The sequence below is a fragment of the Lactuca sativa genome, chromosome 3 (genome assembly GCF_002870075.4).
Source record: "Lactuca sativa cultivar Salinas chromosome 3, Lsat_Salinas_v11, whole genome shotgun sequence".
Classification (NCBI taxonomy): domain Eukaryota; kingdom Viridiplantae; phylum Streptophyta; class Magnoliopsida; order Asterales; family Asteraceae; genus Lactuca; species Lactuca sativa.
The window spans coordinates 69,047,312-69,119,400 of record NC_056625.2 but is presented as its reverse complement, the minus strand read 5'-3'; the positions used below and the strand labels follow the sequence as shown (position 1 = coordinate 69,119,400).

Here is a 72,089-nt window from a genome sequence, read left to right as displayed (position 1 = left end):
ACAAGTAGAATGGAGGAATTATGCCTTAATTATTCCCGGAATTGGATTCTAGCTTCCTTGGTTGACTTCTAGGGTTCTTCTGGCTTCTTATTCGCAGCTAAGCACTTCTAAATCGTCCCAGAACTTCTGCCTCTCGATCTGTGGAACTATCTTTAAATAAGCGGTCCGACTCGTCGAGTCCCTCTCACATTCTACGTATTGCGATAACTATCTGGGATCCCGAGTCATTATCCTTCTGATTCCTCGACCGGACTCGTCGAGTAGATATATGACTCGACGAGTAGAAGCTTCTTTTTCAGTGTTTTCCTTCTTCATTCCACTCTCAATCTTCTAACCGCTTCTCTTGCTTCCTTTTGCTTCCGAGCTTCATCTTTGGACTGAAAAACATAATTTAACACTTTTAAGTACCTCTTGTCCATAATATGCAATAATTTAGCTAATATATGAATAAAAAACTATACTAAATACACACTAAATATGCACATATCAAAATACCCCACACTTATCATTTGCTTGCCCTCAAGCAAAACTGAATTTTAATACATTAGAACTATGTATAACAACTCCAATCTAACCCAACCATTATGCCAAGACCGCAACGCATGCATTTGTGTCTAAAATTTTTCCTAAAGAACCCCCCATATTCCAAATACTCACAATCCTCATAAACATTCACCCACTCACCCCGAACTATGCTCATTTTATGCAACCCTCCGAATCCATCCGCAGAAAACCTCTTTACCCTCAAGGTATTTTTAATCGAGCAACCCAAGCATACATATTCTAGAAAATTACAATTTTTCGATACCACTATGAAATTCTTTGAATTCTTCACTTTCTTGATAATTTGATCTTTGATCTCTTTGAATTCACCAACTTGTATTGACTTTTGGCATCTTCAACTTTTTTTTGGATTTTCGGAATTTTGATCTTTTGATCTTCACTTTATTTGCTCCAAAATTCTTATAACTTTTCTTGTAATTTTTTTTCATGTATTTCTCAATATTTTTTTCTTTTCACTCAAATCCCTACATGCTTAAGCAGGGGCGCTCAATCTCAACCTTTATTGGCTAATGATAAAAATTTTCCTGGATACATTTCAGGTTTAGGCTGCTAAACATATTGCATCCCTCAGGCTGAGCAAGGTCGTGTTTTTGTCTCATGATTTCACTGGAATAAGGAAGCCACAAATGCACTAGAACGTATATAGGCTTAACTAAACATTTGGGTTCTCATGCAATTATTAACACAATTCTAACCTGGAATCCTAATTTTTACCAAAATTTTCTAATTAAATCCTAAATAATACTTTTGGTATGCAAATTTTTTTTTTTTTAAAACTGACTATTATGTAACCAACCCCCTACCCCACACTTATGTAATGCAATGCCCTCATTGCATATGATGCATAAAATCATAAAAAAAAACCAAAGAGGGAATTGGAACAAACTCCCCTCGGATAGCAGTCGATAGGCTGATCATATCCATTTTAAGCTCCAAATTCAATCAACTTTAGACATGGTAACATCTCATCCATGCCTTGGGTGTCAAAACTCGTGTGGGTCGCTCCAAATACGCGGAAATCAGTGTAAGATCTTCAAGAATGGAAATGGAAGAATAAGTGAGCAAGTGGGACCAGTAGCAGCATCAAATCAGCAGTCCATCGAGATAAAATGATCGACTCGTCGAGTCTTATAGTGGACTCGTCGAGTACCAGCGCGCCTTTTCAGAATATGTAGAAATACAAGACGACTCGGCGAGTCGTCTTAGTGCACTCGTCGAGTAGGCCACTGAACGAAAAAAACTTGGTATTTCGCAACTGTTTTAGCCTCTAAAAACTTCTTTAACCCTTCCTCACATTTGGACTCAATTGCTCATACCCCCTAGGACCGGACTCGACACTTTGACGTTAAAAACTCGCTTCCTTGACTCGCTCTTACTCTAGAAAACATCCATGCTTTACATCTCTAAACCATCCTAAATAAGCAAGCATAATTCAATCCTGAAAAATACTAAAGCAAACAACCATTAAACATAACAAAATCTCAAAGCATATATAAAAAAAATAAATAAAACAAAACAAAACAAATTAAAATTGTTTGATTAAAAACACAAAAACATCAATCTTCATCTTCCTCATCATCATTAGCGGCTCCACTTCCCCCGGCTCCGCTTCGTCTAGCAGCAATCCTCTCATCCCAAGACGGAATGAATGGGTAATTCCCACCATCAATATGTGGGATATTGAAGTGGTCAAAAAGTCGAATGTGGGATTGGTTGCTAAAGTTCAGCCCCCTCGCCAATTGATCATGCATCCGCCTCATCTCTACATTGTACCAATCCATTGGTACATCTTCATTTTCGACCGGAATCACTGGCGGCTCGTCCTCCACATCCTGTTCTCTTCTAGATCTCACCCTCCTTCCTGGTGCATCGGGACCAACAACGGGGTCATCATTTGGGATGACATAATGGCCACCACCATAGTCTTCGATTATCCGTGCTCGTCGGAAAAGAATGGGATTAAACGGGGGCGTCGGGATTATTGTCATGAAGTTCCAGGCACCGCGGTTCATCAACCCGAATGAATTAGCCAATCGAGTGACAAACATTCCTCCATTGATACGGGAGGTTTTGCGATCTTTGACCGCACCCTCCGAAAGGTATGAAGCAACACACCATGGGATGTTGCAAAAGACGCCGGGTGTTATTATGCTCCATAAGTAGAAAACATCAAGGTTGGAGACCTTGTCATCGTCTTTCCTTTGGTTGATGGTGGAGGAAATAAGGCGGTGAATGAGGCGGTGAGTCGGGGATCGGATGCTCCCTTCTTGTGCAGACTTTGGGATGTAAACTTTGTTTCCTATGGTATTCCACCAACCCGTGCTCGTGACTCCATCGGGGAACGCCATATGAGTGTTTGCCAAAAAGGCCCGAAAGATGTTTGTTGTCACCAAGGGTTGATCATAGATCCCTAGTCGGCAGGCAAGGTCTACCACCGAGCATTGACGATACTCGCCCCCAAGACAAAAAGTAAAGCTCGCCGGGTGATACACATCCACTCCCCCGGTGAAAGACACCGTGGAGAAAAACTCTAAGCAAAGCTCTAAATACACCGGTTCTTGTATGCGGAAGACCCGGCTCCACCCGTCACACACCATACTGTCGCCTTCATGTTGGAACTCCTTCAAAAGGTAAGGAGCTAGTTCATCTTCATAGCTAACACTTTGCAGCCATTCCCAATCAATTCTGTTCGGTACATACACCTCCTTCTTCTTAATGTCGGAGAGCTTCTTCTTCCACCTCCTAATTGTTGAAGCGGATTCAATTTGCGGGAAGTTTAACCATGGAAACTCCCCTTGGCTACCAGTTGAAGATTGTCCTCTTCTGAACATGATTTCTGCAAAATAAACACACAAAACCCAGAAACACAGAGAATATTTAAAAACTGAAATGTATCTGTAAATCGACTGGACTCGTCGAGTCCATGCCCGACTCAACGAGTCGCGCAACCTGCACGAGTCAGTCGACGGGTCGCATAAAATTGGACCATAAAACTTGTAATTTCTGTCAAGGGTTTTTGTTCAAGGACTTCCTACTAAGTAATAAGGTCAAACTAAGCATTCAAAACAACAATATTCATGAAAAATCGAAACCCTAGAATTTCATTCCTTTTCAAAAACGGGTTTTTTTTTTCCATTCAATTGCAGGTATAGATGGCCTTATAATCTCATTCTTTCTAGAAATCAAGAAGAAAGTTGTTACCTTTTGAGTTTAAACCTTGAGAAATTGGAAGAAGATTTGAAGATTTCTTTGAATGCTTGAGAGCGTTTGCGAAAGGGATACCCGGCGAGTGTGGTGTGGAAACTGAATTTTTAGGGTTAAAACCCTATTTACTAGATGTAAAAGTAATTTCGAAATTATTATTATTTTTTTTTTGTAAATAAAACCGACTCGTCGAGTCAGGGTCAGACTCGGCGAGTCTAGTCGCGCAGTCAAAGATTTTCAGTAATCAATATATACTCGTCGAGTCAGGGTCAAACTCGGCGAGTTATTTAACAATTTGCATATTTTTCAAAATTCTTCTGTTTATTATGAATCATTTCACCCCACACTTAGGCTAGGCACACTCTCAAGCAGACATGTCCGATGATTTGGAAGATTAAAATCGTGAAACGAAACAAAAACTAAAAAAAGTAAAAGAAAGCAAACTCTAACGACGGGTTGCCTCCCGCCAAGCGCTTCTTGTTGAGGAGTCATGAGCTAGACTCCTTCCCATTTACGTTTTATCATCTTCAAGCATCGGGAATGTACGCCTCATTTTTTGTGGTTTATACTTGGTCTTGTAGGCGTGAATCTTTTTCTTGTAAGCCCTCTTCAATTCGTCTCTTCTCCTTTTCATTGCCTCATCTTCAGCTGCTTGGTCTTTCCTTTTTCTCTTTTTCTGCTTTACCCTTTTCTTTTTCACCAACTCTTGAACATCCTTCTCTTTAAATTTAATGACTTCATATTTCATGATGGTCCGTGCTCTAGGTTTAGTGGTGAATTGGTGATCAGCTTCCTCCTTCATTTCCTTTATTCCGGAATCCTTTCCGGTGCTTATCCCTTCTCTAAATGGCATCGTATCAAGGCATGCCACCTCGGCGTGTTGGACCTCCATTCCCTTTACTTCTTCTGCCAATTGTTCTTCCAAAACAGTAACTGAACCCAGGGTATGTGAAGAACTATCAATAAACAGATCAGTTTGGTCAAGTTTTTATCCAAATCGACTGGACTCGTCGAGTCCATTATGACGACTCGGCGAGTCGGATCGGGTTCCATCAATCCTAGAGTGTTTTCTGAGTTGGCTCCTTCCAGTAGTTTTTCTAGCTCCTCCAAGTCTTTGTTAGCATCTTCAACTCCTTCAGAGTGTAGTGTGAACTTACTTGGGTCTTCTTTTAGTAAAATTTCAAGCTCTTTGTGTAATACCTCATCATCCAATTGGATAAATGAGATTTTTTCTCTCTTTTCTTCTTCTTGCTTGACTTCTGAAATAGCTTTAAACATCACCGACTCATCCCCCACTCTTAATGTCAATGTAGACTCACATATGTCAATTAGGGCACACGCGGTGTTTAAGAATGATCTTCCCAAAATAATTGGTATTTCGGGGTCTTCTTCCATTTCCACCACCATGAAGTCTACTGGAAAAATAAACTTGTCCACTTTGATAAGGAGGTTTTCACAAATGCCTTGTGGATTAATTACCGTTTTGTTTGCCAAATGGATTCTCATATTTACCGGCCTTGGTGCTGGTAAATTTAGCTTCTTAAAGAATGAATAGGGCATTAAATTAATGCTTGCACCTGAATCAGCCAATGCTCGAGTAGAAATTTCATTACCAAATTGGCACGGAATTACTATGTTACCCGGATCACCCTTCTTCTCAGGCAGCTCACTCATCAATATCTCCGCGACTTCAGCCAAATCCTTCCTAGCGGCAAAAAGGCCTTTAAGCAAGTTAAAGTATTTCGGAGTTTGGAGCATTGTTTCCACAAATGGCATATTGACTTGTAAGGCTTTTTAACATGCTCCATGAAGGTTCTATAGGCTTGAACTTTTTCTGCAGGCATGGCTCTGGTTGGGTATGGCAAAGGAGGGTTGTATGGTTTTAGGAAACTAGCAGTATCTTCATTCCCGACTGGACTCGTCGAGTCCATGAGAGTGACTCGGCGAGTCTGGTCGGGTTTTTCTGGTTCTGGTTTTTCTTCCTTTTCTGCCTTCTTCATGGGGACCCTTTGTGCTTTTGTAAATTTTTCTTCACCGCTGGAGGTTATTACGCTCACGTTCTCCTTTCTTGGATTGGGCTCGGTGTTGCTCGGAAGTTGACCCGGTCTTCTTTCATTCACTTGATGTGCAAGCTGTCCCAGCTGTTTCTCAATGTTGAGAATGGAAACTTGCTGATTCCGCAACATGTTCCTGGTTTCTTGCATTGCTACATCGTGATCATTATGTCTTTTCTCGGATGCGGTTATGAACCTTGTGAGTATATCTTCTAAATTTGCTTTCTTTTCCGCCACCGACTCTTCCTTTTGATAGAATCCCCTCTCCCTCTGTTTGTATTTCTCCTCCTTAGCCTTTTTATACTCTTCGTATGGGAGCCATTCCTTCTTTGGCTTCCTCCAGTCTTCATCGTATCTATCACCACTGGAATAAAATACTTGAGCCTTTTTATTTCCATTCTCGTCTCGATCACAATCCTTGGTAAGATGGGGGCCGCCACAATTTTCGCATCCTACCCTAATGGCATGGATCGTTTGATCCATTTTCGTCATTCTTCGGTCTAGGCTATCGTGTTTAGCTATTACTGCCGCCATGCCATCGTTCACCGAGTTTATTGCTCCACGACTCACTTCATTCCTCGGATTGTGGTATTCTCTAGAATGCTTAGAGAATTCTTCAATTAATTCCTTTATTTCCGGAGGTGGCTTTCGGGTGAGCGGGCCTTGTGAATCGAGTAGTTGCCTTGTGGTGACATTAACTCCATCATAAAAGATGGAGACCTCCTGTTGGCTATTAAGATCATGGTGTGGGCAATTTCTAAGTAGGCTCTTGTACCTTTCCCAAGCTTCATAAAGAGATTCTCCGGGTTGTTGCTCGAAGTTGGCAATGGCTTTCTTTAGCTTGGCTATCTTGGAAGGTGGGCAGAAATGGTCAATGAACTCTTCTTTCATCTTGACCCATGTGGTGATCGATCCGGGAGGAAGTGATTTTAACCAATCTTTCGCAGCGCCTTTAAACGTGACAGGGAGCATTCGAAGAAGCTGGGTTTCGCGTGGAACATTAGGCACGTTGAAGTAGTCGGCCACATCATTTACTTCGTCCAAATGCTTGTAAGCGTCTTCATGATCTCTCCCGTAAAAAGGGATCTCCTTGAGTTGAGCGAGAATATGGTCCTTTAGCTCAAACGTAGCGGTTGCGGGAATTGCGGGTTGCACAAGTCCCGGCCCGGTGTCATCACGCATCCTTTTCTTCCACTCCCCCATGGGGACTTCATCGATGTTAGCCATAGTGATAGCTAACTCTTCTTCGGAATCGGTTTCGTGCTCGGAAATATGCTCTTTTTCTTCCTCGGTGTCGTACTCGCTATCTTCGTGAATTGGTTCTTCAATTGTTAATGAGGCACTGGATACTCCTGATTTGCTGCTTTTCTTCTTGCTGAAAACGGATTTCAAGTTCTTGAGTGGTGAGTTCTTTGAAGTTGCGGTTTCTCCTACGGCTTTTCCCTTGCTTCTCTTTAGTGCGGATTCCGGGTCTTCCAAAGGTGGTACTAGAGGTGTGTCCGATCCTCGGGTCATGAAACAGCTGAAAAAAAACGAAACAAAAGAAACGAAACGCGTAAAAGGAATAAAAACGAAATAAAAAAATAAAGACTAAAACAGCGATGGACTCGCCGAGTCTGCTCGAATGCACTCGGCGAGTTCAAGGCAAAAACAGAAAATAAAAATTTCTAGTTATTCTAAAAACGAAATTTTATTAAAACTAAATCTACTTACTGATTTGCTTTGTAAATAACTTTGTGTAAGATAAATCCCACATAAAGGATCGATTAAACTAGATTTTACTATTAATTTTAGAACCGTTCCCCGGCAACGGCGCCAAAAACTTGATGTGTGTAAAACCCACTAGTTTTAAACCTACTTTTAATTATCAAATAACACACAAAAGACAGTGAACCTATCAATTGTGGTATAGTTCAAGCAAGTAGGGTATCGAACACAGGGAACGGCAAATTAAATACTAAAACCTAATTTATCTAATTTAACTAATAAGTAGGGGTTTTCTCTAGTTTTACAAGACTAGAAACATACTAATGATTACTTATTAAGCTAGAAAACAAGGACTTGACTAGATTCAATAACGGAGAAGTACTTCTATTTAGTTCAACTTAATTGATCCTATGGTTGATTTCAAGGTAAAAGTGCAATGGATTAATTCTTTTGCTAGTTACCGATTCAATTGATTAATTCCGTATTCACTTCATTAATCCTTAGCAAATAAATCAATTTAAACAATGGCCAGTTGTCTATTTCAATTAAATTTACTAGATATAATATTCGGGTTAAGTTAGACTTGCAGTAGCTAATTAATTTATCTTTTAATTAACTTCTTGTTTAATAGTCATCTCACAAGCTTGCACATAAATTTACTTGATTTTCTTATTAATCCTAGTTTCATATTCATTACACTAGACATATGACAAAAAGTGTTCACTAAGCATATGAGATTGATAACTAATAGATGTTCATGCTAATTAATTATCTCCCTATTAACAGAAAATCAATTATCATTCATACACAAGGTTCTTTAGCAAGCTAAAATAACTAAATTAACCAACATAGAATTAATCCTACCAAGAATCAAACCATATTACCAATTTCGTATCCCCAAATAGAAGTTTAAAGAATTTAGCTCATAACTAAGGTAAATAACAGCAAACAAATAAGTTCAAGTTGCTTAATCATGTTGACAAAACAAAAGAAACAAGTAGAATGGAGGAATTATGCCTTAATTATTCCCGGAATTGGATTCTAGCTTCCTTGGTCGACTTCTAGGGTTCTTCTGGCTTCTTATTCGCAGCTAAGCACTTCTGAATCGTCCCAGAACTTCTGCCTCTCGATCTGTGGAACTATCTTTAAATAAGCGGTCCGACTCGTCGAGTCAAGTGGTGACTCGTCGAGTCCCTCTCACATTCTACGTATTGTGATAACTATCTGGGATCCCGAGTCATTATCCTTCTGATTCCTCGACCGGACTCGTCGAGTAGATATATGACTCGACGAGTAGAAGCTTCTTTTTCAGTGTTTTCCTTCTTCATTCCACTCTCAATCTTCTAACCGCTTCTCTTGCTTCCTTTTGCTTCCGAGCTTCATCTTTGGACTAAAAAACATAATTTAACACTTTTAAGTACCTCTTGTCCATAATATGCAATAATTTAGCTAATATATGAATAAAAAACTATACTAAATACACACTAAATATGCACATATCAAGAAGCGGTTCCCATCCTTCGTGGTTGATCTAAACGTTCCACATACATCGGTATGTATTAGGTCCAATAGATCCTCACCCCTTTCACACGTACTTGTGAAGGGTGACTTAGTCATCTTTCCAAGTAAACAAGACTCGCACGTTTCATCTTCCCTAAGGTCGAATAACTCCAGCACTCCATCCTTTTGGAGTTGGGCTATGCGTTTCTTGTTGACATGTCCAAGACGACAATGCCACAATGATGCTCTATCCATACTATTGGAAGAATCTATGTTCAAAACATCATTTGCTAAGTTATCAACAATCATAACAGTTTCATATATTCCATTACATGGTATAGCTTCAAAATAAAAAACACCATTTAGATAAGCTAAAATAGAACCATTCTCATTATTAAAAGAAAATCTAAAACCTTGTCTAAACAAACCATGAAATGAAATGATGTTTCTAGCCATTTCTGGCGAATAGCAACAATTGTTCAAATCTAAACATAAACTATTCCTAAGCACTAAAGAATACACTCCAATCTTGTTCACAGGCGACGATCTTCTGTTCCCCTTGATTAGATTGATCCTTCCTTGCTCCACATCCCTACTTCTTCTTAGTCCCTGCACATTAGAGCAAATGTGGTAACCACAACCGGTATCAAGAACCCAAGAAATAGCATGATTAGAATCATTAGATTTAATTGTGTATATACCTGCGAAAGATGGCTTGATCTTTCCTTCCTTGATGGCTTGCAGGTACTATGGGCAGCTTCTCTTCCAATGTCCTATCTTGTGGCAGTGGTGGCACTCTGCCTCCTTCGGGTTATGGCAGGGCTTAGCAGGATCAACTTTGGTCCCACTAAAAGAGGCACCATCTCGGGCTTTAACCTTACGATAGTTCTTAGACAAAGCCTTCCTCTTCTTTCCCTTTCCTTGTCTAACAGCCAAGACAGGAGCAGCGGGCGGATTGGGAGTTGGTGCAATAAACTTGTCCTTGAAGTTGCTCTCAACGACCCTCAAGAGACCTTGGAGTTTGCTTAGGGTGACCTTCTCTTTGTTCATGTGGTAGGTCATCCTAAATTGATTATAGCTCGGAGGCAAAGAGTGAAGCACCATGTCGATCGCCAAGTCTTTCCCAAAGTCAACATTTAACTTGCGAAGGCGGTCGACATACCTTTGCATCTTTTGCAGGTGCACGGTAAGAGACTCTCCATGACCCATCTTTGCGGAAATCATGTTAGTGGAAATCTCATAATGCTCTTGTCTCACGTTTTGGTGGTATCTCTCCAATAAGTCTTGATGCATCTCGTACGGGTACATGTCCTCATAGGACTTTTGCAATTCGGAGTTCATGGTGGCTATCATGATGCAATGTACCTTCGTTGCATCTCACTCATGAGTTTCAAAAGCGTTCATTTCAGCCAGAGTAGCGATTTCAGGGTTGATTTTCTCGAGCTTCTCATCGAGGACATACTCCTTATCCTCACAGCGAGCAATGGTGCGAATGTACCTTATCCATTCGCTAAAGTTCGTTCCATCGAAGGTGACCTTTTGACAAAGGCTCATCAATGTGAAAGAACTAGCAGCAGCGTTGTTTGCGTTCGACATCTACAAATAGAAAGGACAAAGATAGATTAGATTATGAATCCCTAATTATCACCCAATAAGAAAAATTAAAGCTAGGATCCAACAACAATATTTACATATTAGAAAAGGGATGCTGTAATCCAACATGCAAATAATATGAAGGTAAGTGAATGACGATTCACTAATTCTCCACCATAAAAACATAACTTTAAGTCCTAAATGTATTGAGAGTTCCTAGGTTCGGATGAGATTCATTGAAACTATTCAATGGCATGTTTAAATCTCGATATGCCCCTCTTGTTTGTGACTGGGATACCGAGGATCACAAAGCGGGTGTGAATTACCATGCAAATTCACATGGTGCCTTCATTGTAACGATCACCTATTCGATGTGCCGGCAAACCACACACACTCCATCGAACTATGATAAATAATGAATCACCCTTTGCCACCTTCTCTTAGAGCCAATTAGTGTGTCGGTAAACCATACACGCTCCACTAACTTCTTAGCAAGGGTGCAAGTAACTTCATGGGATTGCATCAATTCACTTTTCCTAAAGTAACTAAGATTGGGAAATTTTAAAAAATATGTAGTTACTTTGTATTTCATATTATACTTTTAATGAGAGGATGAGGTTGCCCTATCCTACCCATTCGGCTAACGACCCTCCACCGATCAAGCAAGCGGTGGGTGTGAGTGTACACCCATTAAGCGCCATTTTATAGGCCGCAACCTTATACCCACCTTATGATGGGTTTTAGGTAAAACAAATAAACTAGAAAACAATTCCTAAGTTCACATGCAACCTACTTTGGATCTATGTTTTATCTATTGAACATACAACTTTGAATTGCAAAACAAGAACCCTAGAGGAGAGAGGCTATAATCGAAATTTACAAACTAGGGTTTAGTAATTACATACCTTTCAATTGGTATAGTAAACAATTGATAATTCCCTTGATCTTGATCTTGATCTTCTTGGAAGCTTAGCACCACAAGTGTAATGCCTCTAATGGAATCACACCCAAACTAGCAAGAAGGAAAGTAGAGGAGAGAGGGGAGAGGGAGTATGCAAAATTTTGGACCTTAGGGTTTCTTCAAAAGAAAAGAGTGACCAAAACATGAACCAGGAGGCTCCTTATATAGCTGAGGGATCTAGGGTTTAGGGGAAACCCTAGTTATCCTTTGCTTAGGGCCTAAGCAAACCCAAGGGCCTTATCCAAGCCCCTATGGACGAAATTATTAGGGTTTCCCCTAAAGATTTCGTCCACCCTTATCCAAGGGGGTTCTAGAGCCTTCCACTCAACTATTAGATAATTGCAAACTAGTCCCTGCACCTTATAATCAATTCTTTTAACCCCAATATTAATTCTAATTAATTTCTGGGTAACAATTAATTAAACAAAATGATTTCTTATTAATATATTAATCTTTTAACATATTAATTAATTCATTTATATTAATTTATTAATCTTATAATAAATTAATATATCTCCTTTCAGAATTTCCTTGTCTGGTTGCTAGGTTTGAGGGCAACCCAAAAGGACTGTGCTGCTATCAATTCAAGTACATACCAATTATAGTTATGGGCTTAGACACCTAATCCAATAGTCTCCCACTTGGATAAGTCTGTAACTATAATTGCTAGTATGCCTTCTAAATTTGACCAGCAAATTGTAGCTTCCAAAAAGCTGCTGCCGAACTCTGACCCAGTCAGTTACGTGTCCTAAGATAAGTGATCATATAATCCTTCGTTCTGCTAGATATCCCTAGACAAAAGACATGGAATGCAATCAACCTCTTTTTCCAGAATATATGTTTCCCGATTCCTAATTTGTGATGATGTAGGACTTCTAATTGAACACATCAATTTAGTCCTAGCTGGGCCCAGCACACAAGTCAACACCAAATCATCGAGGGGCCCACAGATATCGCTTTTCCCGTTAGGGCAAAAGGAACGAATAAACATTGACTCATATGCTTGTATCTTTTACTCATCAAACCATACATGATAATACATTTTATAGCACCAAGTTACTGATGCGTTTTCGTATCACCAATGCATAGCCGACTTGCAAATCACAACTCATATATCTCTGTTTCAAGATTATAAGATATTATCGTCTCAGTATTACTCGTGATGAATTCCATGAAGTAATACTTTAAGCGAGGGTTTATCCAATATTCAAATCTCAATTTCTGAGTACTCATGAACGTTGCAGCAAATACATTGCCATGTCTATCCTTAGACAATCTACAATCCAGTTCATGACAGTCTTGATTCACTACTTACTTCCAAAAGTACGAGCGACTGTGGAGTTTGAATAATCTTATTATTCGGGAAGTAAAACATGCAAAAATGAAACACAATATTAAACAATTGACAAAAGGTAGAACCCAAACTTATAAATAATACTTTATTATTTAATCACCAAGAGTCAATTACATTTACTTTGTTACAAGTTTCAGAAAACTGATCTAACTACTAAAAATAATATCATCTTTCAGTCCTATGCTCCGAGCATGCTGAATATGCTTAGCCCTACTCAGACCCTGTGTGAGGGGATCTGCTGGGTTATCTTCAGATGACACCCTCTTCACTATAAGATGGCATTCTTCTACTCTATGTCTGATGAAATGGTACTTTCTGTCGATATGTCTGGTTTTACCATGATCTCTCGGTTCCTTTGTCAAGGCAACCGCTCCTTCATTATCGCAGAGCAGTTCCATAGGCTCCTGGATGGTTGGAACAACTCCGAGATCCCCGATGAAGTTCCTCAACCAAGCTGATTCTTTCGACGCTTCACTTGCTGCTATGTACTCTGATTCACAAGTAGAATCAGCCACCGTATCTTTCTTGGAACTCTTCCAAGTAACTGCTCCTCCATTTAATAAGAATACCCAGCCTGACTGAGAACAGAAGTTATCTCTATCCATCTGAAAGCTGGCATCACTGTAACCATCTACTCTCAAAGTATCATTGCCACCAAGTACAAGGACCCAGTCCTTCGTTCTTCGCAAATACTTGAGTATATTCTTCACGGCTATCCAATGAGCTCAACCCTAGGTTTCCCTGATAGCGACTGACCATGCTCAAAGCAAATGCCACATCAGGGCGAGTACATGTCATAGTGTACATGATCGATCTGACAGCGGAAGCATAAGGTACACGACTCATGTCATCTATTTCCTCATCTGTAATCGGGCGTTGAGTCTTACTCAATTTGGTATTGCTCTGGATAGGTAGCTCTCCCTTCTTGGAATTTTCCATACTAAACCTCTTTAGTACCTTATCCAAGTATGTGCTCTGACTAGTCCAATTAGTCTCTTCTTTCTATCTCTCAATATTCTAATCCCAAGAATATAGGCGGCTTCTCCTAGGTCTTTCATGGAAAAACACTTTCCAAGCCAAGACTTAACTTCATTCAAGGTTGGAACGTCGTTACCAATGAGTAATATGTCATCGAAATATAACACCAGAAAAGTTACTATACTCCCACTAGCCTTGATATACACACAAAACTCATCTTCACTTCTAGAGAAACCAAACTCTTTGACTTTCTCATGGAAGCAAAGATTCCAGCTGCGAGATGCTTGTTTCAATCCATAAATGGATTTCTCAAGCTTGCATACTCTATTGGGAAACTTTGCATCAACAAAACCCTCTGGCTGACTCATGTAAACATCCTCAGCCAACGTCCCGTTAAGGAAGGCAGTCTTGACATCCATCTGCCAAATTTCATAGTCATGAAAGGCAGCTATAGAGAGCAATATCCTAATAGATTTAATCTTAGCCACCGGCGAAAAAGTCTCATCATAGTCAACCCCTGGGGTTTGAGTGAAACCTTTTGCAACCAGTCGAGCCTTGAACGTATGCACATTCCCATCCATGTCTGTCTTCTTCTTGAAGATCCATTTGCATCCAACTGTCTTCCGACCTGGTGCACTATCAACCAAATTCCAAACTTGGTTGTCATACATGGACTTAATGTCGTTGTCCATTGCCTCTTTCCACTTGGAAGCCTCTGGGCCTGCCATTGCTTCCTTATAAGTGACTGGTTCATCTAAGTTTACCAGTGTTCTGTCACTTATGAATGTGTCACCATCTAAAGTAATATGAAAACCATACAGCTCAGGTGGCACACTCACCCTAGTGGATCTTCGAAGAGGTAATGATTTATCAACCGGTTCAACAGGAACTATTTCCTCTGGTTGAGTGCTAGTGTCATATAAGGTTCCTTCATTGGTTGACTCTTGAATCTCTTCAAGGTCAATGGTACTCCCACTGTCCTCTTTGAATATGAGCTCTCTTTCCAGAAAGACTCCTCTTCGAGCTACAAACACCACGTTTTCACTAGGTCTGTAGAACAAATATCCAAAAGACTGCTTTGGGTAACCAATGAAAACACATTTCTCACTTCTATCTGCTAGCTTGTCATGAGTCTCTCGTCTTACAAAAGCTTCACAACCCCAGACTTTAATATGTGCTAACGAGGGAACTTTCCCTGTCCATATTTCGTGCGGTGTTTTGGCAACCTTCTTTGTAGGGACAAGATTGAGGATGTGGGCGGTTGTCTCTAAGGCATACCCCCAGAAGTGAATAGGAAGCGAGGCACGACTCATCATAGAACGAACCATGTCTAACAAGCTTCGATTATGCCTCTCAGCTACACCATTTAACTGTGGTGTCCTAGGAGGAGTCAATTGTGAGACTATCCCACATTCTTTCAGATAGTCATTGAACTCGGTACTAAGATACTCCCCGCCTCTATCGGATCTAAGTATCTTGATCTTTCTGCCCAATTGATTTTCGACTTCATGCTTAAACTCTTTGAACTTTTCAAAGGTTTCTGACTTATGTTTGATCAAGTAGATGTAACCATATCTGCTATAATCGTCAGTGAAAGTCGCATAGAATCGATTAGCATCCCTTGTGGTTGATCTAAAGGGCCCACACACATCTATGTGTATGAGATCCAACAGACCTTCACCTCTTTCACAAGACCCTATGAATGGTGATTTTGTCATCTTTCCCAAAAGACAAGATTCACATATCATCTGATTTTAGGTCAAATGATTCCAACACTCCATCCTTTTGGAGTTGGGCTATGCGTTTCTTGTTAATATGTCCAAGACGACAATGCCACAAGCATGCCTTGTCTACACTATTAGACAAGTCAATATTAAGTACACTATTTCCTACGCTATCAACACAAGTCACTGTTTCATACACACCATCACAAGGTAAAGCTTCAAACACAAAAACACCATTCTTATAAACAGAAATTGAACCATTCAAATCATTAAAAGAATATTTAAAACCTTGTCTGAACAATGCATGAAATGTAATAATGTTTCTCGTCAACTCAGACGAATAGCAACAATTTATTAAATCTAATCTAACATCATTACTGAGCAAAAGTTGATAAACTCCGATCTTGGTAACTGGTGAAGACTTTCTGTTCCCCATGATCAAGTTTATTCTCCCATGCTCCATCTCCTCACTTTCCCTTAGCCCCTGCAAATCAGAACAGATATGAAATCCACATCCTGTATCAAGGACCCATGAACGAGAAGATAATGAGTTATTAGCAGAAATAGTGTAAATACCTGCCGAGGATGGCTTCACTTTGCCATCCTTGATATCTTGCAGATATTGTGGGCAAGATCTCTTCTAATGCCCCTTTTGACTGCAGTAAAAAGGGCCTCTTTTGGATCAGAAACATGGGGAGTGGAACCATTGGGCTTAGCCTTCGGGCCATTACTAGATGACACAGCTTGAGCCTTGCTCTTCCAGTTTTGCTTGGGAGGACCTTTCGTCTTCTTCCCCTTTCCCTGTCCAATGGCCAAGACAGGGGCACTTGCAGGTGTGGAGGGTATACTTTTACCCTTCATCCCTGCCTCAGCTGTCTGCAACAAGTTGTGCAATTGGGCCAAAGTCTGCTCAGTGTTGTTCAAATGGTAAGTTAAGATAAACTGATCATAACAATCAGGCAACGAGTTCAAGACCATGTCAATGGCCAATTCCTCATCGAAGTGAATGTTGAGCTTGACCAAACGCTCTATGTAGCGTTGTATTCTTTGCACATGAGATACAACCGATTCCCCCTCTTTCATCTTGCAAGCCATGAGTGACTTGACTACCTCAAACTTTTCTTGACGAGCTCGCTTATGGTACTTTTCCATAAGGTCCTTGTTCATCTCAAAAGGCCAGTAGTCCTCATAGTACCTCTACAATTCTGGGGACATGGTTTCAACCATGATGCATGCCACTTTGATAGCATCATCATAGTGTTTCTTGTAGGCAGCATACTCTTCGGGAGTGGCTTTTGACTCATCAAGTTATTTAAGCTCCTTTTCAAGGACATACTCTTTGTCCTCGAATCTAAGCGCCATCTTGATGTTACGCATCCAATTGTTATAGTTGGAGCCATCCATAACGACTTTGGAGCAGATGTTTAGTAGAGAGAAGTTGTGGCTGGAGGATGATGAAGCAGAAGTGTTTCCAGGAGTAGACATCTGAAAAGAAAGATAGTTTTAGTTAGATTCCAAGACACCTCAATATAATAAACCAAAGATATCATATCAAGGTTAGGACCCAACTATGACAATTTACAACTTAGAAATGGGATGCCGAGATCCAAGTTCAAATCTCATAAAGGTAGGTGAATGACGATTCACCAATTCCACCATTAGACAAAATTAACGAAGTGAAATTCCTAATTCTTTTGAGATACATTAAAACTATTTAATGACATGTTTTAATCTCGGATTATGCTCTACTATTTGTGACCGGGATACCGAGGATCACAAACTAGATGTGAATAACCATGCAAATATGCTTGGTAACCTTATTGTCTTTATCATTAACCATTGATTTGCCGGTAAACCACACACGCTCCATCAAAATGATAATTATAAGATACCCATTACTACTCTTTATTAGTGCCTTTTAGTGTGCCGGTTAACCACACACGCTCCACTAACGACCAATAAAGCATAATGTGCAATTTCATGGATTAGCATACTTTTCACATTTTTCCTAAAGTAACTAGAGTTTGGATTTTGAAAAATAGTGTTCTAGTACTTTCTTTAATAGCATTATACTTTTAATGGGAAGTAGTTGTCCTATCAAATCCGTTCTGCTAACGACCCTCCACTAATCAAGGAAGCGGTGGGTGAGAGTGGACACCCATTCAATTACCATTTTATAGGCAGTTTCCTTATACCCCCCTTATAGACTAGCTTCGTGAATGAGGCATACTAGCGATTTGACTGACCATATTCTTATACATATATAATATTTAACTTTTAATTATAATATATATAAGGTGTGTTTTAAAAACATTTTAAAACTCGAGGGGTTTCTATAAATTTTTTCGAAATTTAAACTATTAAATTTTAAATTTAAATAAACCAATTAATTAGATTTAATATTTATCTATTAATTAAATTTTAATTAATTTATTAAATCTTGTAAGGATTATCTAATTAAATTAAACAATTAATTTAATCCTAATCCATATCCCTTCTAGATTTCGAAAATATGGGGATAGGATAATTTCCTTATTTTTCTCAATTATCCAATAAGGCAACTATTATCCAAAACAAAGAAACCCTAATCTTTATAGCATATTTCGAAATTTTCAAGGGAGGAGGCTAGGGTTTTCAAAACCCTAACCCTAATTTCAATTAGGGTTCTTTGGAGGCTAGGGTTTTCAAAAACCCTTTGATCCACAACCCTAAAAATCGAAAAAAAAAATGGCCTTTAGGGTTTAATAGCTATAAACCCTAATTTGCAATTCAACAATTATAACAATTCAATTTAAAACAAACAATGGCTCTGATACTACTGATGGGTTTTAGGTAAAACAAATAAACTAGAAAACAATTCCTAAGTTCACATGCAACCTACTTTGGATCTATGTTTTATCTATTGAACATACAACTTTGAATTGCAAAACAAGAACCCTAGAGGAGAGAGGCTATAATCGAAATTTACAAACTAGGGTTTAGTAATTACATACCTTTCAATTGTTATAGTAAACAATTGATAATTCCCTTGATCTTGATCTTGATCTTCTTGGAAGCTTAGCACCACAAGTGTAATGCCTCTAATGGAATCACACCCAAACTAGCAAGAAGGAAAGTAGAGGAGAGAGGGGAGAGGGAGTATGCAAAATTTCGGCCCTTAGGGTTTCTTCAAAAGAAAAGAGTGACCAAAACATGAACCAGGAGGCTCCTTATATAGCTAAGGGATCTAGGGTTTAGGGGAAACCCTAGTTATCCTTTGCTTAGGGCCTAAGCAAACCCAAGGGCCTTATCCAAGCCCCTATGGACGAAATTATTTGGGTTTCCCCTACAGATTTCGTCCACCCTTATCCACGGGGGTTCTAGAGCCTTCCACTCAACTATTAGATAATTGCAAACTAGTCCCTGCACCTTATAATTAATTCTTTTAACCCCAAAATTAATTCTAATTAATTTCTGGCTAACAATTAATTAAACAAAATGATTTCTTATTAATATATTAATCTTTTAACATATTAATAAATTCATTTATATTAATTTATTAATCTTATAATAAATTAATATCTCTCCTTTCATAATTTCCTTGTCTGGTTGCTAGGTTTGAGGGCAACCCAAAAGGACTGTGCTGCTATCAATTCAAATACATACAAATTATAGTTATGGGCTTAGACACCTAATCCAACACCTTATAGATCGGCTTTGTGAATGAGGCCTACTAATGGTAAGACTAGCATTTTAGTTATACATATATATATATATATATATATATATATATATATATATATATATATATATATATATATATATATATATATATATATATATTAATCTTGTAATATTATATTAGTATAGGGTTGTATTTTAAACTTTTAAAAATCTAGGGTTTGAAATTTAAATTTTCTAAATTAAAACTTTTAATCACAAAACATAAATTTCATAACTTGAGGACAAGTTTTAAACATTTAAAACATGGAGGATCAAATAAAAAATAATTTTAATTAACAATTAATTCCATAATTATCCATATTTGATTTATTTAATTATTTCTTGCAAGATAATTACCAATTTAATCAAAATAATTAATTAATAATCACATAAGGAAATTAAATATTTTATTAGTTGATAAATATCTTTAATTAGATCAAGATTATATTCATATATATCAGAAAATCGGATTAACATTGATCTAATATGATAAAGGTAAGTTTCCAGAAGATAAGTATGAAAAAATCCAGAATCTGACCCTTCCTGACGCTCGAACTCGTCGAGTTCCAAACTGGACTCGTCGAGTCAGGCCAACTCGTCGAGTCCACCATGGGACTCGTCGAGTTTACGACTCAGAAACACAAAATTCGAATTTTGCACACAAGTTTCAAAGAAACAAGCAACAATTTAATAGAAACCAATCTAGGCTTTGATACCACTGATGGGTTTTAGCCATAAGAACTTTCCTATGTGCGCATGCAAAACCCTAATGCTTGGATCTAGGTTTTCTAATTAAACATGCTTTGGATCCAAGACTTCTAATGACTAATTAGGTATAAAACAATACAAAATCAGATCTAGAAGTTTACCTTTGAATCTCTTGTTTTGATCTTGTTGTCTTGGAGCTCTAGAGTCACAATTGTCACTCCTCTAATGGCTTACAAACACCAAATAGCAATGAAGATGATTTGAGAGAGAGGAGAGGAGGAGGAAATCGGCGAGGGTTTCTTTCTTCTTAAGAGGTGTCGATTTCCCTATGCCATGGGGTCTATTTATACTTGTAGACTCCTTAAGGGTTTCATCTTAAACCCTAGTTGGATAATCCTTTCCTTAAAGCAATCCAAATCCTTACCATAGATAAGCCTTGGACGATTTTGAGCTATCCAAAGCTCTAGAATCCGTCCAATCCCTATCTCTTAAGGATTTACAGTCTAAAGTGTAACTATCAAACAATTGACAGTTTATACCCTCTTATTTAATTAATCTCTTTAAGTCACCAAATTAATCCTAATTAATTTATGACTTATATATTAATCAAATACCAATATTATTATTCCTTATATTATTCTCATAATATATTAATAATATTTATTCTCTCATAATAAATCATCCTACCAAGTTGCTATGGTGAAGGCAACCCAAAAGGACCATGCACAATCGGATCAAATACTCGCCTAATATAGTTGCAGCCTTAGACACTATTCCAACAGTGTCTAGATCTCCCGTGATCCCTTGGTTCCTTAGCTAAGGCAACTGCACTTTCACTATCACAGAAAACCTCCATAGGCTTCTTTATAGCTGGTACTACTCCAAGGTGTCCAACGAATTTATTCAGCCATCTCACCTCCTTTTCTGCCTCACTTGTCGCAATATTTTCTGATTCGCAAGTTGAATCAACCACTGTCTCCTTCTTGGAACTTTTCCAAGTAATTGCTCCTCCGTTTAAGGTAAAGACCTAACCTGACTGAGAACGGAAATTATCCCTATCAGTCTCGAAGCTAGCATCACTATACCCTACTACTCTCAAGTCATCATTCTCACCGAAGGTAAGGACCTAGTCCTTAGTCCTCTGCAGGTACTTGAGAATGTTCTTTACCGCAGTCCAGTGAGCCTTGCCAAGGTTCCCCTGATATCTGCTGACCATGCTCAAAGCAAAGGCCACATCAGGACGAGTACAAGTCATAGCATACATGATCGAGCCTATAGCAGAAGCACACGGTACTCGACTCATCTCAGCTATCTTAGCCTCTGTACTCGATCTCTGAGTCTTACTTAGTCTGAAGTTACTCTGGATCGGTAACTCTCTTTTCTTGGAATCCTACATGCTGAACCTATTCAGCACCTTATCCAAGTAGGTACTCTGACTAAGTCCAATTAGTCCCTTACTCCTGTCTCTCAAAATCCTTATCCCTAGGATATAAGTAGCTTCTCTAAGGTCCTTCATAGCGAAACACTTCCTAAGCCAGGACTTCACTTCCTGCAGAGTTGGGATGTCATTTCCTATGAGAAGTATGTCATCCACATACAATACCAAAACGATGACTATACTCTCACTAGCCTTGACATATACACAGGACTCATCTTCGTTCCTCGAAAAACCAAACCCTTTGACGTTCTCATTGAAACAAAGATTCCATCTGTAAGGTGCTTGTTTCAATCCATAGATGGATTTCTCAAGCTTAAACACTCTATTAGGGTACTATGTACTGACAAAACCCTCTGGCTGACTCATGTAAACATCCTCAGCCAACTTTCCATTAAGGAAAGCGGTTTTGACATCCATTTGCCGTATTTCGTAATCATGAAATGCAGCAATGGCTAACATAACCCTAATAGACTTAATCTTTGCTGCTGGGGAAAAGATCTCATCATAATCAACTCCCAGAGTTTGAGAAAAGCCCTTTGCAAGCACTCGCGCCTTATAAGTGTGTACATTACCATCAATGTCGGTCTTCTTCTTGAAGATCCATTTGCACCCGACTGTCTTACGACCTGGTACATTGTCAACCAAGATCTAAAATTGATTGTTATACATGGACTGTATCTTGCTGTCCATAGCCTCTTTCCATTTAGCAGACTCAGGGCCTGCCATGGCTTTGGTGTAGCTATTAGGTTCATCCAGACTTACCAGTGTATTATCACTAATAAGTGTATCACATTCCGTAGTAATATGGAAACCATAGTAATGCTCAAGTGCATTCCTAACTCTCGTGGAACGCCTCAGAGGTACAGACTCGTCAGGTGGATCAACAGGAGTTTCCTCCTCAGGTTGATTGCTAGGGTTTGAGGTTCCTTCACCAGTTGACTCTTGAATTTCTTCAAGGTCAATTTGCCTCCCACTGTTTCCTTGGCTTATGAACTCTCTCTCGCGAAAGACTCCTCTCTTTACCACAAAGACCACATTATCATTGGGTCTATAGAAGAGGTAACCAAAGGATTTTTGTGGGTAGCCGATGAAAACACACCGCTCACTCCGAGGTTCAAGCTTATCGTGAGTCTCGCACCTCATGAAGGCCTCACAACCCCAAATCTTGATGTGGTCCAAATTGGGAACTTTCCCAGTCCACATTTCGTGAGGTGTTTTGGCAACCTTTTTGGTAGGGACTAGATTAAGAATATGGGCGGCAGTCTCTAAGGCATACCCCCAAAATGAGATTGGTAGCGAAGCTCGACTCATCATGGAACGAACCATGTCCAACAAGGTTCGATTACGCCTCTCAGCCGCACCATTAAGCTATGGTGTTTTGGGAGGTGTCAATTGTGAGAGAATCCCACATTCCTTAAGATAGTAAAGGAACTCTTTACTAAGATACTCACCACCTCGATCGGATCGAAGCATCTTAATGTTCCTGCCCAGTTGATTCTCCACTTCCTGTTTAAACTCCTTTAACTTTTAAAAGGTTTCTGACCTATGCTTGATTTAGTAGACATATCCATATCTACTATAATCATCAATAAAAGTCACATATAAGAGGTTAGCATCCCTTGTGGTGGTTCTGAAGGGTCCACACACATCTGTGTGTACAAGATCCAACAAACCTTCACCCCTAGAACAGGTACCAGTGAAGGGTGACTTTGTCATTTTTCCAAGTAAACATGATTCACAACTATCATCCGACTTTAGGTTAAATGACTCCAAGACTCCATCCTTTTGGAGTTGGCCTATGAGTTTCTTGCTCACATGTCCAAGACGACAATGCCATAATGATGCTTTATCCAAGCTAGTGGAAGAATCGATACACAACACATTATTTCCTAGGTTATCTACAACCGACAAAGTTTCATATACACCATCACAAGGTAATGCTTTAAAATAAAGAACATTATTATAGGAAGCATTAATACCACCACATTCATTATCAAATGAAAAAGTAAATCCTTGTTTGTACAAATCTTGAAAGTAAATAATATTTCTCACCATTTCAGACGAGTAACAACATTTATTCAAATCTAATGTTAACCCACTACTTAGCAACAAAGAATAAACTCCAATCTTGGTGACAGGTGAAGCTTTCCTATTCCCCATGATTAAGTTTATCTTCCCGTGCTTCCACATTCTCACTTCTTCTTAGTCCCTGCAAATCAGAACATATGTGAATACCAAAACATGTATCAAGGACCCAAGAATTAGAATAGGATGAGTTATTAGACAATATAGTGTAAATACATGCATGGTTGGGTTTTACTTTCCCATCCTTAACATCTTGCAAGTACTTTGGGCAGTTTTGCTTCTAGTGCACCTTTTCATGGCAATAGAAGCATTTAGCCCCTTTAGGGTTGGCAGAAGGAGTGACAGAACCACCTTTGGTTCTACTTGAAGAGGACCATCAAGAGACTTTCCCTTGGTACCCTTCGAGGGGCTCTTCCTCTTCTTCCCTCTACCTTGCCCGATAACCAGAACATGGGCGGTGGTAGGAGTAGGAGTGGTAACAACCGATTTACTTTTAAGATCACTTTCAGTGGTCTTCAAAAGTCCTTGAAGTTTGCTGAGTGTGACCTCCTCCTTGTTCATATGATAGGTCATTTGGAATTGATCATAACAAGAAGGTAAAGAGTGCAATATGATATCAATAGCCAACTCCTTGGGGAAGTTCACATTCAACTTCAGCAGACGGTCCACAAACCTTTGCATTTTCTGGATGTGGCCCGTGGTGGGTTCACCATCCTTCATTCGGGTTGTTATCATGGAGGAGATTATTTCATAGCGCTCTTGATGAGCACTCTGATGGTATCTGTCCATCAAATCCTGGTTCATCTCAAAAGGATAAAAGTCATCATAGGACTTTTAGAGCTCGGCTGTCATCATGGCCAACATGATACATGTCCCTTTGGTAGCATCTCTCTCATGTGCCCTAAAGTCAGAGATCTCCTCGGGAGTAGCAGTAGACTCATCAAGACCGTTCAACTCCTTGTCGAGGACATATTCCTTGTCCTCATAGCAAGTGATCATCCTTATGTTCCTAATCCAATCATTGAAATTAGTCCCATCAAAGATGATTCTCTCACAAAGGTTCATGATAGAGAAGGAGTCGGTAGGGTTTGAGCCAGAAACAACATTGTTGGAAGACATCTGAAAAAGAAGAAAGACAAGTTTAGATTAGATATAAAGATAGTCCTGAATAAGAAACCCAAATGTAATATTAAGGCTAGGACCCAGCACAAGATTTTATAACTTAGAAGACGGATGTCGTAATCCAAGCTATAAAATATTTGAAGGTAGGTAAATGACGACTCACCAATTTCCACCATGAAAAACGAAATGTATTATTAGGTTTTTATTGGTTTTGAAACACCTAGATTCTTTTGAGATTCATTGAACTTTTCAATGGCATGTTTCAATCTTGATTATGCCCTTCAAGTTTTGTGATTGGGATGCCGAGGATCACAAAACAAGGTGTGAATAACCATGCAAATTACTTCGTACTCTTAATGTTTATCACCTAATCGATGTGCCATTTAACCACACACACTCTAGGCCTGTTGAAATTACCCGATACCCGATTACCCTACCCGACCCATTTTGAATTCGGGTAGATCGGGTCGGGTAAATCAAGTTTTGGGTTTGAAAATTCGGGTAATCGGGTAACTCGATATTTAAATAGGTCGGGTATTAGATAGGTTTAAAAAAATTCAGGTATACCCGATTTAAAAAAAAAAAAAACTAATTAATACATTAGTTATAATAACTATTAAGTTGTATCATTATTTTACAAAACGATTGTTCCTTATAGTTTAAACGAAATGTTATATGACTTCATTATTTGAACGGTATATAGTAAATACAAACAAAATTGTTGAAAATGAAATGGAGTTCTGAACAAAATGTTACAACAAATATAAACTAATATAATGAAAACGAATGACATGTTAAATTCCCTTTCATTTTTTTGTGCACTACGGACCTATTTCTTTTTATTCAACTATGCACATGTTTCTTTTTTGTCAACAAGTCATACGTTTCTTCTTTATGAATTGAAATATAGCTATAGAATTGGTCACTGCAATTTAGATAACATGCTAAATTTTTTTATTTATAACTTTTATGTACTCACATTTTGCATTAAATCATGTAACATGTTTGGCTAATCCAAATTTGATCAAACACTGATCATGTACTCCAAAAATTGTTTTTTTTATCAAAATTTGAAATGGAATGCAAAAATCACACAACATATTATAATGGCTTATTGTTATTGTATATGTAATTGTTAATTGAATGGAATATTTTGTTACCCAATTTTTTATTAAAGCAACCAAAATGCAAAAAAGAATTTAAAAAAATCAATAAGTGACATTAAAGTAATTTTCGGGTATACCCGAAAATACCCAACCCGACCCAAAACCTGAATATCTGAAACCCAAAAACCTGAATAACAATATAGCTCGGGTATCGGTTATTATTATTTTGAGGAAATACCAGAACTACCCGACCCGTTCTACCCGAAACCCAAAAATTTTACCCGATCAACACCCTTAACGCGCTCCACCGATCTATGATAAACCTTAAGCCACCCTTTGCCAAACTTATTAAATCCAAGCTAGTGTGTCGGTTAACCACACACGCTCACTAACTATTTAAGCAAGGTGCAAAGTGTAATTTCATGGGTTAGCACCAAATTCACATTTTCCTAAAGTAACTAAGATTGAGAATTTATAAAACATTTAGTTACTTTATAATCATTATACTTTTAATGAGGATTAAAGCCATTGTCCTACACGTTCGGCTAACGACCCTCTACCAGTCAAAGAAGCGGTGGGTGAGAGTGGACACCCATTAAGCTGTCATTTTATAGGCAACAACCTTATAACCCCCCCCCCCTCTTATAAACCGGCTTTGTGAATGTGGCCTAGTAACGGTTAAAACGACTTGTTCTTATATATATATATATATATATATATATATATATATATATATATATATATATATATATACACACACACACACACACACACACACAGGCAGATCTTTATTAGGGCCAGGGGGCTGTGGCCCCCCCTGATTTTTTTTACAATTAGCCCCTTTACTTTAAATTTATATATATTAGGCCCAAAAATATAAAATTTTGGCTGTGCCCCCCCCCCCCCCCCCCCCCCCCCCCCTGTTCATTGATTTTTATACATGTTATATTTTCGGCCCCCCAAATCAATAGTTGAAGCTTCGCCCCTGTATATATATATATATATATATATATATATATATATATATATATATATATATATATATATATATATATATATATATATATATAAACTTATAATAGTATAAGTATAAGGGTTGAATTTTAACTTTTAAATGGGTTGGAACTAAAGTTTTGTAAAGTGATTTTACATGTTCCAAAACTTGAGGACAAGTTTTGTAACTATTCAAAACTTTTCAACTTCATAACTTATGAGTTAATGGTTTATTAAAATGAAGACTCCTCATTTTATGTAACCTATGTGTTCTTTAATGGACTTTAAAAGAAAGACTTTTGTTAATCCATAACTTGAAGACAAATTATGGATCCCATTAAAAACATCTAGATCAAGAATTAAACTAACAAACAATCTGCAAATAATTCCTATGATCTACCAAACTCATAAGTGTATGAACATTCCTATAAACAGTTTCAAGAATCATAAAAACACATATAAAACTTGAAATTTTGATAATAACCATTATAAATGGATTAGCATAATCATTACCACATCAAAAACATGTAACATCCATAAAAATCAAACCAATTTAAAACTTTTTCAAACATCCAAAAGCCATTATTTATTACAAAGTGTTTTCAAAATAGTTTAATATTAAAGTATCCCAGAAACCATAAGTCCAAAACACGAGGATATGTAACCGTAAGCATCAAGCTTAGTGAGTTACCCCCAAAATACTGATACACATACAATCTGTAACACCCAAAGTTTTGAAGGCCAAGAAAGGAAAGAAAACCCTAACTTTAAGGGGAGACTCAGCGAGTCCAAGGAGGAACTCGGCGAGTCCGAGCGGGATCCGGGTCGAGGAGTAAGTGACCGAATCGGCGAGTCGGCCAAGGGGACTTGGCGAGTCTGGTATGTGCGAGGAAAACCCTAAATTCAGGACTAGGAGCCTATTTAAACGTCTCATTCTCTCCCCTAGGGCTCCTTTACTGCCTCTTTCACCAAGAACATCGAACCCTAAGCCCCATTGTTGCCCATTCAAGCTTCCAAGCCATTTTTGAGTGATTTAAAGGAAGAAGAAAGAGGGGAATCATTGAAGCTTCAAGGATTGGCCTTAGATCTGAAGATTGGGGAAACTTTTGGAGTTATTGAAGGTATTAAGTTGTTTCCCTCCTTTAGATCTAATATGGTTGTGAGTTTTTTTTTGGGGGGGGGGGGGGGGGGGGGGGGCTTTTAGCTATTATTAGCTACCCTTTTTGAGTTAGAAGCCAGATATGAAGTTGCTACTTCGGATCTAAGCATATTATGGTCTTGAGAAGCATAAAGTATTTGTCCTTGAGTTGATTATGGAGCCTCTTTGCCTTAAACCCTAGTTTATGGTGTATTTTGCCTAGATCTCTTTTTCTACACGTAAAGTTTGCAACTTTACGTGAGGAATAGGCTCGGGAAGGGTAGATCTACAATTTGAAGTCCATGCATGACTCAAAAGTCCTCTGAATGTATGGAGATCTGAATGGACTCGGCGAGTCCTTTGAGTGGACTCAGCGCGTAACATGAAGATTTGGAGGAAATCGACGAGTGGGATGAACAGCTCGTCGAGTCAGATGAAGTTGGGCAAGAACTCGGCGAGTTGGATGAACAACTCGGCGAGTCTATTGAAGGTAGTCTTGGACTCGGCGAGTCTGTTCTTGAACTCGGCGAGTCAATAGGGTGACTCGGCGAGTAGGGTTGACCTGGAAGGTTGACTTTGACCAGGACTTTGACTTTGACCAGGACTTTGACTTTGACCAGAGTTGACTTGGTTGTCTTTCGGGGGTCAGTTAGACTCAGTGTTGCATTGATATTGGTAGCTCGGGGAGCGAGTGGAGCAGGAGTTCATAGAGTTGTCGGGCAGCAGCTAGTGGGTTCATCAGCCAATGCAGGTGAGTTTCCCTTTGTATGAATGGGTCTACGGCCACAATGCCGGCCTATGTAGTTATGAGTAGAAGACCCGGGGGTTAGCCCTAGGCACAGTATGCTAGTATGATATTTGGGACGAGGTCCAATGATAGAGGGCGGGTGCCCAAGGAATGGTTTATGTGATAGTTTATACTTGTTGTCTGTGTGATACTTGTATGTGCCTGGTAGGGAGGTGAGTGTGGGCGTGGTCCCGTATCTCACCAATAGCAGAGTGTGGATGGTGTTCCATATCTTAGTAGCAGCAGACCAGGGGCGAGGCCCAAGTTAGGGAAGGAGTGATGATAGGCTGGGTCCGTACCTCACTATCAGCAGGAGTATGGACGGGGTTCCATGACTTATCAGTAGCAGGATAGGGGCGAGGCCCAGAGATAGGCCTTAGGACAAGATCCGTTAGTATGTGTTTAGCTTATGTGATGTGATGTGATATGTTTATGTGCTATTATATGTTAGTGGGCGAGGCCCTATGACAGGCGAGGCCTAAGTGAAACAGATCTGTATCCGAGCAGGGATCGAAGCCAGGCGGGGCCGTTGTAGCGGGCGAGGCCCGAGGTAGGGGACGAGGCCCAGAATAGCGGGTGTGGCCCAGTATGTGCAGTATGTGGTTATGCATGGTATGTGGTATGGTGGGGAACTCACTAAGCTTCGTGCTTACGGTTTTCAGTTTTGGTTTTAGGTACTTCCGGTAGTGGAGGGAAGAGCTCGGGGTGATCGCATGACACACACCATAGATTAGACTGCTTGGGAATGTTTACTCTGATAACGAACATGTATTTTAGAAACTAATACTCTGTTTATGTTTTGAAATGATGAATTTGCTTAAAGTAATGTTTTATTAAAAGAAATTTTTAGTCTTAAATTTTGGGACGTTACAAGTTAGTATCAGAGCCTGTGTTTGAGGGATTCGGACATGCTCTCGGGCGTGTCTGAACTCAAACTGAGGGATTGTTATAGAAGTTTTCAAAATGAAAAGACAGTTTTGTAAAAAGAGAGTTTTGGGAAAGAAAACAGTTTTAGAAAAGCAAAAAAATAATGCAGAAAGAAAAGAACTTTGAAAATAGAAAAAGGGTGTGGTGCATTTAATCAACCGAGCTCAAGTAAGTACCCCAAAATACCCATACAAGTTTATGTTATGATTATCAGTTGATAGAACAGCATGCTAGATTAGGACTAAGGATCTAGGGATGATGCCTTATGTGCCTGTTGTATGTCTTTTGAGCTGCATGATAGGTGCTGATTAGACAGTAGTAGGATAGCATGTTTAGGTTATGCCTGAGTTTATGAGTTTGTGTGGGTCTATGAGTTTATGTTGCATGCTAGTTCAGTTTCTTGCTATGTGGATATGATTGCTTGAGTATGTTGCAGTTAGATTTTCCCTTGTCTGAATGTTGCTTGCTTTGTGCATTGTGGGATTCTGAGTGATGGAAGTTGGCCATTAGGTGGATACGACACGTCACATGTGATCAGGGTTGAATAATCTCAAAGTGCTGGATTTGGTCCTATTGCACAGCTCTTGTTTGAGTCCAACCGTTGTAGGGACGAGTCTTTTACTTGAAGGATTATCTGAGCCTCGTCACATGTGATGGTATCCAGGTGATGGCTAATTTGCATCACAAGGAGACCTTCAACAGCTGAGGACTGGTTTGAGTTGAGTCAGAGGTTTCCCTAGGGTAAGCCTAGGATGAGATAGTGCTGGGAGAAGTAGTAGTTTATAAGGGACCTGGTGGAGTCAAAGCAATTCCTGAGGAAAGTACGGGTATATGTGGAAGGTAGTATGGACCCGTACTACTGAAAGAAGAGGATCCGTACTCGATTCGGGAAAGGCCAAGACAAGACCAGGAACCTAGAAGGGAGTGTGTTTGGTCTTGTAGCAGTGATGAGTATTCTGACAGTGGATGTATTATATTTTCAGTATGGTGACATTGCGAGAGAGACCAGCGGGCGGATCAGGCGCCGAAGAGGGACCAGGATCGGGTTCAGGAGCCGAGCAGCTCGAGGAGTGAATGGGGGAGTTGATATCATCAGAGGTTACGCGCAGTATTCTAGATCAGACTCCTATGATCTTTGGCACGGTCAAGGAGGGTATATTGGAGATTTTGGATGAGAGGCTGGGAGCCTTTCATACTGAGATGATGGCATTGATGGGAGCATGTACCTTGACATTTCGAGAGTTCAGGGCTTGCGGGGCACCAGATTATCATGGGGTTAGGGACCCCATCGCTAGCAGCAGATGGTTGGTTGATGTTGCCAACGCATTCCGTACGAGCCGGTGTCCTGAGGGGGACAAGGTCAGACTCGCTTCCTGTCTTCTGAAGGACAGAGCGAGGGATTAGTGGGAGGAGACTGGTCATGCTTTGGGGGATGATGTCGTGCTGGACGCGATGACTTGGAGCGATTTATCAGCCAGGTTCAGGACGGAGTTTTCGCCGATTATTGAGGTGCAGCAGTTGGCAGGGGAGTTTCAGGATTTGACGCAGACCACTGAGACTGTGGCGGAGATCACCGCCAAGTTCAGGGAGAGGGCTCTTCTTGTACCGCAGTATGTCGCGGATGAGGAGATGAAGAAGACCCGATACCATGAGATGTTGAGGGATGACATCAGGGAATTCGTGAGCAGATCCAGCTGTAAGACGCTGGAAGATATGATTTCTTGGGCTAGAGAAAGGGAAATTGATTTGGAGCAGATCCGGAAGAGGAAGTCGGATGAGGTTCAGGTAGCTGCAGGTTCGGGCAAAAGGCCCAAGGGATCGGATTCGAGGTCGAGGGATTATCAGGACCACAGTCGGTGTGGGAAGTGTGGCAGGGCGCACGGTGGTGCGTGCAGGAGTGGTAACGGTGGTGAGTCTGGTTGTTTCAAGTGTGGTCGGACTGGTCATTTCAGCAGGGATTGTACTGTTACCACCTCACAGGGATCAGACATGTTATGTTTTCACTGCAACCAGCGGGGCCACAAGAAGGCCCAGTGTCCCAATTTGTTTTCAGCAGGACAGGTGATGGCACCTGCCCCTGCAACTTTGAGGATCACAGAAGGCCGTCAGGGCCATGCAGAGGCGTCTGCGGTAGGAGGCAGAGCACTTCAGATGACTACCTTAGATGCGCGATCAGCACCAGACGTTGCAGGTATGCAATTTCTGTTTTCAGTTCTTTTATCTGTGCATGATTATATTGTTATGGTTCTGCATCATTATCGGTATGAGTATTTTATTTTTGAGCAGTTGCTTGTGATTATGTTATATGCCATCTGCATACCTTGGATATTCGAATGGTAGTGAGGGGATGTGCCCTATTGGAGAAGGTTATATAGGATGCAGTAACTGTAGCATGCTTGGGAGGGACTTGGTATGTCTCGCTAGATCGGAGTTATATAGTGTTAGAGATGGATTGGTTAGATCCCTAGCTATGGTAAGCTTGGGTTCCTCAGCAGATTGATTATGGAATGGTATCAAGGATTGGGATTTCTTTTTGAGTATTGAGCAACAAGGGGTAAGCAGGATCGAAGTGGGGGAGAATCCTCCGAGTGTGCAAAGGTAGGAGCATGCAGACCCAGAATGGGTGCGCGGCCTCTGAGAAGGAAAAGAAGTGGTTCAGCGTTTGATGGATTGAGGATTTCAGGGTTGGGAGTTTGAGAAACTCCCCATCAGCTAGTGCGTGTGATGGTAATGGTTAGTACGTGGTTAGGAATTCAGGTTGTGGATCGCCCGTAGGACTCGAGGGAGTCGAAATGAGGATCTTGAGAGCTAATGGCACATGGGTGCCTTTGTACCAGCAGTCAGTGGTGGAAAGTGTTGGAAGACTACAGGGCAGCCGTAGCATTCACTAGCAGTCAGCGATGGATGGTGATGTAAGACTACGGGTAAGCCGTAGCATTCCCTAGTAGCTTCGATAGCGGAGCTGGGGCAAGGCCCTTACCTCCTAGTGATCAGTCAAGGATCAGGAATGGGTAGTGGATGAGAATGATAGGGAGTTTGCCTATATAGCCCTAGATAGGTGAGACCTTGGGAGAGGCCGCTCCAGGATATAGTTGGGTGAGACCCGTGGGCGAGGCCCGTATGAGATTAGTAGTGTAGATGAGACCTGAGAGCAGGGTTGCTCAGTAGTATGGTTGGGTGAGACCCGTGTGCGAGGCCCGAGCGAGAGTGATTAGACTAGTGGGACTAGAAGGATAGAGGCGGGTGGGACCCGTGGGCGAGGCCCGTGAGTTTTAGCAGCGCAGGTGGGACCTGGTAGGGACCTTAGTGTCAAGTTAGGGGATCGGGGATCCCAGGTTTGTAGTGCCTGAATGGCAGAATAGATTGAGAAGTTATAGGTGGTCGAAGTTTCTTCGGAAGTCGCTGGGAGCGACTAGTGGTGGTGTTGGGACTAGCTACCGGTAGGAGCTGGTAATCCAGACATTGATAGGTTGGTAGGGACCAGGGTGGTCTTAGTTCATCCGGAAGGCGGAAAAGGAATAGCAGAATTTTCAGTCGGTAGTACTGCGGGTAAGCAGTGTATGGTGGAATCCAGTTAGTTGAATCGAGGGGGTGCTCGACACCAAGTTTGACAGAGAGGAGTGCCAGTGGTTACTGACGGTGATGACCCGTACTGGAAATAGCGGGGGTGATGGAGTTGGTGAAGGATAGGACCTTCACAATGACAGAGGAAATAGTTGGTTATGGAGCTTTGCCTTAGGAAGGCAAGCAATTTGCGCAAGGAAAGAAGGGGTGAACCCCTATAGGTTCAGTGCAGTACTCGGTGAGTACCAGAAGGATTATCGGTGAGTAAGTTGTGTTTCCAGGATATTCAGGGTCAAGGCGACCCGAGTCTATTATCCGCAAGGATTAGTGTTAGCCGGAATGACCGAGCGGAAGGCCAACGAAGGTAGGCAGCTGGTGTTGGATTAATTGGTGGGATATTGGAGGCAGATCGCAGGCGGTGAGCCATAGCAAAGTTTGAGGATGAAGTTTAGTTTAAGTGGAGGAGAGTTTTAACACCCAAAGTTTTGAAAGCCAAGAAAGGAAAGAAAACCCTAACTTTAAGGGGAGACTCGGCGAGTCCAAGGAGGAACTCGGCGAGTCCGAGCGGGATCCGGGTCGAGGAGTAAGTGACCGACTCGGCGAGTCGGCCAAGGGGACTCGGCGAGTCTGGTCTGTGCGAGGAAAACCCTAAATTCGCGACTTCGAGCGTATTTAAATGTCTCATTCTCTCCCCTAGGGCTCCTTTACTGCCTCTTTCACCAAGAACATCGAACCCTAAGCCCCATTGTTGCCCATTCAAGCTTCCAAGCCATTTTTGAGTGATTTGAAGGAAGAAGAAAGAGGGGAATCATTGAAGCTTCAAGGATTGGCCTTAGATCTGAAGATTGGGGAAACTTTTGGAGTTATTGAAGGTATTAAGTTTTTTCCCTCCTTTAGATCTAATATGGTTGTTAGTTTTGGGGGGGGGGGGGGGCTTTTAGCTATTATTAGCTACCCTTTTTGAGTTAGAAGCCAGATCTGAAGTTGCTACTTCGGATCTAAGCATATTATGGTCTTGAGAAGCATAAAGTATTTGTCCTTGAGTTGATTATGGAGCCTCTTTGCCTTAAACCCTAGTTTATGGTGTATTTTGCCTAGATCTCTTTTTCTACACGTAAAGTTTGCAACTTTACGTGAGGAATAGGCTCGGGAAGGGTAGATCTACAATTTGAAGTCCATGCATGACTCAAAAGTCCTCTGAATGTATGGAGATCTGAATGGACTCGGCGAGTCCTTTGAGTGGACTCAGCGCGTAACATGAAGATTTGGAGGAAATCGACGAGTGGGATGAACAGCTCGTCGAGTCAGATGAAGTTGGGCAAGAACTCGGCGAGTTGGATGAACAACTCGGCGAGTCTATTGAAGGTAGTCTTGGACTCGGCGAGTCTGTTCTTGAACTCGGCGAGTCAATAGGGTGACTCGGCGAGTAGGGTTGACCTGGAAGGTTGACTTTGACCAGGACTTTGACTTTGACCAGGACTTTGACTTTGACCAGAGTTGACTTGGTTGTCTTTCGGGGGTCAGTTAGACTCAGTGTTGCATTGATATTGGTAGCTCGGGGAGCGAGTGGAGCAGGAGTTCATAGAGTTGTCGGGCAGCAGCTAGTGGGTTCATCAGCCAGTGCAGGTGAGTTTCCCTTTGTATGAATGGGTCTACGGCCACAATGCCGGCCTATGTAGTTATGAGTAGAAGACCCGGGGGTTAGCCCTAGGCACAGTATGCTAGTATGATATTTGGGACGAGGTCCAATGATAGAGGGCGGGTGCCCAAGGAATGGTTTATGTGATAGTTTATACTTGTTGTCTGTGTGATACTTGTATGTGCCTAGTAGGGAGGTGAGTGTGGGCGAGGTCCTGTATCTCACCAATAGCAGAGTGTGGATGGTGTTCCATATCTTAGTAGCAGCAGACCAGGGGTGAGGCCCAAGTTAGGGAAGGAGTGAGGATGGGCTGGGCCTGTACCTCACTATCAGCAGGAGTATGGACGAGGTTCCATGACTCATTAGTAGCAGGATAGGGGCGGGGCCCAGAGATAGGTGAGGCCTTAGGACAAGATCCGTTAGTATGTGTTTAGCTTATGTGATGTGATGTGATATGTTTATGTGCTATTATATGTTAGTGGGCGAGGCCCTGTGACAGGCGAGGCCTAAGTGAAACAGATCTGTATCCGAGCGGGGCTCGAAGCCAGGCGGGGCCTGGAGCGGCAGGGCCGTTGTAACGGGCGAGGCCCGAGGTAGGGGATGTTGGATTAGTGTCTAAGTCCATAACTATTTTGGTATGTACTTGACCCGATGGTGCATGGTCCTTTTGGGTTGCCTTCACCAAAGCAACTTGATAGGATGAATTATGGAGAGAAAGGATTAAATATGATTTATTAAGATATTATGAGAATATATATTAAAGGAGAAATCATATTGTTTAATTAATATTAGTCAATAATTAATTGGTAATTAGTTTTGTGACTAAAAGAGATTAATTAAACTTAAGGGACTGGAATTGTAATTATAAGATAATTGCAATTTGGGCCATGGATTGCCTTTTATTATAAGGTGGACGAATTCTATGGGGGAAGCCCATATGAAATCGTCCAAGGCCTTAAGGAAAGGGCTCCATGGGTTGCTTAGGGCTTAAGCATCCAAATTAGGGTTTCCTTGTTAGATAACCCTAATTGCCTCCTATATAAAGAGATCTCTTATGACCAAAAACGCGGCTAAGACTTCTTCTAGGGTTAGAACACGTTTTGGGCAGCCTCCATCCTCTCTCCTCTTCATCCTCTTGCTTATGGTGTTTGTGAACCATTAGAGGAGTGACACTTGTGACTCTAAGCCTTCCAAAGTCAATACAAGGAGATTTGGGATTGTTATTGCTACATAACAATCAAGGTAATGTATTAAACCCATTCTTATATTAATATGATTACTTGGATGCTAGAATTAGGGTTTATAGTCTTGGATAACATGCATGTACGATAGAGAAACCTAGATCCAAGCATTAGGGTTTGTATGAGCACATAGGATGTCTTATAACCAAAACCCATTAGTGGTATCAGAGCCTTGATTGGTTTCTATTGTATTGATGCTTTGTATGTTGAAAAAATTCGATTTTGTGTTTCTGGGGGCTGAACTCGCCAAGTTTTCTAGTTGAACTCGCCGAGTTCATGATGAACTCGACGAGTCCATTCCTGACTCGACGAGTCGGCTAGTTAGTGAGAAGGAAAACCGGGATTTCTTGTTGTTTTTGCTTAAGGATAGTTGTCTTATCATATTAGATCAATATAAATCTGATTTTTAGATATATATGAGTATATTCTTGATCTAATTAAAGATATTTATCAATTAATAAAATATTTGTTTCCTTATGTGATAATTGATTAATTATTTTGATTAAATTGGTAAATTGTTTTGCAAGAAATCATTAAATAAATCAAATATGGATAATTATGTGATTAAATATTAATTTAGATTATTTGTTATTTGATCCTTGTGCTTTGAAAAGTTTCATATTTTTCCCTTTAGGTTTTATAGTTTAAATTTGAACCCAAAAGTTTTGTTGTTTTGAAATTTAAATAGTTAAAACCCTAATGTTTTGAAAAAGGTTTCAAAACTTGTCCTCAAGTTTTGGAATTTAAAATTTTGGATTAATAGTTTAATTTGATGTATATTTAAATTCTAAACCCTAATGTTTTGAAAAATGTTTCAAAACTTGCCCTCAAGTTTTGGAATTTAAAAGTTGATTAAAAGTTTAATTTAGGAATGTTAAATTCTAAAACCCTAGTATTGTTTTTGAAAAAGTTCAAATTACACCCTTATGATTTTATTAATTAATTAAGGTGTATAATTAAAAGAGGTTTAATAAATCCATAAAGTTTTTGGTTTAAAATTTAATTGAATTAAAAGTATAATTGTTAAATTTGACCTCCTAATATTTTAAAAGTGTAAAATACACCCTATATTATATATATATATATATATATATATATATATATATATATATATATATATATATATATATATGAGTAAAAGTCAGTCTTACCGTTAGTAGGCCTCATTTACGAAGCTGGTCTATAAGGGGTGTTTAAGGAAATTGCCTATAAAATGGCGATTGAATGAGTATCCACTCTTACCCACCGCACTCTTGACTAGTGGAGGTTCGTTAGCCGAACAGGTAGGATAGGACGAAACCTTCCATTATAAGTATAATGAATTATTAAAGTAACTAAATGTTTTCATAAAATTCCCAATCTTAGTTACTTAGGCAAAAGTGAATTGATGCAATTCCATGAAATTACACTTTGTGCCCTTGCAAAGACGTTAGTGGAGCGTGTGTGGTTTACCGGCACACTAAATGGTTCTAAGCAAAGGTAGCAAAGGGTGACTCAATGTTTTTCATAGTTCAGTGGAGCGTGTGTGGTTTACCGGCACATCGAATAGGTGACTGTAACATGTGAGGGCACCATGTAAGTTTGCATGGTTATTCACACCCGCTTTGTGATCCTCGGCATCCCAATCACAAACTAGAGGGGCATATCGAGATTTAAACATGTCATTGAAATGTTCAATGAATCTCAAAGGATCTAGGAGTTTTCATAGATTTAAAACTTAAATTTTCTTTTTCGTTTTTCATGGTGGAAATTAGTGAATCGTCATTCACTTACCTTCAAATGTTTTGCAATTTGGGTTACGGCATCCCTCTCCCGAGTTGTAGAATATTGTGTTGGGTCCTAGTCTTAGTATCTCATTTGGGTGATTTACTAAGGACTCAATCAATCAACTAACTTGAATTCGTTTTCTCCCGTTTTGTAGATGTCAAAGTTTGACAACTATGGTCTTCCCAAATCCCGTGGAACAAGCATTCCACATGAAGATGATATTCCACAATTCGATCGAGGAACAAGAAATCATGCTTCACTTCCTCCTCCTCCTCCAATTATTCTCCCTAACCCACAAGATCGTAAAATTGAAAAGTTCAAGATCACTCAAGCCCTTTTGGCAAGTAAACATAAAGAAGGAAAGTCAGTGTGTGCACACGTCCTAGGGATGAAGTCATACATTGATAGGTTAAGAATGTTGGGATCCGTTGCCTGTAAGGAAATGGTTGTTGATTGGGTTCTTCAGTCACTTCCTAACTCATATAGTAAGTTCGTAAGAGAGTACTATATGATGAACCGCAACGTGACCCTTATAGATCTCACCTATATGCTTATTGCTGCTGAATCAGAAATGGTTTGACGCAATAGAAAAGCAAAGTTGATTGGTGAATCTGCCTTTAAGACCTCTATGGATATCAACAATGGCAACGAAAGACATGATATGATCGAAAAGTTTGATCATAAGAGAAAGGCAATGTCTGAAGTAGTTCCATGTTATGTTCCAAAAGAGTCAATTTGCTATTATTTCCAAGAGAAGGGGCATTGGAGACGAAGCTGCCCCATTTACCTAAGAGATCTAAGAGATAGGAGAGTCGAAATGTATGGCTCTAATATAGGTAAAATCCATTAACTAACTCTTTTAAGCTTCTATTCTAGATCCTTAATACATAATGTGATGAGATTACAATTGATGTTTTGTAGGATCGAAGAAAAGAAAGGAAGCTTAAGGGAAGAAGTGAGCAGAATCTAACCGTGAAGGAATGGATTTCGATCGCATTTCTCGAAGATTAGATTCTTGAGCTACTACTTAGAGTTAGAATTAGATTGCTAAGAAAGATGTATTAGCATAGTTTTTCAATGAATTGCATTGTAAGGACAAATTTTTCCGCAATAAAATAAATTTTGATTACTTATTTATCCTTGCAATGGCGTATATGAAAAATTGATGTTTGAATATTAGCAATAATGGATTTGGTTCTTATTATGTTATTTATGGAAAGTCGAAAATTTACCAAATAGGGAGAGTTTCTCTTCACCCAAGTTTCAATTGGACAGAAACTTGGAATCATGCAACTTGGTTGCACGATGAATGAGAAATTTTATATTTGGAAATTAGACTAATTCACTGAAAAAGTGTCAAGTAAAGGACTAGGAGATCGAGCCCACAAAGTTGCGTGTTGATCAAGTCCAGCATAAAAGTAACAATGATATTCATCATGATTCACTAAAGGTTTAGTAAATATGATTATACTTACAAGATTAAGTGTAATTATGAATTGATTGAAAAAGTTTAAATCAATAGCAAAACGAATAAGAAGAATCAAGTAGGCAGAAAGATAAGAGTTTCTCCATTCTAAGAAGAAGGGAGAGTAGCTTTTATGCTTTATGATAGGTCTTAATGATTAAGAACCATATCTCAATTGATCATCTAAGTGAGTATTAGTACAAATGTATGTCTAAAAAGAGGAATCAAGAATTGAAGAAATGGTTAAATCAAGAAGTCAATCATACTTCGTTCCAAAACAAGTCTTAGAGTTAAGATTGTGACATCGAGTGAAAAAGTATTAAGAAGGTTTATAACATTCATCAAATGTGGAAAGTTGTGATGTCTTGGATAAGACAAAGACCAACTAGGACCAATTTATGAAGTGTTTTGATAAAAACTACACTAACTCTTGAATATTTGGTTGTCAAGAAATGTTTATTGACAAGAGAATCTTATATGTCAAGGAGTCAGTGGGAGTCTTAATGGACTTGAAAGGCTTCAAGAACAAATCAAATAAACCTTATCGATCATCACTAGCACACGAGTTGAGGTTTACAACCTATCGTGTTGACATTATTTTGTTTCTGTGCCAATCCAATCAAGTTAATTATGCATGTGAGTCCTTTGAGTTCTCGTTCGAACGCATAAAAGGCAAGGCACCTTAATCAATGAAAGGTACATTGATAGGAAAGGATGAGTTGCTTAACTACTTGGAAGACATGGTGGGCAGCTGTGCTACCATAAGGCAAGAAATCAAGATTAAGAAAGTTCGGTCCATATGAGTTTGAATTTGTCGTAAACTTTGGTTTTGACAAATTCACATGGATAGGAACAAATACACCGTTTAAATCTAAGTGTCATAAGATTTCCTCCTTCATGAAAATGACTGTGAGGAAATACTTTCACTAAGAAAGATTTTAAGAAGATGGTGATTGTAAAATTGCATTCTCGAATTCGATTATGGTTACGGTATCCCTTTCCATAATTTGAATTGAGAGGTTTGGCAATTGTTTACACACACATATAAACTATCTAAGGCAAAGGTGTATAAGTTCAAGGAGCCTTGATAAAAGATTATCAAAGCACTAAGTATTAGAAACATGAACTTAAGAAATTCAATAAGTATTTTCTAGAAGTTAAGCTGGTTTCCGAATACATGTTGAAGCTAGTGGGAGCATAAGTGTTATGTTTTATAATAATCATCAAGATAGTGGGAGCATAAATGTTATGATTGTATGATAATTAAGGCACGTATTGCAAGTTGGCAATATTAATTATAGAAAACAAGAGTTATACCTTGCAAAGTCGTAAGGATTGTAAAGTTGTTTTGCTATAATTAAGGGAGAGAATATTATGCTTCATTTCAAATCTAAAGGATTAGGTTGAGAAATGTTAATAAATTTAGTCAAGGGTACATAGTGTGTTCTTAAAATTTCGATTATGATTACGGCATTCCTCTTCACAATTCGAATTTTGAGAACATAGCAAATAAAACATTATGCGTCGTGTCCCATACGCTTCGGGTATAGGATCGATTGCAAATGCTATAATGTTTGATCATTCTAAAATTTTCCAAATGTCGAGCACATTTAGAGGGAAAAGGGACTAGAATTGGTTTTGACTAAAATAATTAAACAACTATCAAAGGACAATCCAAAGTTTGACGAGGATTGGTTGCTTGTGAGTAGTTGGAAGCATGGTATTGAATGGACCATATGGACATTATTATGAATAGAAAAGATTCTATTAAGAATGAGTTGTCATATGGAAAATGTGGAAATGTTTCCATATTGGATGGACCATATCGACATCATTACGAATAGATAAGATTCTATTAAGAATGAGTTGTCATATGGAAAATATGGAAGCGTGTCCATATTGGGAATTGAATATTGAAAATCTATGACTAGATTAGAAACTTTTATGCAAAAGGATGTTCAAAGGAATGTACTTTGAGTGAGAGACATCATATCTAAGGAATTGTCTTGTAACAATCTCCGATAGAGAAATTTGTAATATCATTGGCAATAGTCTTTGTGACTTTGGTGCAGTGACATTACGAAAGGATCAATGCATAAAATGTTAGAATCTAACATATTCTATAAGTGGCAAGAATTTGATATTCTTACACTTATGAAGAAGGATTTGGAGTTTTGAAATGAGAATGATTGGAAATGTGTTCAATTTGATCTATTTCACAAAGTAAGAACCATAGGTAAACATTGTATGCATGCTAGGAGCATGGGACAAGTGTAATAATTCAAGTAAGAAGTTGATTATCCGAAACGACAAATAATGAGTAATCAATATGGTGATAAATAAAAGGAGTTTTATTTATACTCAAAGGTTTGAGGCCATATGGGATTAGTATTATTCTTGTGTTTCACATTTGCATGTTTTGACTTCCAGAATAATTGAATTTATTAAGAATAATCGAATTATTCGAACGGGCCACAGTCGTTTATATATTGGAAGTAGATATGAATGAAGACTGTCGTGAATTGGTGTGTAGATTGTCTAAAAGAGTATTAGACATAAGCAAATGTTTGCTGCAACGTTCATGAGTGCTTATGAATATGATTTGAACATTGGATCAAACCCATGCTCACTTGGATCACTCCACGGATTGTATCACGAGTGATTGGTGAGACGAATACATCTTATATTCTTGAAACCGAGATGTGTGAGTTGTATCTTGCAAATCGGTTGCACATTGATAATATGTAAACGCACTAGTAACTTGGTGTTATAAAACATATTGTTGTGTGTGATTCGGTGAGTAAGTGCAAGCAAGCATTGTATCAAAGTTTATCCATTCCTTTTACCCAAGGTAGGATAAAAGCGATATCTTTGGTCCCCTCGATGATTTAGTGATGACAAACGTAAATGCTCAGCCGGGCTAGGGCTAATTTGATTTGTTCAATTAGTCAGTCGTCATAAATCGGGAATCGAGATATAGTACAAAGAGAATGATTTGAAATCATATCTGATATGATATCTAGAATGGAGGAATATATGATCCCTTATCTAAGGACACGCGTATCTGATAGGATCAGAGTTGACAACGGCTTTGGAAAGCTACAATTGCAGATCAGGATCTGAAGTCATACGCATAATAGTTATTAGACTTATCCAAGTGGGAGACTGTTGGATTAGTGTCTAAGTCCATAACTATTTTGGTATGTATTTGACACGACGGTGCATGGTCCTTTTGGGTTGCCTTCACCAAAGCAACTTGATAGGATGAATTATGGAGAGAAAGGATTAAATATGATTTATTAAGATATTATGAGAATAATATAATAAAGGAGAAATCATATTGTTTAATTAATATTAGTCAATAATTAATTGGTAATTAGTTTTGTGACTAAAAGAGATTAATTAAACTTAAGGGACTGGAATTGTAATTATAAGATAATTGCAATTTGGGACATGGATTGCCTTTTATTATAAGGTGGACGAATTCTATGGGGGAAGCCCATATGAAATCGTTCAAGGCCTTAAGGAAAGGGCTCCATGGGTTGCTTAGGGCTTAAGCATCCAAATTAGGGTTTCCTTGTTAGATAACCCTAATTGCCTCCTATATAAAGAGATCCATTATGACCAAAAATGCGGCTAAGACTTCTTCTAGGGTTAGAACACGTTTTGGGTAGCCTCCATCCTCTCTCCTCTTCATCCTCTTGCTTATGGTGTTTGTGAACCATTAGAGGAGTGACACTTATGACTCTAAGCCTTCCAAAGTCAATACAAGGAGATTTGGGATTGTTATTGCTACATAACAATCAAGGTAATGTATTAAACCCATTCTTATATTAATATGATTACTTGGATGCTAGAATTAGGGTTTATAGTCTTGGATAACTTGCATGTACAATAGAGAAACCTAGATCCAAGCATTAGGGTTTGTATGAGCACATAGGATGTCTTATGACCAAAACCCATTAGGGGACGAGGCCCAGAATAGCGGGCGTGGCCCAGTATGTGCAGTATGTGGTTATGCATGGTATGTGGTAGGGTGGGAAACTCACTAAGCTTCGTGCTTACGGTTTCCAGTTTTGGTTTCAGGTACTTCTGGTAGCGGAGGGAAGAGCTCGGGGTGATCGCATGACACACACCATAGATTAGACAGTCTGGGAATGTTTACTCTGATAACGAACATGTATTTTGGAAACTAATACTCTGTTTATGTTTTGAAATGATGAATTTGATTAAAGTAATGTTTTATTAAAAGAAATTTTTAGTCTTAAATTTTGGGACGTTACACAATCCACATAACAATATCAGCAATATCATATCATAACAAACCGAACAACATGTAATGTATCCACAACTTTACAGACTGGATTACCCCTAGGCCCACAGTGTGAGTCTGGATTGCCTTCTGGACCCACAGCTCACATCTGGATTGCCACTGAGCCCACAATACGAGTCTGGAATGACTTACCCGGCCCTCAGCTCGTATCTGGAATGCTCCCGAGTCCTCAGTATGAGTCTGGCATGCCTTTCCCGACCCTCAGCTCATATCTGGAACACTCTCGAGTCCTCAGTATGAGTCTGGCATGCCTTTCCCGACCCTCAGCTCAGATCTGGAATACTCTAGGGTTTGTTGGCTACCAAACAGAGCAGTACAACCTCAGCCCATCCGACATAACATGTCGACATTAACATAACTAATGCACATACAAATAATCATACAGTATCACAAGTAGTCCTACAGGTTTACCCGACTAGCATATCAACTGGCATACATCACTAACTCAAACTCAACATATCAATAGCTACTAGGATATCAAATCCAATGGGCCGGCCTTGGTGCCTTAGACCCCTTAGTATAATGAGGATAACTCACCTGACACGGCTGAAGTCCCGCGCATAAAACTCCAGCTGCTGGTTGACAAATTCCCAAACTGTCAACATCAAACAATACCCAATTAATAATTGGGTTCCAAGCCCAAGGTCCAACTCACACTAGAAAAGCCCAAAAGTCAAATAATGGGCCAAAGCCCAACATATGGCCCAATTTTCCAAATTGGCCCCAAGTCCTCATATGGGCCTTATCCTATAGCCCATCTAATTATTTTGGTCCATTAACTTGTTCTTCGATAGCCCAATAATAGTCTAATCGCCAAAGCCTAATAGGAAGGCCCAACTTAAGGCCCATGTGAAATTAGGGTTTTCACATGAATGACGATTAGGGTTAAGTGTTCCTACTTAACCCATTAAGGACTTAATCCACTAAGGACTTACTCCATTAAGTCCCATATTGCTTTAGGTTAATTTGCAATTGATCATTAATTAATATTTTAAGTTTATTAAATAATTCCCGTGTGTGTCCCGATCAATTCCCACAAATTCGGGTTTTATGCCATTAGGGTTTTCCAAACCCTAATTAGGGTTTTCCAACCCAATACTAGCCCATTAGTCCATTGGATGGGCTTTTAGGTAACTTTGGGCCTCATTGGGCCCGATAGGGTTTTATTAGGTTAATTAGGGTTTCCTTGGGCCCATTAGGGCTTCATTGGGCACACTTTGACCAAGCATCCCTCAAATGAGTCAAACACAACAAGGAAAGCACACCGCCACCCGGCAAGGCGGCTGGTAGCGGTCGGAGGCAGCAGCCACCACCCTACGATGGTGGTTTAGACTTTTCTTTCATTATTCCCACACTATTACAACTTACAACAATACTCAACACACACAATCACATAAAAAAAATTAGACACACACTAATTACACACACACATAGTCGCAACGTGGCGGCGGGTGGTGGTTCATGATGGCAGCCACCACTTCACGGTGGTGGTGATGGCCCCTAGGTTTTCCCGACTGAGATTCAAATCTTACCATTTGGCTTCCCGAAACCAACACCCCACTAATTATTTAATTATTGTATTTATAACGGGATGTTACAAAACGGGTTTTATAAGTCCAAAACAGTTTAGGGTAATGATTCTAGTCCATTTCCAGCAGCAAACTCGAAAAACTGCACTCTAGGCCTCCTACTCGTCGAGTGCATGAACTTACTCGACGAGTAGGATGAATATATGCTTGGATTCGTCGAGTCCCCCCATGGACTCGGCGAGTTCACACATCAGAATGCAGGAAAATTAAGCTTCTTCAACAATTTGCATCAAGTATCAAGAAAACAAGCCTAGGCTCTGATACCACTAAAGGGTTTTGAGCATTCTAACACTCCTAAGGTGTACATGCAACCCTAGAAACATTGGATCTATGTTTTACTATGATACATGCAATTTTTTTCCAAGTTCTTAACCTAACTAGCATGGCATGGGGAACATGAAACATAAAAGCTAGTAGGAGAACATATATTTCTTGTTGCTTGGATTCCTTAAGAACTTTGTGAGCCTAGCACCCCAAATGTGATGCCTCAAGTGTTTCACACAACACCACAAATCTTGGAATAACTTTGAGAGAAGTACACACACACTCAAAAATCGGCTAGCCTTCTTGTTCTTCATTTAGTGCCGATTTTGGTAGTTCATGGGGTCCTTTTATAGTTGTGTCACAAGTAGGGTTACACCATGTAAACCCTAATTGACATGACTTTTCATTTCCTCCATGATCCATGGGTTTTAACTTCCATGGAGCATCCTATGAGTTTTAGCCCAATTCAATAAAACATGGATCATTAGCTCACTATATAAGAATGGATGATTTACACAATCAACCCCATATATTTAATTAGTCTCTTTTTGATCACAAACTTAATTCCAAATTAATTCTTGATCAATACTAATTAAATAATATTATTAAATATTAGAACTTATAATATATTAATAAAACATAAGTGTTCTTTTCTCATTTTGTCTATCCAAGTGTCATGATGCCATGCAACCGAAATGGACCATGCCAACCGGGTCAACTACATACCAGAAATAGTTATGGACTTAGACACCTTATCCAAAAAGTTTATGCATGTGTTTGACTATCATTACCTAGCATGTTAAAGTGTTTGTCTTTGTTGTTTTAATTGAAGTTAAGCAGTGTTGCAGAAATCAGCCTAATCGGCCGATTAGTCAGCGATTAATCGCTAATCGGACCTCCACCAATGAGATTTATTGCTAATCGATCACTATAATCAGGTTTGGTCAATACAGGTCAAAGCCGGAATTAATCTAACCTAATCAGACTTAATTGGACCTAATCGGGTTTGTTCAACACAGATGAAATTCGGACCTAATCGGTCCTGATTGGACCTAATCGCCGATTAATCGTGTATTTTGTAGGATTAAAATTAGATTTATAAATTTTTGAATAATTTTCTTAATAATTAATGGTCCCCGATTAATCTTGCTATTAATCCCCGCCTAGCCTATTAATCCTTAATCGCTACTCCACCGATTAGCGGCCGATTAGTGATTTCTGCAACCATAAAGTTAAGTGTAGTTTAGTGACCATTAAATTACATGAACTTGTTTACCTTGTAGTTTAGTGACCATTAAATTGCTAAAGCTAAGATTAACCACATATTTTATTAAGTAATAAAGGTAATAACTACAACTGTGTTGGAGAATATAATTCGATCATAATTGTGTTTGATTAATTGTCTTGATCATAAATATTTATTTAGATATATCTTACATAACGCAATTATCATTATTAATCGATTATGTGTTTGCTTGTATATGACCATTAAATAGTAGAACATGAATTGGTAAAAATATTAGTAGATCGTATCAAGATTGCTAATTACATATAAATTGGCAACCAACTTTATTCATCCATAAATAAGAATTAACCATAGGAAAAATGTGGATTCAAAACTAAACGAAAGCGTTGTTATTATCTTGATTACATCCGTTTTTAGTTAAATATTTTTTTTAAGTTAATCTGAACATGCAAAATCAGATAACACCCCCCCCCCCCCACACACACACACACACACACACTTTGGTTAATTGTTTTTTAGTTGTTAAATTATTAGCTAAATCTGTTTTGTGCGATTCGATACCCAACTTACTTTACTATGCTATATACTGACTAGGTATGCTGTTTATGGGTGTATTACTAGATAAATAGTTAAGTTTATAAATTTAAAGCTAGATAGGTATATTTTTGTACACATCAATGACACACAACGCGTAGGCGGAAGACACATTGTTTATGTCAGTGCAATGTCATCGGTTCCAATGCATTTGGTATTGGAGCTGACTGCAAAGCGGGTACTATAGATAAGAGTGTTTTGATTTTTTTGTATGATAAATAATAAAACATTACAACATAGTCTAACACCCATACAGTTTGAACGAGAGATATTGCCGCATTTTGAATGAGAGACGGTTGCCAGACATTTAAACTAAAACTTAAAAGGCGTGAAGAAACATGGCTGGAAGGCCATCGCGAAGATGTCTGTAAACTGAGAGGTCAATGAAATATGAAAAAACACGTATGAGACATGTAGCCAACTTTTTTCCTTTCACAAAAATCTAATGTCTCGTGATTTCTGATTTGGAGTTGCATGAATTCTTTGCGAAAGCTTTTGTTACCCAATAATGAAGATTATTTGCTACGATCCAGGAATGGTCTTTTGTGGAATTAACAATTTTAGGAAGTTATTTTTGTCTTATAAATGAAATCACAAATTTAAGTTAATTTGCAAAAAATTGATTTGGCAAAATATATGATCTTCTGAAAATGTAATTACTTTGATGATATTCAAAGTTATATTTTAAGCCCCACGATGGGAGCATAATTGTTGCAAATAAATTCCACACATGAGGTTTGAGATGGTAACATACCTAAATATTATTAGTGTTTTTTCGATTGACTTCCTAAATATGTCTTCAGACAGGTTGGTCCGTTGGTGTGGACTGTACATATATGTACGTGATCACCATTTTTTTAAAATCATTTTTTTTTTATAGTTTTTGTTACTTGTTTTTTGGTACAATTCTTTTTAGTTTTTTTTTGGTCATGGTCGTTATTGTGTGCCAGTGTACTCGTCATATAAGTTATATTTCTAATGTTAAAAAAAATGTATTCAAAATAACTTCTTTGCATAGTAGTCCATACGAGATGTAGGAAATGGGGTTGGTGGATATGAAAGCAATATAAGATATGAAAGGACAAATATTTAATATTTAACCAGAGAAGTTCAAATTGATCTTCTACCAATAACAATCATTTAAAATTGAATTTCCATGTTATGATGTAATTTTCTAAAGTCATATTACACTATCTTTAAATTATAACTTCTCATTATTACAATATACATAGTCAAAGTACTCCCTCTCATTCAAAAAGGGGCTTCATATTATTTTAATCTCACAAAAGTCCAAGAAAAGCAAGCTATAACCCCTCAAACCAGGGGTAACTTTTGTCATTTATCTAAACGTTAGGGGCCATATATGATTATTTTTTGTATATTATATATATAACTTCTTCTCCCTCTTCAAGTCTACATCTATCTCATTCAATGACGGAAATCAGTCAAATAAAGCTTCTGGGCAACATTGCAAGTCCATATACGAGTAGGGTTCAGTTCGTCCTAAACCTCAAATCTATCAAATACGAGCTCATTGAAGAAGATTTCGATGATAAAAGTGAGCTCTTATTGACATCAAACCCACTTTTTAAACGAGTTCCTGTTCTTCTACAATCAAACAAACCACCGATTCTTGAATCTCTTATCATAATCGATTACTTAGAACAAATCTACCCCGATGTCTACAAACTCTACCCATATGATCATGCAGATCAAGCTGTTCTCAAATTTTGGGCTTACTACATCGACACAGAGGTATGTTACAGAGTGATTTACTAATTATGTTCCTCCAGAACCCTTTTACAAACTATGAAAATAATATTATACTTTATTTAATGTCCATGATCTTAGATATTTTTAGTATACGAATGTTGAAAGTTGAGAAAGTTCCGGCATATAGTAAAAAAATAGAGTTGTAAACGACCATTCGTGAAAGTTAGTTTATTTCATAAATGAGCAAACACTAACAGAAATTCTTATTTTTTAGTTAAACCAACCTAAACAATGGTCTTGTTTTGTTCATTTATGTTTGTAAATGTTGGTTTATTTTGTTCATTTAGGTTAATTTATATGTTCAAATGTTTTTTATTACATCACTATATTGGTGTTTGTCTAATTTTATTTGTTTAGGTTGGTTTAACATTTTAATAGACATAAATGAACGAATATAAACAATATAATTTATTAAACGAGTAGCGTAGCATGTTCGTTCGGTTCGATTCCAGCTTTAATAAAAATATAAGAAAATGACATGCATAAATGATAAATCATTAGGTCTAAAATAGTGGGATTATGCTTATCCTTCTTTTTGCATGACTATGTTAAATGCAGTGTTTTAAAAACCGGTTCGAACCGGCCGGTTGAACCGGTCAATCCGGGAACCGGAGGTGAGGGCGGTTCGATTTGGGCCGGTTTGATAATGATTTTCTGACCGGATTGAACCGACTGGTTTTGATAAAAAACCGGTTCAACCGGCTGAATTAAACCGGAATGGACCAGGTTGAATCGGACATTCTTGGATTTTTGTGTTTGTTTTGAGCTTCTTTGTTTGTTTTTTACTTCTATAATGATTGTTTTTATATGTTGCATTCTAATTACGTTTGCAATATTAAAAAGATGACAAGTTTTGTAAACAATGTATACAGGATAATTAAAAACATATAAAAATATAGAACCGGTTTGACCATCTAGTTGAACCAGTTAAACCGGTTGAACCGGAAAACGTCACCCGACCGGTTCAATTAAAAAACCGGTTTTTAAAACATTGGTTAAATGTCAAGCCAAATTTTGTGTAAGATTTCCTTTTAGATTATTCTGGTATTAATTAAACTTCAAATTATTTTTATGTAAAAGAAAACAACTTTTTTACTTTACGTAAGATATTAATCCAATCAATTATGATATATGAATTTTCACATCTTATGTTCTCCTAAATTTTGGTCGCTAAAAGTTTCAATTATCTATGTATTCAATCATTGTTGAAAGAAAAGAGTAAATTACATTTTTGGTTTGTCACTGTTTTGTAGTTTTGTTATCAAAAAGTTTTGTTTTAAATCTTTAGTATTTTTCTAAGCTTTTAAAAAGTTTTTTTTCTCCATATTGTACGTAATATGAGTATATGACTATTTTTTTTTTTGGCCAAAATTACAAAAATCAACCAACTTAAAACCAAAAATTATTGCATCATTTAGAACGACCATAAAAAATGTTAAAAAAGGTCAAATTTGCTAGAAACAAAATTTACAAAAACTAACAATACTTAATAATGTAATTTACTCAAAAATTATAATTTCTATTTGGATTTATGTGATAGTTTTAATTTTGTTATATACCTAAAGCGTCAAATTTTGCAAATTTATACACCATAATTATAACTTATTGTTGTTGTATAATCTGTTTTATTTACATATATCCATTTTGTTTGGCAGTTTTTTCCTTTATATGGAAGGTTGAGGAAAACACCCGACAAAGAGGGAAAAGAAGTCCTAAAAAAACAGATTATCGAAAAATCACATGTACTAGAAAATTTATTTGTGAAGTTTAGTAATGGGAAGCCTTATTTTGGAGGAGATGACGTGGGATATCTAGATGTTGTTCTTGGATGTTTTCTAGGTTGGACAAAATTTGTTGGAAATCATAACAATTTCAAGATATTTGATGAAGTTAGGACCCCAAATCTTATAGAATGGTCAAAACGTATGTTGTCACATGAAAGCCTTAAGGGTGTGATCCCAGACCAAGAAATACACATAGATTTCTTTAAATGGCTTACAAAAGCTAGACCACCACCAAAAGCTACTTGAAATTACATTTGTGAAACTCATGAATATATATATGATGTTTCAATCCCAATAGTTAGATCACCAAGTGTTGCATGAAATTGTTGTTATGTTTTTCTTTGCTTGTTTAAGCATTATTTAATGTCATGGTGTTTCGGTTTAGCTTGAGCTAATGTATCTTGTTTTATTATATATAATGACTACAACCTTACTGTTTTAGCGTTTATTCTCTTTAATCAATGGGGCTAAATGAAATTCTATGTTCTAAACTTATTCGTTTTGCTATGCTTGATTATGCGTAAAACTTGATAGAATGTCCATTTACCATTTTTTTTTTTTGGTTTTTTTGGTCTTTCAGAGTTAACAAACAAACAATCTGAAAATTAATATTAGGAATTAATATCGGATTGTTATTAACTAGTTGTAAGACCAATGTATTATATGGATTATTTTAAAAAAAGTTAAATATAAATGTCAAAATATTTGACAACTTTGAATTTATAAGAAAATAAAAAAAATGAATTATTATAATGAAAATGTTTTTTATCTTTTAAATTTAAACAAATAATTTAAATAAAGAAAAGAAACTAATGAACTTTAATTTTAGGAATTTTGAAATTAAAAGGTAAGATTATTAATGAAATTGATATCCATTTATTACTTTATTTATTGCAATTATCACATTAAAATATTATGTTAAATTTAATAAAATAGAAAAATTCATAAAATGACATTTAGAAAAAAATTAATTCAAATTAAATAACCACAAAATAACATTTAGCAAATTGAATGAGGATGTGACAAGTGACAAAAAAAATATATTCATTTATTAGAGAGGATATGAAAAACAAACATGCCCACAAATAATACTGAGAAATAAAATTGTCACAATTATAAATCAAAATATTATTATTAGATTACCACGTTTCATCCATAAATCAGATTAACCATTCACGGTTAGATGTGCTTATAAGAAAAAAAAGTGTCATGTTATCGAACGAATTAACTCACAAAACATAAAATAAAACCAACTTGAAGATGTTAATTCTTGACTAACATAGACAACAAAGAACTATCGTCCTTAAAAGTTTTTACATCACTCAATAATTGTAAGCTTCAACATAAAACATCGGGATTTAATACAAATCGTCGTTCTTTTGACTAGTCACGGAAGAACCGATAAACACAAAATGATATCTTAGAAATACGAAAGAACCAAAAATTTGAAACATCCTGCTATATAAATTCACAAATAAAGAAGAGAGTAGAGAAGATCTCACTATTACACTAAAAACTGTGAAAACTAAGGGCAAGAAAAGACTTATAAAACCATCAAATATTCTTCCTCCTACCTATTATTTTTATAATAATTTCCAATACCTTTAATAATTGCAATATACTTGGTACCTACAAAATGTTTTAAATTCTTAGATAATCATATTTTATATTTTTTCGAATTTTTAATTGTATATATATTGAAGTTCCATGCTATAAAATCAATATAAATATAAATAATCATTTAAAAGTTAAATTAACATGGATTCAAATGACAAATGTGGTATGAACAAATACTACATAATTCATATGATTATATACACAATTTGGATACTTGTCAAATAAATTATTCTATACTCCATTTAATTCCACTGATTTTGTTATAAAGCAAACTAAGAACATTTAGAACATATAATATAGATGGAAATCCTTGCGAGAAAACCACAAGTCACAAATATTTAGTCTTGTAAAATTCAAAATGTGAAGATGTTCGTCCTCAACCTCAAATACATCAAATATAAGTACATGGAGGAAGATTTCAATAACAAAGTGAGCTCCTATTACCATCAACCCCAATTCTAAAAAGCTCCATGTTTTTATACAATTAGCTTTACAAATTGCTAATCACAATCGATTTTTTAGAAGAAATCCACTCCAATGTCCACAAACTGCTCCCATTCAATCCTACAGATCGAACCATTATCTGAATTTAGGCATACTACATCGACAATGAGGTATCTGATTTTTCAAAACACTTTACAACCTATAATAAAAAAATATATTATACTTTATTTGGTTTTGGAGGTTGCTTGTGATAACCACATATTATGTTTTATTTATTTATTTATTATCATATGTTAAATGATGCAAATGAGTGCACTTTTAATCATTTAAATTTTCAACTAAAATTTAACTAATTAAAATCTATCTATATTAAAACAATAAATATTCATTTTGTTATATATTGTTTTCTCATTGAATTGGACACATATTTTCTGAATTTTTGAATTATTTAATATCTATTTGTCTTTTTTAAGTTTATTTTCCATTTTATTCAGATTCCACCTAATAAATATCACCTAATATTAATTAATTTTATTAGTATATCCTCCTTAATAAATAAAGGTTTTTTGTCACATGCCAATTTCTCATGACTTTTGACACTTGTCATTTTGTGGTGTTTTTGAAATAAATATTATCTACTTGTCAACTTTTGGTTTGTTTCAATTTTTAAAATTAAACTCGTATACTTATATATGTAAAGTATTAAATATCATATATATGATTTTAAATTGTAATAAATACATTTCTTTTTTTCTTATTTTAAAATTGTACATTAAAAAATATTTTTTATTTGCATTTTAATATTTAATTTTTTTAAATCAACTCGTATATTATACGTATTTCAATATATATAGTAACTTCTATAAATGTAAAAGGAAAAGTCCAAATTTTGAATTTAAGATTAAAACTTTATTTTATAATTTTAGGAAAATCAATACGCTACAAGATTTCTCCTTATATTTTCATTCATCGTAAAAGGAAATTTTCTATACCCGTTTAAATGAATTTTTCAAAACACTATCTCATAGACCATTAAACAATAGGGCTGAATTTGTTTTTTAATTATCATGAGTATATTATGTTATTTGGCAGGAAATTGGGTTTAATCAATGTTTTAAAAACCGGTTTTTTAGTTGAACCGGTATGGTGACCGTTTTTCGGTTCAACCGGTTTAACTGGTTCGACCGCTGAGTAAACCGGTTTCAATAATTTTCATCTTTTTTTGTATTTTCACACACATACCTACATACACAAATCAAGAATATGATGTCCATACGTTCAAACATTAAAATACATATGAAAACAAGTTGTAGATCATTCTAAAAACATTAAAATAACTCATAACCATAAGTTTTACATCAATCTACGTGGATTAAAAAGAAAATAAAGTCCTAGATGAATATAAATGCATCAAAAAACTTCATAACATTTATCATATGCTTTTATTTAGAAAAATTCTAATAAATGTTAAAAAACAACTAAAGTTTATTATGCAAAAGGTTTCAATTCCATGTGTTTTTATTCAATTTAACTGGTTCAACCAGATTTTTGTAAAAACCGGCCGGTTCGATCCGGTTCAGAAATAGACATAAAACCGGTGATAAAACCCGCTCTCTTCTCCGATTCCCGGTCTAACCGGTTCGACCGTCCGGTTCAAACCGGTTTTTAAAACATTGGGTTTAATAAGTGATTTTAGTTGTTTAATAACATAAAAACTAGCTTCAAAGAAGAAGAAGAAAAATTAAGGAAGAATATTATCATATTCTATTTTATCGACTTCATTAACTTTTCAATATTATTTACAAAACTTATATTGATTCTTACATTCAAATTGATAATCTACAAAAAGATTCATGATCATCAATAACAGAATTTCATATAACGGTCGAAAGCCTCTAATCAAAATATTAATAAACTAGTTTATAATCTGTATAAACCACAGTTACAAAATTAATTAAACTTTTATAATAAAAATTTATAATTATTAATCAATTATTTTAAATAAATTATTAATTAAAAGATATATATATCAAATTTTTAAAGTTATTATAACTTCAAATTTAACATATAATTTGGAAATGTAAATTTGAATTTTAAAATGAATTGCCTAATATATCTACATGACAAATCCTTATACTAATAAAAGAGTAGTCATTTTGCCATGTGTCATTATATTAGACCTCTTAATTAATATGATGTCACTTGTCATTCTATTAGTTCTCCATATAAAATTTATTAGACCTCCTAATTAATGTGATGTTATTTGTCAATCTATTTATTCTCCATTTTAAATTTTAAATTTTATATTATTATTTTCATTAATTTATAAATAAAAAATGTCTAATATATATTAAAAATTAATTAGATATATTTATTTGAATCAACGATTATAATTTCATAAAACTAATAAAAATATATCGTACTTAATAATTTATTTAAAATAATTAATTATTAATTTTGAAGTTTTACTATAAAATTTCAATTAATTTTATAACCGTGGTTTTCACGGGTTATAAACTAGTGACATAATATAAATAAGGAGTTGTATTATAATGACATTTGGCAAAAAAAGATTAAAAATGTTCATTTATTAGAAAAGAGATTAATTGATTACACTCAACAATAGTTATCAATATTTCAGTTTAGCATATATAATTTTAAAAGAATATACTTTCGCAAGATTTCAATGAATACGAGGAGTTTATTATGTGTTTGAATGTCGTATGGTGAAGTAGAAATATAAATTAGTTAAGTTACATATAGTAACCGTCAACGGAAATTAACATTTTATATCATTTCCATCAAAATATATTAAATATCACAACCATTGAATTTTTTTTAACTAACCATACAATTATATGCAACCAAAAAAAAAGGTGTAAAATTGCATTTCATCCTTGTCATGTAAATTACACATTCTAACATTGAATTGATTATTATCCACATTTTACTTGTTAGAAAAAGGGAAATCTCCAATAAAATACTAAAATTTTGTCTCGGTTTACGTGTTAGTCCTAAACTAATTTTTGTTTACAAAAAAGTCTTAAAAATCGGTAAAAGCTTGCATTTTGACCCATTCTGACCGGTTGGAACCGGTAACAAATTAATTTGAGACTATTTCATAAACTGACCCAAAATATTGGGACTTCTCCGCAAAAACAAAAAAACAAAAAAAACAAAAACAAAAAAACAAAAACAAAAAAAACAAAAACAAAAAACAAAATGTTAGGACTTTCTTACAAACAAAAACTTTATTATTACAAATAAGCAACTTCTTTTAAATTGTTAAGTGTTAATATTCTGAATTAAAAACAATAATAAGAAATGTGAAATGATCATATACAAAATGAGAACATAAAAGCATATATCATGATTTCAATGCTTAAAACATTACCATCACCATCACTTTCAATTTTAAAGAATTTCTTTAATATTTTTTCAAGTTTACTTATATGTATTATTAAAAATATTAATAATAACGAATTAAAAAATTACTACACTTGTTTGTATTTTTAATATAATAATAATAATAATAATAATAATAATAATAACAACTAGAAAGGTGACCCCTGCGTTGCGGGGGTCGGAAGGTGTCGCTTTTGTGTGGAAGTATAGTACATTGTTCTAATTGGTAGCTACATTAAAATATGTTGTTATTGTCTACGTTTCGCCCATTTACAAATACACAAATATGTTGTAGTATGTTATAATACAATGACCCCTTTGTGTTGCAAAGTAAATAGCAAGTACGACAGCAACACACTGTTAAAAAAAAGTAAAGTACTACCTCCCGAATATTAAATAAACCAATGGCTAAGGCTAGGTTATAGCCAATACGAAGACCCTATAAAACAAACATAAACAATATAAAAATATGGACAATGTTTCAATACAATTTTCTAAAAATCAGTTGAGTATTAGTAATCATATACCTACAAATCAACAATACACACACTTTCGGTAATGGATCAAGTAGTATTTATGCGAAAAAAACAAAAAAAAATCATCTTTTGACCAATTTACCAATCAACTTGCATCAGCTCCTTTTACCCCAGTAGAAACGTCATATGTTCTTCCTTTGTCCAGGGAACTCCTACAATTCCATAAACAACCATCTTATACTGGTGTCACTAATAATAACAACACGATTAATGTAACTGGTACGACTTAAAAGAACAAAACTCTAAAATTAACAATTTTGTTTGAATTTATGGCTTGTTCTGCTATGCATCCGATTTTTCTGTAAGAATTTTGTACATAAAAAGGGAAGTTTAACAACATTAATGAATGAATATAAACTTAAAAGTGTTTATATTAATTCAAATTGATACAGGGAATTCCGATAGATCAATCAAACCAAAAAATAATGGAAACATATCAAATACCAAATACAAATAGTGCTCAAAATTACTTACCTTGACTGAGCTCAATGCCAGGTTTACCAAAAGAGACTAAGCAAGGCCTTGTTCCTCATATGTCCAACGTTTTAGTAGCATGTGTGCCTAAATTCATTTCATACATATCATCATGTCATCGTATTTATAAAAAATGAAAATCATAAAATAATTGATGAAAAAATAGATAACAAATCACCTTCGGTTGTGAATGTCCAACATACTTGCATTAATCGAACTGGCATGAGTATTTCAAAATAACGGGATCCATCTAAGGATCCAACATATAACATCTTCCAAAAAACATCAGGGGTTAATTTGAGTGGTTTGAAAGATGAATGTGAGTGTCACCGGAGCAAATGAAGTTGGTTTTGGAAGTGGCAATTTGGCTTTGAAGATTCGAAATTGATGTTTTCAAGTGGTCACTCCCTCTTAATCCAACAACACCACCGGTGCCCTGTAATTAGCAAGCACAAATTCAGTAAGCCCTAATATAAAATAGAATTTTAGAAACCCTCACCTTTGACTTGTGGGTATTTGAAGTTAAGTTTCCTCTCTTTCCATGGTAAAATACTATGTTTTGAATTTTGACCAATATACCCTTCCAAAACATAAGGATCCAGATCCTCTTTATGAGACATTCCAACATCAGATTTTCTATAACTATAGTAAATACTTTCTCATAAAGATACCCTCCTGTGTAATTTGCAAATGACTTCCTAAAACTAACATTGTTTTCTTTATTCTCATGTGGGATTCTTTCTCCGAAATCAGAAAAGGAATCAGAATCTGAATCAAAAGGGTAGGTGTAATCACCCTCTCATGTTACTCATTCTATTACTACCAAGTAATTAAAATTCTGATTGAAATGTGTCAATGTAAAAAAAGATTCTAAAAAGGAAATTAACATATCTAGCAACACCAATGTAAAGATTATGATAAAAAAAAAAGACTTTTCCAAACTTGTTGTGTGACATCCCCAAAATCACGGCCAGAAAAGACCGATTTCATTTATGCTTTTTAAAATAATTTCAGAGTAAATCCTTTTGATTTAAAAGAGTAGCGGAATTTGTTCCCAAAAGCAAAATATGATAAAATAATATTTATCAAAGCATTTCATCAAGAGATGCATTTTCATTATATAATCAAAACTCGGGATGTCATGTTCCGATACAGACCATAAAGCATAAACGATAACATTACAAGTCATTCAACAAATATATACATATACAGACTTGTAAACAAAACAACTCGATGATTCATCCATCTTATACCCTTGCGCCACTTCCTGTAATACAAATAAACTGAGTGGGTCAGGCTTAGGAGTCTGGTGAGCATATAGGGTTTTCAACCCACAACAAATAATTATATTTAATTTCACCAACCAACAATAACCCGATTAACCATTCCCGTTATCCTCACTTTATGTCCCTAAAGCAACATCTATCTCAAGGGACCTAATCTAGGATTTTCATCGGGACGGACATTACTGCTAAGGGGTTTCCTCAACAATAGATATCCTAAAGGCAACCATGAGGGGGATAGAGTACACCGGTGAACACATCGTTCACAATACCTACAGGTTATGAACCTGCTAGCGTTCCACAGGACTGTCTAGAAAGAGTATGTGGTCGTTATCCATACTCCGCTGAATAACTAGATCAACAACAACATCGAGGCCTCTCATCTGTTTATCACACATCAACTATCTACCCATGTTCTACCCAACATATTAGTAGATATATATATATATATATATATATATATATTATACATAGTTTAAAACCTGTATAGCATTCTCATTCAATACATATTCCAAACAACAGATGAGACACACACACATAATACGTATTTCATAGAGAATAAATCATATCTATGAGATAGAATAAAGTGAATATACATTTACATATATAACAACAAAATATACACATAACATGCATTTCACATAAAATACTTCATAGTTATGCGTTAGAAGAAAGTAACTAAACACTCACTTGATCAGAAGATAATCGAACAGCACTACGGCTCTAAGAGTAATATTCTTCGGTAGATCTGGAAGATCTTCACAAAAACCGGGCTCCTTGCGGGTAGAGCTTCGGCTCAGGAATCTTACTTCTCGGGATCTTCAGGGCTTCGGGACTTGCTTCGGGGCTCGGGATTAATACCGGGGCTTCAGGATACTTTTGGCACGCAAAACGATGTAAAACGAGAGAGAGAGAGAGAGAGAGAGAGAAGAGAAAATAGCAACCCTAAACGGCTGGCCTCGCTTTCTATTTATAGGAGGTTGATTTTCATTCCTCACGTCGTGAGTTTCTAAAGCTCACGTCGTGAGCCCGATAGGTCACCGCGTTCGTCATTCGTCCACTTGTGTCTACAGCTTTGAAAGGTCAAATCGGTCTGCTCACGTCGTGAGCACTGTCTCGCGTCGTGAGTCCTGACACATGCTCGGTTTTCGTGCCCCGAACTTCAGAAATTTATATCTTTCGCATACGAGCTCCGTTTTCGACGTTCTTTATATCCACGCGTAGGTGAGATTATGCTCTACAACTCTCCTTTAGACTTCGTCTACTAATTTTGAATTTTTTTTATTATATTATTTTAGTAGGCCGGGACAGGAAAACTTCGTTATAAATTCATAACTTCTTCATCTGACGTCCGTTTTCGTCTGTCTTTTCACCAATGCACTACTATCAACGAGATCTTCGATTCTCGTTTAGATTGTTTAGACCAACAATCACTCGATCTCGAATCGAGTATTCGGGCTGCATACTGCTAAGTCGAAACTTTAGAAAATCATAACTTCCTCATACGCAGTCAGATTTGGGCATTCTTTTTATGCACGCTCTCGGTTTAACGAACTCTATGACATTCGTTTAGATCACTAGGGCTAAATATCGCTCTAACGTAAATTTCACTTTTTACGTCATTCAGCGTTGTCGGTTTTGTCGCGAAACTTCGACAGGTCATAACTTCTTCGTTATAACTCGGATTTCGACATTCTTTATATATTCGGAAACCTCATTTCAACTACTACAACATTATACATAGATATCAGCTTTATCTAACATTTTGTTTTGACGCTTATTTTTATTCTTAATTACATTAAGACACACATTTAAGCACAAAACATATAATACTCAAATAATACATTTCTATTATCTCAAAATGGGTTACAAAGGTTAACCTGGACTATTACATCAACATTAATGACAAGTCCAGAAACACAGGCGTTACATGTTACCTCAAATTATATTAAAAATAAAAAGTTATAAGCATTTAGACGGAATTGAGACTCCAATGAATAGAATCTCAATTCCAATTCCACATAATCAAACCAAATTAACTAAAAACTGAATATAAACCAAACCAAATAATCTCAATTCCATCAGTTGGTTTTGTATGTACCGTAATGCAATTTTTAGAAATCAAAGACAAATCACTAACAATTATTTATTTCTCATCAACATACTATGCTAGTGTGCTACTATTAATAATGTGCACCTCTTTTCTCACAATGGTCGCTTAAGTGGGCAGTTTGCTAAGAGAATATAATATTTCTTTAATGTGTTGGGTATGTATAAGATTTTGATGCTAATATCAATTACAATTGCTTCTATAAAAAAAATTGAATGGATTAGTATTTTTAGTGTAAAAAATGTCAAAGATTTAGTAAAAATGATACGACTTACCATCAAAAGTTTCTGCATCTAAGATTAGATCAAGTGCAGATCAAAATAAGGAACTTGAATGCTTAACCCACGGAGGTTGAAATCACCTTGAATGTAGTCATCATCAACTTCCATAAACCCCAACAGACTGTAAAAAAACATCACATAATGTTTCAATCTAAAATGAAAAGCATATCAATTTGGACAAACATAAACATTTTTTTATCCTTTACCTGTAGTAAGCAGAAAAAATATAGTAAAGGACAATCTAGTTCAAGCATTTCATCAAGCAGCTGGGATACATTGTGAAACTCAACTTCAAAACTTAATATCAATTGGGTAGGGCATAATTAAATTTCATGTGTAATTGGAGACCTGTTCTATTAAACTGTAATGAATTTCACCTTACCTGTAAGGAAATTGAGTGACCTACTATCTATTAATCTAGTCACACGGTTCAATTTTTATTAGCAAGAGCAATCCTGCCAGTATTGGGTTTCCAGGTCTTCAAAGAGACATGAACGGTAGATTAATGTCGGGAAACTGAACGGGGTAGGCCATCTGATTTCGAATGAATAAAATCGGAAGCGACCAAAAGAAGCAATGAAAATTACCTTGTTGCAAGTAGCTTTGATGGAACCGTCACCGCCAAGAACAAAAACCCACCATGAAGTCTTCAGGCTCAGCACCTAAGATTGTTAGCGGTAGTGAGGTGACGGAATTCCACCAAAAGCGGTGGTAAACAAAGAGGCAAGGAGAGGAAGTCGGGAATCGAAACAGGGAATCCGGCGGTGAAACCATTGCAATCGATCCTTCCCTCTGTGACGGTCGAAAATGAGGAGTGGGATGTGGAATAGTGGGAGACGGCGATGGAGAGGCTAGGAATGATTTTTGAGACGAATAGGAGGCACAAAGTCGGTGGAAGGGCAGAGATTAAGGAGAAATGGGTGGAAGGTTCTCAATTACGGTGGGAAGGATCTGGAAACACAACCATGGTATAAAGGATAGTAACCGCACGGTAGGGATTAATGAGAAATGGGTAGAAGGTTGTAAGTAGAAGGGCTGAAATTGACAAAAAAATGGGTGTTTGCTGTTAAAATTCTTCAGATCTTTAATATATGTATATATAATAATAATAATAATAATAATAATAATAATAATAATAATAATAATAATAACAATAATAAATTTTTTTTTGCAGGAAAGTCCTAATATTTTTTTTGCGAAGAAGTCTCAATATTTTGGGCAGTTTTCGAAATAGTCCTAAATTAATTTGTTACCGGTTTCAACCGGTCAAAAGGGTAAAAATGCAAGCTTTTGCCGGTTTTTAGGACTTTTTCGTAAACAAAAATTAGTTTAGGACTAAAACGTAAACCGGGCCAAAATTTTAGGAATTTATTGGAGATTTCACTTAAAAAAAAGTGAACACTTTATTCACTATAGTTTTATTATAGGAGTTATGATTGTTTTAATGCTTTAAACATGAAATGGATTCTACCGACCCAAAAGACCGACAAAAACATAGAAAATTACTTGTGGATAAAAAAAATCCAATGTTACGTCTACCATGTTAATTGGTAATTATTTGTCTAAAATTCAATTTAATTCGATTGACAATCATTTTTTTATTTAACATATTTTTCACAAATATTTTTTTATATCTTTTGAGTTTGTATGTCACATAACCAACATAATTTTATATTAATCATTGTCACTATTATATTGTAATATCTTGATTTTTCTAGGTTTTGCCCATTGGTTTGAGTTTTGTATGCAAATTTAGCCCCAAGTGGCATTTTTGAAATTTTGGGCCATGCTTGTATATGTTGGGCATACGTAGCCAGGGTTCCAATCCTAAATTTTAGTGTTTTGACTATATTTAAGTATCATTATAGCCCCATACCATTCTTTAACTCCAGCCTCCCTCTCTATTTCGAAACCCTAAGAGTTTATTGTAGGGTTTAGAAGGTAAACCCTTGTATGATTTTAGAAGGTAGCCTGAGAGTTTACCTTGTATGATTCATTAGGAGGTATGTAGCATCCTCGTTTCGACTGTGTGAGACTGTTAGTTACTGAATGCGTTCATGAGGTGAGTCTTCTTACTATACTATATAGGGTGCCAGTTATCTTTGCGAATCTTGCATGGAAGACTAGGGTTTCGCTCCTGACATTTGTATGAAAGACCAGGGTGTGGCCCTAGCATTTGCATGGAAGACCAGTGTTTGGCCCCTAGCAAATGCTTGGAAGATCAGGATATGACCCTTGACACTTATACAAGTAAGACCATGATTTGGCCCATGGCAGGAAGTAAGACTATGATTTGGCCCATAGTAACCGTTTGGGGTTGAAATAGACCTGTTATGTTTTGTATGGTATGTGCTATTTCGGGGAACTTGCTAAGATTTGTGCTTACGGTTTTATGTTTATAATGTTTTAGGTACTTCTAATTCGAAAGGGAAGGACTTAGCTTGATCGCACAGTATCCCCTGAATATTTATTATGCATTACCTATTGATACACTCTGATGTTTTGAAATCTTTATATACATTGATTGGGTTTAAAAAAATGGTTGTATGGTTTTGGTGGTTTAAAATCAAAGTGTTTACTTGGTATATTTGGGATGTTACATGGTGTTACATGATTCTTGCAGGAATCAAGATTGTGTATGGTTAGAGAAGATAAAGAAAAGGTTCCATGAGTGGAACAAGGCAAGAGAGTTCATTTATGAGCATAGATGTAATCCATAAGGGATTAATAGTAAAGAACCCATGAGGAGATTCAAGAGAAGAAGAAAGGTTAAGGATCTACGAGTAATCATAAGAGAGGACAGTAAGTTCGGATGAGCTTAACTGGAAATGTAATGGGATGATGTATCCCTTAGAAGGTAGATGATATTAAAGTATGAGATGTGGTCATTGGGTATAGTTGAAAGTAGAATGTTTAGGCATGAGTATGTGAGAATAAAGAGATGAAGAGGAAGAAGAGTATGAGACATGCATGCTAAGATTAAGAGACGTGCAGAAGAGTAGAGTAAGAATATAAGAAGAGCATGCATAGAGTATGAGCATAAAAAATAAAGTACAAGAAAGAAAAGTGATATAGAAAGACGAGTTTGAAAGAGGTAAAGAAATAGAAGATAGAGTACGCACAACGTATGAGATGAATCTGGGAAGAGGCTAAGAAAGAGTATGCATAGAGAAGAAAATAGTAAAGAATAAGAGTAGAAGATAGAGTATGAGATAGATGAGAGATAGAGCAAGAGTAGAAGGTAAAGATGAGAAACAAATAGAATAGATAGATGAATGAGAAATAATACTAGTGTATGCTATTAGAGATAGATATTAGATTGCAGATTATGAGAAAGAAAGAGAAGAAGATTAGAGTATGTAAAGATGGAAAGATAAAATAGAAGAGTAAGATTAACATGAAACACATTATAATATAACTCACCAAACCTATGGTCTAATATATAGTTTTTCATGTTTTGTAGGTACTACCAACAGTTATGATTTGTGAGAAGACGGAACACAAGGACATAAAATAGATTTTATTTCTTTATTGTTTCAATTTGTATGTAAGATTTTCTTGTAAACCTGTTATTAACCATGTGGTGCAAAAGGGTTTAATATTCATAGAATTCCACATTTGTTAGAAACCTCTGATATATCCTTGTGGATGTATTTGTAGAAAATCTGGGTCGTTGCATATATTTATAGTTTTCATGTTTTCCTTTTCTTTTCTTATTTCATAGTTTAGACTAGGTTATCAATGTATGTAGCAGTTTTATTCATCTTTTTAGTTGGTTATCTATTTATTCAATTTGGTTTAATCACTTTTTTTTACATGTAGATTGTTAACTGAAACTGAACCAAATAAGGTTTGCATAAATCGGTTTTCAGGTTATTTTGTTTGGTTCTTGGTTAAATATGAAGAAAAATTTAACATTTCAAGTGTATTAAGAAACATTGATTCGTCCAAAAATAACTTAACAAACAATGTTTATGCCAGTCGTGGGTCAAAAAAAATGAAAAAACAAAATGATAACTATAAATATGCATTGTGTATATATGCAGATTAGTGAATATTCAAATTTGCAAATATGCCAATTTGTGCATATATGCACATTACAAAAAACAATGTTTTATTATTATTATTATGGTGCAGTGGGCTTAGTGGATGTACTAGAGATGGTGTGGTGGTGTTAGTTTTGAAAAAATTTAACAAAAACAAATCTCAAGTTCTCACAAAAATATTAGTTTTCTAAAAAACTTTTAATTGTGTTCACATTTAATCCATTTTTTTTACATTGTATATCATATAACTTGTTGAAAATGTTCAGATTTTACCCTTGTAACTTGCACCAACCGGTCATAAGGATCAAATGTGAACAATTTCAACACGTTTGATGGTATATAGTGCACAAAAAGAAAATGATTAAATGTTAACAAAACCAATAGTTCGTTACTCCTCTCGGTTATTTACCCCGTTCTTTTTACGGATATACCACTTAATAAAATTTGTTTCTTAATGAACATAAAAAAATTAAAGTAAATGAACAAACTTCAAAGTCTGCCAAATAATTGCATGTTTAGCTTTCACCAGCGCTACCCTGTATTGAATATAATTTATGGATAATGACTTAATAAATTATACTTTTGTAATTTGTATTCACATTAGTTTCAAAATTTATTTATACAATACATATATATATATATATATATATATATATATATATATATATATATATATATATATATATATATATATATATATATTAAAGAAGTTCACTCTTAAAAATAGTACCTGACCCAAGTACTCTTCATGGGGTTTTCCCTGGGTTACTCTACAATGGCCACCACCTCAGCTATCTTTTCTTCTCTTTCATTCCATCACCTCTAGATTCTTCTTTTTAGTTAAACTCGAAAAAGGTCTCACCACCACTGCCCCGCAGGCGACCGCTCACCACCAACTCTGCCTCTTCCGTTACTCACCATCACACAACTGCCTCCATCATCCAACCGACCCCTCCAATGCCCCTGTCATCCAATAGCCTCTTGCACAGCCATAGGCTTACTCCACCGTTTGGGGTTAATCTATTGATGCAACACTCCTTATGCTTCTATGCCCTCTTGTAATCAACCATGAAAAGGGTCTCACCACCACCACCCTACACACGATCACTCACCACCAACTTATCATCTTCTGTTACTCACTGTCACACAACCGCCACCATAAACCACCCAACCCCTCTAGCTCCCCTGTCATCCAATAGCCTTCTGTACTGCCATAGGCTAGCTCCACTATTTGGGGTTAATACACCGACACATCACCCCTTATGCTTCTATGGCCTCTGTCAATCAACCACCGACCACAACAGAATCGCATCATCTTTTTTGTTGTCCATTAGTGGGAAGAGAGTACTTGAACAAACCGTGTCAACAAACATAAAGGTGTTGAATAAGATAGTTTCTCGTTCCTTTTTATTCTTTTTTGGGCATTCAAAAGCTTTATGCCATTCTTCTTGACATATCCAACATTTACAGTTTTTCTTTTTAGATAGGCAATAGTTTGCTTTAGTTTTATATTTTTGCTTATATTGTTTTCCGTTACGAAAATATTTTCGTTCACCCTATTTGTAATATTGTTTATATTTGGGTTCATAGGTTTGTTTTTTCCAAATCTTATTTTTATATCCTCATCGCTTATTAACCATATTGATTTACTTTATTAGAAAGATTTTCACAACATAAGTTAATTTTTTTCATCTTGTTTTGTTTTTTGTTTTAAACATTTCTTTTGCATCTATGCTTTTAGTATACAAATTCGTGCTCCTAAAGTATCTGTTATTTTTTTTCTTGTAAAGCTTCTTCAAAATCTTTTAGTACACTTTGACTTACTAATGATGGTAATTTTTGATAAAACATATGTAATGCTATTTTCTGTAATAGTGTAAGTGTCAATAATGTAAAATATATGTTTGCGTGTTTTGCAATCATACGATTGCAATAATGTAAATCGGTTTGTATCAAACTCTTGAAGAGTCTATAAATAGGGCATTGCCCATTATAAATAAAGCAGAGTTATTGTGTGTAAGGTGTTGTTTGTCACACACGCAACACTTTTCATCTCGCAGCTGTTTGTTATTCAGAAGTCTTCATATTAAAAAACCTATGCGAGTGTTCTTCTTGGCGCAACACTTGTTTTGCCTCTTCCTACCTCTTCTTCTTCATTTTTTTCTTGCTAAAATTTTGATTATTTATTGCTGAAATCTTATTTCACATTTTTTGTTGTTTATTCTTGTTGATTTTTTTTATATTGAATAATAATAACTTGTTGATGAAATATCATTATTTTATGCTAAAATATCTTTATGTTTTGTTAAAATATCATTATTTTTTTTGTTGAAATATCATAAATTCTTGCCGAAATGTCATACATTATTAAATTTTCGATATTAAAAAACTACTTTCAGATTGTAAAATCAGTTTATTTTAATTTTTTTATATCTGCAGCAACATGCAGATGTTAAAAAAACAAATACGCTTCTTATTATAGTCTGCAGTCATTTGATCCACCTCTTCTACTATAGAGGGTTGCAGAGATGGTCCACAGACTTTATGGATTTTTGCTTCAGAAAAATAAACAACACCTAAGACTTGAGTACTCTCAAAGTTATCTCTGTTGAAATTTATATTTATGAATAGGAGAGTTTGCATCATCAACTATAAATTTGTATTCAAAATTATATCATCAATTACAATTCAGGTTAGACATCTTATCATCATTATTAGTATCATTTTATTATCATTATTATGATTTGTATTACACATCATTTTTGTGCCATTGCTCACCACCAACTCCGTCTCTTCCATTACCCATCGTCACACAACCGCCAGCATAAGCCATCCGACCCCTCGAGCACCCCTGTCATCCAATAGTCTCCTACATTGCCATAGGCTTGCTCCATCGTTTGGTGTTAATCTACTGATGCAACAAGCCTTATGCTTTGGTGACCTCTTGCAATAAACCATGAAAAAGGTCTCACTACCACCACCCTATAGGCGATCGCTCACCACCAAGTTTGCCTCTTTCGTTACTTACTGTCACACAACCGCCACATAAGCCAGTCGACCCCTTCAGCGCCCAAGTCATCTAATATCCTCCTGCACTGCCATAGGCTTGCTCCACCATTTGAGGTTAATCCACCGACGCAGTACCCCTTATGCTTTTTTGCCCTCTTGCAATCAACCATAGACCATAATGGATTCACATCATATTTTTTTTGTCCATTATTGGAAAAAGAGTACTTAAACAAACCGTGTCAACAAGCATAAGGTTCTTCAATCAGACGGGGAAGTAGATGAAGAACGGAAAATCCCCAATTTCTACATTTTCTTTTGGTTTGATTCGTGCTAGACACTTCAATGTTTACCCATATCTAGGTATGCTCCTAAATCAACTCCGATTTCAGTTAGGACTTTCTTCAAATCGATTCTTCAAATTTCTTCTTAAGTTATCGATTGGTAGGGTATGAGATTTTTAGTTTTATGGTTCTTGTGTGTCCAGCTTAGGTTATTGTTTGATTAGTATTGTGTGTTTAGTTTTTGCCCTCCATCTATTCGCTAAAATGATTGAGCGGTTGTTAAGGAAGATGGATAATTTCTTTTTTCATCGTATCTTTATCTATTATAAAACTTTAGAGTTATTTAAAAACTAAAAAGATACATATGCTAAAAATGTGATTTTTTTACAAAGGTCAGTGCTATTTAATGGGTTTACAATGGCAAGTACGTGGTAGCTAAATTCCAAAGAATGTAAGTGTTTTGTTATTTTTGTGATATTTAAAAAAGTGGAATGCTACTTTTGGAGTGAAAAAGGAAAAAAAGAAAATTTCAAAAATTTTTGGTATATAAGTAATCTCTAATTTCAAGCCATATGATATTTAAACAAAGTTGATTTTTTTTTTGAAAACTCTCTCAACACTGTGCTTCTCCATTTCCTACAATATTGTAGCAAATCAAACAGTAAAATCAGTTTTAGTAGTGGATGGATGGACGGTATTATTATTTACCCAAAACTACTTTGTTTGGAAATAACACTCCCTCACAAAGATCAATAATCACTAAGTGAAAACCAAAATTTAACTCTAAAACCAAAATAAGACGGTACTTGTGTTTCTAAAACAAGAATAACTTGCTACTTTTATATTTGTCTGCAATGAGTAAACATAATTTACCTAATTGCCCTTGTACTAACTTTTTGTCACTTTTGTTTGTTGAAGTTGCAATTACTAAAAGGGTGACCTACATAGTTAAAAGATGAAGGTATTTTTTGGATTGTTTTGTCTGTTTAAATAAAAGGTAGTTTGCTTTCAACTAATTTTTGAAAAGAAAACCTTTTCCGTTGTAAATACCAGGTCATCATATTTATATACTTTTGTTGGCTGTGATGATATCTATAGAGATAAAGCAAGAGCCTAAGATTGATCAGTTGTTAAGCCTTGTGACTCTGAAAGGAAAGCTCCAAAACCACTTGGGTTGTGGTGACTTGGTAAGGCATGTGGAAGATATGGTGGATAACCTATTAACTCATGTTCAAATCCTGACACTATTTAACCCTTGTGGCCATGGAGGTTCGCCTACGGTGACTCCAGGGCATGAGGCAAAGCCTCATGTTTGCAGCGGGGATTAGTCGATGCGTGAAAGCTGGCCCGGAAACCCTCGTTAAGGAAGTTCCCTTTCCAAAAAAAAAAAGGAAAGCTCCAATTTATCATTATAGGCAAAGTGATTGATATATGTTTGATTTCTAGGATCTGATTACAAGAAAAAAATTTCTTCATCTTTGGTTTCATGTTTGCTTCAATTGCAGTAATCGATTGGTCGGAAGTGAAGGTTTACAACATTACTGAATCGATAATTTCGAGAGTAATTAGGTATTAGCCAATTTTGCATTTTGGCTTTTATTTTGTTTTAATGTTAAGAAATGTCCTAAAATCATTCATCTTTTTCATCTTCATTATAACTTTCAGGCCGGACTTTCACCATCCTTCACCGTCTCTTTCTCGTAACTTTTTCCAACTTCAACCAGTTGACTTGCATCATACGATATATACCATACTGGTGGCGGTGCAACTATCAACTATTTCAGAAAATTGACATTGTGTGGTATTTTTCAGTTTATTAATTGGCTTACCTCATTTTTTGATTCATTTTGTTTTAGGGGCTACCAAAATGTTATTTTGATAAGAATAGCCTAACCTTAATGCATCTAAAGTAGGTCTTGCTTCTTGCATACTTCTATATGATTGATTATTGTTGAATTGATGGGTTGTATAGTAAAAAATGTCCTTCAAATGCCAATAACTTTAATTTAAGGGCTATCGGCTAGGGATGGGTAAAATTGTCGCTTCTGCTGTAATTGTTTTCTATGCACTTACAATTCCAAATATGGATTTTACTCGCAAGGAAGTAGACTTGAGAATGTTATCATGTCATGGGGGAATGATGATTGCATGTATTTGGTACATACTAATACTCTAGAATTCATAATTTTCATACATATTTTGTGAGGCCCTCATTATGTCATTTTTTCTAACATTTTGACTGTTTATGTTTCTTATTATTATTTTTTTAATTGCAAAAGAGAACAAGACCACTCTTCCATCGATTGAGCTTTTCATCCATCGTAACATATCATTCATTCTATGGTAATTGTTGTTATGATACATTATGATGAAAATTCCATTACTTGAATCAATTATTTTTTTTAGCTATGCCCACAAGGTGCTCGATTTAATGCGAAGGTCAGTTGCATTTTAATTTTCTGGGTTTTGAACTTACGGATACACATCAGAATGTGTGTGATTGGGTTTAGTAAACACGTTTTGTGTGTTTATTCTAGACGAATGAATTTATAATTCGTCCATTCTCTATAAACGTTTCTTTTGTTATAGCGATTGCTATTGGAATTATGATTTTCTTTGTATACTTTTATCGATTATCTAGCCAAAATGGTCTTAATTTTGATTTTCTTTTTTCTATATCTTTCATTATTTACTTAGCAATGCTCACTAGATGCTATGAAATTAGTCTTCAAATAAAATTTGTGATGTTTTTTTTTTGTTTGTGCAGGAGTATTTGGCTAACTATTGTTATTGTTAAGTACTGAGAAACATACATCGTTGTATACTATATACAGAGATGCCGAGCAGAACAAATCATTCATGCTAAAGGTAAAAAGATTTTTTTTTTTAATTTAAAGAAAAAAATAAATACAATGATTTTTCCTTTTTTTAAATAATTTAAAAAATGACATAATAAATAATTATATTAATTGAATCAGCTGATGTTCCAACAAAATTATTAAAATAAAACTAAGTTTGAAGTTTTATTGTTAGTAAGTTAGTTATCACTATAATGAGCACTTGCTTTACGTAAATAAACTAACTTCAATTTAATGTAAAACTGAATTAAAATATATAGCATAAGGCCATGTGTTCTATTGATTTACAAGTACTTCCATAAAAGATGAAATCTGCTTTCATGATTAATTGACTCTCAAACGTTGTCAAATTGATGAGAGAGTGTTTGTTTGAAGACTATTCCAATATTCTGAGTGTCTATTCTGATGTGTTTTCTTCTTGGTAGTTTAATTGTAGGCTTATATCTCTTCAATTATTTGTGAAAATTAATAATCATTTGAATATCAGCAAAATTCCAGAAAAAACAATGACATTTGGATTTTTTTTTAGTTCAACCACACAAGAATAATGATTATAACGGAGCAGTGAGTAAAAATAATGTAATTAAGGAGTTATAAATTTGGAAGATTGGAAACAAATTTGTACTAAATGGATACATTGACGACTTAGGTAAGTGCGATCTCTATTTGACCAATTTTGTTTTGTTTTTTGTTTTTCGCTTTTGTTTTTGTTTTTGTTTTTTTTTGTTTTTTTTTGCAAATATGGCAACATAATAACAGGTTCTTAGAGGAAAATTTAGGTTTAACTGAAACCTTTTAACCTGAAATTAATTTTTAACTGGAAATTATAATTCTTTTATGT

At 36.4% G+C, this 72,089-nt stretch overlaps 1 protein-coding gene across 1 annotated transcript; it reads left to right on the top strand.

The window, feature by feature from the left end:
- The first annotated feature begins 48,766 nt into the window (after positions 1-48,766).
- On the top strand, positions 48,767-51,352 carry LOC111888317 (glutathione S-transferase U17). The gene is made up of 2 exons (XM_023884473.3): positions 48,767-49,102; positions 50,776-51,352. Exons 1-2 carry the CDS (start codon positions 48,779-48,781, stop codon positions 51,148-51,150), a joined length of 699 nt encoding a protein of 232 aa, XP_023740241.1. The 5' UTR covers positions 48,767-48,778; the 3' UTR covers positions 51,151-51,352.
- Positions 51,353-72,089: the final 20,737 nt, after the last annotated feature.

Excerpts from the sequence above, each read along its gene's own strand:
- LOC111888317 (XM_023884473.3), top strand. The coding sequence starts at position 48,779 with ATGACGGAAATCAGTCAAATAAAGCTTCTGGGCAACATTGCAAGTCCA. Across the intron at positions 49,103-50,775 it reads CTTACTACATCGACACAGAG|TTTTTTCCTTTATATGGAAG; the intron begins GTATGTTACAGA and ends TTTGTTTGGCAG.